Genomic DNA, 70,101 nt, shown 5'->3' with positions numbered 1-70,101 from the left:
CGCAGAGCACCCCGTAAGAAACACCTCTGACTGTCCATGAAGGACACACCGAGGAGGAGCGAGGGGGGAGTCAGACCTGTTCTCTGATTCAAACCAGGTTTTAAACATTCACAGAGTCTGGATGAGTTTAATAATGTGTTTTCAGACTATTTCCTCTGATGTCTTTCCAAAACGGAGTCAATGTCTTTAGAGCCTCACTGGCCACTAATGGTATGACAGCTGGGTGTCAGCTCCACTCATGCTCCACCTCTTTCCCATGTTTGGGTGAAGGTTAGGTGGACTCTAGAGGGTGATGGCCAGAGCATCCACACCGAGCTCCAAAACTGGTCCTCAGAAACCTGTGGGTGATGTCACAGAGGGATCGTCCATGTCCAGACCGTGGTTCTTTAACAAACAAAGGAGAGCAACTCTTAAGATGGTCACCTCCAGAAGTCTCAAGACTTGTATGAACCCCTGAATATAAACATGACGATATAACAGCCCCGAAGTGAAGGCAAGCATCATTATCTGGATCGCCCCCTGCTGGCTGGCTCCAGTATAGGTCTTCAACCCTCCATGTTAGTGGATGAGGCACAGACCGGGCAGAACGGTGATGAAGTGGCTTCACCTCACAGACTCTGGTTCTCTTGGCCTCACTTTAGTACAATGGGTGGAGGAGGAGTCTGTGTGTACAGTCTATGACACCAACCCTGAGACTATTATTATTATTATTATTATTATTATTGCACCAATAGAAAGTTAAGTCTCTCCATATACACACCCAGGTCCTCACAACATGAGCACACACACATACTGGGGAGTTTGGGAGCATCCGGCGGTGTGAGCGGAGTGCTGCAGAGTGAGCGGTGTGAGCGGAGTGCTGCGATGTGAGCGGAGTGCTGCAGAGTGAGCGCAGTGCTGCGGAGTGAGCGGTGTGAGCGGAGTGCTGCAGAGTGAGTGGAGTGCTGCGGAGTGAGCGGTGTGAGCGGAGTGCTGCAGAGTGAGCGGAGTGCTGCGGAGTGCTGCGATGTGAGCGGAGTGCTGCAGAGTGAGCAGAGTGCTGCGGTGTGAGCGGAGTTCTGCGGAGTGTGCGGAGTGAGCGGTGAGAGCGGAGTGCTGCGGAGTGCTGCGATGTGAGCGGAGTGCTGCGGAGTGCTGCGGAGTGCTGCGATGTGAGCGGAGTGCTGCAGAGTGAGCGGAGTGAGCGGAGTGCTGTGGAGTGAGCGGTGTGAGCGGAGTGCTGTGGTGAGAGTGGAGCGCTGCGATGTGAGCGGAGTGCTGCAGAGTGAGCGGAGTGCTGCGATGTGAGCGGAGTGCTGCGGTTTGAGCGGAGTGCTGTGGTGAGAGCGGAGTGCTGCGATGTGAGCGGAGTGCTGCAGAGTGCTGCGGTGAGAGCGGAGTGCTGCGGTGAGAGTGGAGTGCTGCGGTGAGAGCGGAGTGCTGCGGTGAGAGCGGAGTGCTGAGGTGCTGCGGTGTGAGCAGAGTGCTGTGGTGAGAGCGGAGTGCTGCGATGTGAGCGGAGTGCTGCGGTGAGAGCGGAGTGCTGCGATGTGAGCGGAGTGCTGCGGTTTGAGCGGAGTGCTGTGGTGAGAGCGGAGTGCTGCGATGTGAGCGGAGTGCTGCAGAGTGCTGCGGTGAGAGCGGAGTGCTGCGGTGAGAGCGGAGTGCTGCGATGTGAGCGGAGTGCTGCGGAGTGCTGCGGTGAGAGCGGAGTGCTGCGGTGAGAGCGGAGTGCTGCGATGTGAGCGGAGTGCTGCGGAGTGCTGCGATGTGAGCGGAGTGCTGCAGACTGAGCGGAGTGAGCGGAGTGCTGCGGTGTGAGCGGAGTGCTGCGGTGTGAGCGGAGTGAGCGGAGTGCTGCGGTGTCTGATGTTTTCTTTTGCTGCCAAAACCAGCAAACGTCTCCGAAACCCATCAAAACACCAACACTCACACACATGTTTGTTAGTCTGCAGTTGTGAGGACTCAAACCCTAAACCAGACGATCCACAGTGGTGTCCTCAAACACACTGTGGTCCTCACAAAGACAAAACCAGACACACACACTGCTCATTTCTTCTCACGGCACCCCCACCTCCTTCCCCCTCACATCCAGCACCAGAGCATGAAAGTACATTAGAACCAGACAGGGAGACCACATCGCTGTAAACAGGCCTGCAGAGAGCAAGCCAGCATCTGCACCAGAGGAAACAAAGGTCCATGACACACACACAGACACACACACAGACAGACACACACAGGAACAGACACACACACACACAGGCACAGACAGACACACACACAGACAGACACACACACACACACAGACAGACAGACACACAGGCACAGACACACGCACACACACACAGGCACAGACACACACAGACACACACGCACACACACAGACAAGACACTAGCAAACACAAACACACAGACACACACGCACGCACAGGCACACGCACACACGCACGCACAGGCACACACACAGACACACACGCACGCACACACACACAGACAGACACACACAGACACACACAGGCACACACACAGTCTGATTCAAGCGAGGAAGAATTTGATTTCACAAACCCTCACGTACTCTAAGTGTCTGCAGGACGCTCTCAGGTGGTCTCCATTCTCACCTCAGACAGAAAAGCAGCTTCAGCCCACCGATTAAACAGAGACCTCCACTCACAGGTGGAGAACGGGCGGAGGCTGCTAAATGGCTGATAGACTGCAGCTGTGTCAAACAGATTAGCTGGTGCTAACGTTAGATGTTCACACAGCTAGCCGCGTTATTTATATCCTAAAACATAAGCTCAGCCAGTCAGAAGGAGCAGCAGCGTGGACTCCTGATTGGTTGGACCGCTCGGTTCAGTTTGATGGTCAGGGGGCAAACTGAGTGAAGACAGCACAGCGAGGAGGAGGAGGAGGAGGAGGAGGAGGTCTGAGCATGTAGGCAAGGTCAGCGCTGATTTGCAGAGGACTTGCTGAACAAATAAAGCCGACATTAAAAGTGCATTAAGTGGTGGAAATGTAAACGCTGAGCGGGAATATTAAAGACATTGTTTCACCGCTTTACAGCATCAGGGCGACATCACACAGGGAGCACTGTTTATTTACCCTCCTGAGGCCATACATCACTGAGAGCCGCCAGATGTTACACACACACACACACACACACACACCAGGTTAAATGTAAAAACATGAGACCACATTTATTTACCTGAATGTATTTCTAATCTTATGGATGTCTGTTTCCCACCATGTGTTTTCTGCCGTTCACTCCTAATTATGTAAAAGCTGTGTGTGAGAGCAGACTGTATATTCAGATGGACAACATGTCCCTCATGTCCCTGGAGGTGAAGGACACATCAGGTGGATCCTGCAGCATACAGCTGGAGTCCCTGGGCCAAGCAGCAGAGGTACTGAAACTGTGCTACACATTCAAACCAACCACTGGGAGCAGCCTCTGGTCATCTTGCCCGAGAACTCAATGGCACCTTTACCTGTATTTGGATCAACCAGGTGGGTTTAGGTGGACTCAGATGCTGCCAACATGGTGATCATTGTAGCCTGCCACTCTAAACGGGCTCTTCAGGAAACTTATGAGTGACGTCCAATCAGCAGCCTCCAGGTTTCAGACTTGAAGCCAACGCAGAGGCAGAGGTTTTGAAAATTGCAGTTCCCACTGCAGCCTTTAGGGCTCCAAAATTAGGTCAATTCTCTCAGACCTCCATGTTAAAATGTCCAACGTGTTTACAGCCTGGTTCAAAAAACCCTCCTGGTCTCATTAATACGTTCCCTACAGTGTCATCTGTACGGGAGTTGTTTTAATTATATTAGGACTGAAAATTACACAGCGCCTGTTTCCTGCTTCTGTGTTCACCCACCCACCTCAGCTCCACTTGCGCCCCTCTATGTCTGGGTTTGTAGTTTTGGCATTGTGAGGCGCGTCGGAGCGTCCCAGAGCCTCAAAACAGCTCTTCAAACACCAACAGGTGACATTACAGTCCGTCTGTACTTCAGTGATGTGGTCTACAGAGAACTTATCATCCCATCATCCTCTCTGTGACCTCCTGACCTCTCTCTTACCTCACAGACTCCTGGAACATTCAGAGGATTTACAGCCATGTTCCCAGCACCGCCCTCCACCTATAGCCTGCCTCCCTCCTCCTCCTCCTCTTGCAGCAGCCCTGATCTGTCCCTCAGTCCTGCGTCCATGCAGTCAGTGGACCAGTTATGGACAGGGACGGGCAGGTGATGCTGCACTCTGAGTCTGTAAAGCTGCCACATGTTGCTGAAACTCTGGAGTCCATAAACATATACAATCACTGTTTTATAGCAACAATCACACTGACGCTGAGCTCTCCAGCAGGATCTCCCTGCACTGATGACCCAAATGTTTATTTGGTCGACCTTAGACCCACAGACTGGCCTCAGGCCGGGTGGAACTCTTACCTTGTCCTTTGTCCACGAAGCTGGTGATGGTGTTGGCCAGTCCCGCCTCGTGCAGCGCGCTGCTGTTCACGTCCCCGCTGGACAGAGACCAGTACAGAGACAGCATGTAGTCGTGAGGAGTCACCAGCGGCTGCTTGTGATGCGCCTCCCGGTCGCTCAGTTTCGGGGCTTTGTTGCTGAGTCCCCGCTGCGCCACCGGAGCCGGCGCCGCGCTCTGCGGCTGCTCGTGCTGCTGCTGTCTTTGCGCACTAGCGGCTCTTGGAGTCCCAGCGCGCGCTGCAGCAGCAGCAGCTGGTGCACTTCCTCTTGAAGCAACTTTCTCGAACGTTTTACCCGGTGAGCCTCCACCCGCACCTCCACCTCTAGCACCTCCGTGCGCGTTAATAGCTGCGGGAGCGTGCGTTTTAGTGTGCGCATCCCCGGCGGGCAGCCAGGAGCGCACAGCCTCTTTGCGCCCTAAGCTCAGCGCTCTGTCCCGCTGCTGCTGCAGCCGGGTCACCTGCACGGACGGCACCGGGGGGATTTTGCTCTTGATCGCTGTCTCCTCGCCTTTAATTAACGGCGGACCCGCGCGGATACGCGTGATCCGTGCCGGCGAAGGTTTCCAAGTCCCGGGAGCGATCCCCGTCCCTCCGCCGGCTCTTCCGTGAGCTTGCTCCCCGCCTGGCGTGCGCTCCGCCGCCTCTCCAAGCCGGTGACGGTGGTGCTCTGTCGGTCTGGTCCGGCTGAGCGAACCGAGGACGGGATGCAGGTAAATAAGAGTCCAGCAGCTGAGCAGGAGAGAAAGACGCGTCACAACTTTCATCCTAAAGCCCTTCTGCCCTTTTCCAGGCCGTCATCATAATAAAGTTTTAACTGACTGAGAGAAGAAGAGGGAGCCCGGAGAGCTCCGGCTGTTTCATCCTGTCCGCGCTGCGCCGCCGGACAGATGGAGAAAAGGCGCCTCTCTCCCCTCCAGCAGACTACAGACATGTGCGAGGCTGTAAGAGCGAAGGTGTGGATGTTTTATAAGCTCAAGAAACAAATCCTTAGTCTCCCATCCATCGTGCGTAAGAAGCATAGTGCTGCAGAGATCCTGCCTGCGACGGAGGAACCGCAGAGAAGCCCGGGAGAGCGCGGAGGAACCACTCTGCCCCCATGCTCCCAACAAACTTCTTTAAATCCCACTTTTTTTCCAGGAGAGGCCAGAATGGCGTAATGCCGCTGCCTCCGCTTTTTTTCTCTTTCCCTTCAGAGTTTGAACTCCGTCCAGTCTAAATATTTCACTCACACACCAGCCTGCAGGTGCTCCAACAAGCCTCCAACAGACCTGCGCGCAGGAATCCACAAAACTCTTTTAATTAGCGCGTGATGTCATCCTGTCCGGACTCATTTAACAGCAATATTTCTGCGCAAATCTTCCTCCCACTTTCCACCGATGACACACACACACACACACACACACACAGAGAAACTTTGCATTGTGTCACTGAAGGTAGCAGCTCTTGAAAGGAAGGGCCCTATGGGGGCGTCAGAGGGGCCTACAGCAGCAGGTCCATCCATCTGCTCTGCGTGGTGTCAGTGACTAGTAACTAATGTGTGAAGGTATTTGCAGCGCTGCAGTCCTGGATGGATGATCAGACGTTTGGCCCCGGGGCACACTCACATTAGAGGCTCCTGACCTTGAAGGAGCTCAAACCCGGAGCCCCACATATATCAAACATGTTGTGATGAAGTGTATGTGGCAGTCATGCACGGCTGCAGTGGCTCATCTTCACTGCATCCTTCAGTCTTTCACCTGATCACACTAAGATTCGCTGCATGAAGTGTGTCATTGGTTTTCTTGACCCTGTGTTTGATGATCCTTGTTCCTTGGTTATTTTCATGTTTGGTTCCTTCAGGTGTTCCGGGTTTTGTTACTGGTGATCCTTGTGTCTTGGTTATTAGTGTTGTGTGGTCTAGTTCCTTGTGCTGGTCATCTCTGTGTTCTTCAGGTGTTCTGGGTTTGTTCGTGTCCCCCGTCTTGTCCTGTATTCTGGCTGTGTGTGGGACGTTTCCTTGGGACTTCCTGTTTTACTTTGAAAGTCCCGTCTGCCTTGTGGACTCCCTGGTGTTTTACTTCCCCCGTGTTTCCCGCCTGATTTGATTTCCAGTTTCGCCCTGATTGTGTTCACCTGTGTCTGGTTGTCTGTTTGAGTTCCGGAGCTCAGTTTGTCGTTTGTCAGGTTGTTGTTGTGTCAGTTTGTTTCCTGGTGTGCTTTTTGTTACTCCTCCTGTTTTTTCTGTGCCACCGCGTGGAAATAAACTTTGTTGTTTTTTGCACCTGCATTTGGGTCCTGACACAACCCGACATGTATGGTTCTGTATCGTCCTTTGATATATGCAGCTGGTTCTACAGCCTAATTTCCCTACGCAGAATAATAAAGTCATTCTTAATCATCACCTTAATCCTAATCTTAGCCAGCAAAACAGTCAAGCAGTAACATTCTAGCAAATGGTGGTCTGACCTTCAAATGATGGACTCATGTTTCACCTCCCTGAACCTGCAGCACTCTAACTCCAGGGTCTGGAAAGTCAGCAAGATATGAATGTAGCATCTTCTCAGGGCGCCACCACGCCGCAACGACCGTGAGCACAAGTTCCACTGCATCCAAACAGCTGCATGACCACACAAAACAAACATGGCTACTGTCTACGTAGCATGTTAGCATAACCCAGGTATGGTGCTAACAGACATATGGGGACAGAAGCTCCAAGTGTTTAGTGTTAGTGAACAGCAGGAACAGGAGGAGGCCTCTTATTGGTCCATGCTGCCTTGCAGTGTAGGTAGTCCGTTTTTCAGGGTTACAGCAGCTACAAGTGCTGATGAAGATGTGTCTCATTCATTTGTTGCTGTCAGGGTGTAAAGAAAACGTCATATAACAAATTCTAGCTAAAATGACTAAGTGTGGAAAAGGAAATTTAAACATGTGAAATCCTCTTTAGAAAGAAGTTCAAACTCGTTTACAGTTAAACCTTCCTTCCCTCACTGCAGGACCGGGTCTTGGTTCTGATTCTAACTCTCTCTGCCAGTTTAATTTACGATGCCACAAGCAGCGCCAGCTCAGTGCCATAAATTCAGCTGCGAGGAATAATTAGCAGGCGGGACGTTCGGCTTCAGAACTGGAGCTCTTGGCAGCACAGAGGGTCTCTGAGGACTTGAAACCAGAGCCGGTTCTGGTTCTGCTGGAGTGTTTGTCTTTCCATCTCTCAGCGTGTGAGGACAGACGTGATCGGAGGCAGTGATTGGAGGAGAAGTGATGCAGTTACAAACAGGAATGTCTCTGCAGCTCCTTCAGCCGCCCGCCTCAGAGAAAACGGCGGCGTTAAAGGATCATTCTGCTTCTTTTCAATGTCTCTGTGGGTCAGACAAACTTTACTCTCTACACCTCAACAAAGTCACATTTGTGTTACTTTAGCAGTGATACAGAGACGGACGACAGCTCTCCAAAAGGAAGGTCAAAACATCTGGATCGCCCCCTGGTGGCTGGTGGCAGTATAAGTCATAAGTCCCGCCTTATTGTCCTGCTTCATTATTGGTTAAAAAGGAGGAAGTAACATCATAGCCAGCATCCAATGACGTGTTTCCCATCCATAGCATGGTTAATGTGTAGCTTTGGCTAACTCATCAAAGACACAGTGTTCATGAGGACGGATGGCTGACTGGAAACATAATGCTACTCTCTTCTCATCACTAGCATGGCTAACATGTAGCATGCATTCAGTCTTAATCAGTGTGCATCCTGCTGTTATTCTGTATTGTGTCTTGGTATCAGAGGTCATTTTGCTCAGCCTTGTAGCCATTATGCTAGTTGCCAGTTAGCATTATACTGCCACCTGCTGTGGCAGAAAGAACTGGGACTCATTTACAGCGTATTATCACATCATCTGCAGTTTTGGTCAGCTCTGACGCTGCAGCCTCTGATGATCATACGTCAGCGCCTCACCTGGCCACGCGGTAACCGTCCCTCAGGCCGTGAACAGAGAGGCATCAGTGAGCGGTGAGCCGCCGCCCCCGCGCTCTGCAGTAATAACAGTGAGCTCTGCTGATATTTAGACAGACAGGGGTGAGTGATGCTGCTAAAAACCGCACAGCCAGACAGCGTCTGACCAAAAAAACAAAGAGTCAATTTGTGAGCCGTCGCCCTGCCTCATAACGGCCAGCCTGTGCTTGGAGACGCGTCCTGTTGTGGCTGACTTGGTGTAAATCTGCAGCTGCTGTACAGGAAATATCGAATGTTCTGTGTCTGACTGGACACCTGTCAGCAGGCTGACCTGCTCTTTCATTTTATATTTGGAAATATTAGACACACTGTCAGGTAAAAATAGCTCCATGTCTGACATTTAGATGACTTCTGCTCGTATTGTGCACATGAACATCGAGCACCCTGACAACCCATGACACATAACTGGACAACAAACTACCAAATGGACAAACGTCTTGAATCTTGTAAATTTCCAACTCGATTTTTAGAAATTATTATTATTTTGTTTTTACAGATTTAGTTCCATACCAGTTTTAGTTTTTACACGTTAATCCCTCTGATCAGGTGTTTTTAGCAGAGGCCCAGTGCATTCTGGGAGTTGGAGTTGTGGTTTCTCTGCTAGCAGCAACAGTTCACTGGAGGACCGTTCCTGTCTGAACTGCAGTGATTCTCTGAACATGCTGTTATAATCTGTAAATCTGTGGAAATAAACCTGACGATTTGTGACAGACTGTTGATAACAGCGTCAGAGTAAATCCTCCTAACGTGGCGCTGACATTCAGCAGAAGGCGCTGCAGCTCTGCCGGCACACGAGGCCGGGAGCTGCCTGTTTGTCGGTTGGCTCGCCGCGTGCGCTTGATGTCCTCCGTTTGCCTCAGCTCTGAGATCCTTGTTGCATGTCTCTGATTCAGAAATGTCAACAAGTTATCTTTCAGAATGAAATGTTCCCCGGGACCTGCATGCCACACGAGCCACAGCTGCACAGAGAAAACCACATTTCCTCTATAGACACACACACACACACACTATTCCATAATACAGGACGTTTACACACAGACGCTGCTAATCAGATTTGAACTCGAAGAAGGTGAAGACAGGCGGCTTGTTGTTTGTCAGTAAACATTTCAGTCTTCGTAAAGAGGCTGAAGCTGTGTGCCTCAGGTGGAGTTCAAGTATCTCTGGGTCTCTGGTCTGTTGTGGTGAAGAGAGGTCTGAGCCTAAAGCTCTGTGTGTCCACCCTCACCATGAACTGTGAACTGTGGGTAGTGAAACAAGCACCTAAAATCAGCCTCAGTCTCCCACAGAGACAGGATAACCCTAACCCTAGCTCAGAGTGGACTCTCTGCTCCTTCATGTTAACAGGAGCAGGTTGAGTTCAGGGACCTGGTTGGGATACCCCCTGGACACCTCCCCTGTGAGGTGTTCTGAGCAATAAGGGGGAGACCCTGGGGCAGACGCAGCACATACTGGAGGGTTAGATCTCCCTGCTGGCCTGGAACACCTCTGTCTCCTCCAGAGGAGCTGGAGGTATGGGCTTCCCTCCTCAGGCTGGACTCTGATTGGACAGAACTGACAGCACTTCCTGACTGGGCCCTGATTGGTCAGAACCAAACCTGGTTCAACAGCAGCTCAGAGCCTGGAGCCGGGCCTCAGAAGCAGAAAATAATTTGATGAAATGATTCATCAGCATCAAGCAACAAATATTCACAGACCCACCACACCACCGCTGTATGTTTGTACGTTTGACTCCTCGAGCGGCTCCAACACTCATAAGCTGCAGACACATGCAGTATATAATCAGGGGGTCAATCAGGGGATGTTTAATGTACGTTGAATACTCTCCAAGCACATGAAACTATTCACTGTTACTGTTATTGTTAAATAACAGGACTTCTTGGAAACTCCAGAACCTTCTAAAGGACTTCAGCGGCGTCCTGATCTGCCCTGCGCTCTGACACCAGCTCAGCTCTGACTTGTGGTTTCTCTGACTGACTTTGAAAATGAAACCAGAGCCGGCGTACGTGCTGCTTTATTTACTGCGTGCCGCCCGGACCAGATGCTCTTCCAGTGCCCCCTTTAGGCTAATATAAGGCCGGGCGAGCTGGCGGAACAAATTGAGAACATCCAGTGTGCGGTGAGGAGTTTACAGGTTGCAGGTGGGCCAAACAATGTGACATGGATCACTGCAGAGTCTGTTTCTCCTGCACTCACAGAAGAGGCTCTGGGCTGGAGGAGGAGGCGGAGGGCGTCTGAGTGAGCTGTAACCGCGGCTCAAACATGGAAACTGTGACAGGTCTGGATGCGGAACTGTAAACCTTTGGTGGTGACCCTCGCAGAAGATTTCTCAGACAGCGCAGGAAAAAAAGGGTCAGGGTTAAAACACAGAGGGAGAAACAAAACGTACAATCATGTTCGACCACATTCACGTCAGCGCGTTGTTGTTATTGTGTAGACATCGTGACTCACTGGAAAATGTCTGATGTGGCTGTTGTGAAGGAGATTATTTTGGTCGCTACCATCACCTTTTTGAACTGCCGACACATTCAGAAACATTTAGGAAACAAAAAAACGCAAGAAAAGACCTTAAATCAGACATGCCGCAGGTCCGGCCGCAGGTCCGGCCCACGGACCAAATGGGCCACATTTTGTATTTTCACTGGCCCAAAGCCTCTGTCATAAAATCAATAATATGTAACCCCTCTACACACTTTATACACTTCAAAGTTCAAACCTTCGTAGAAAAATAAGTCCAGTGTTATAGAATGAAACCAAAGCTGAACGCATTCTGTACTGTACAGGAGACACGGCACGGAGGACGCTGATTGACAATGGTCTACAGCCAATCAGGACGCAGAACAAAATGCCCTGTAAAAAAAACAACATGCAAAGTTGCACAAAAAAATGTGAACCACGTTATAGTGAGGGACCACTACAATGCAAACGTGTTTTATTGATTATGGTGAATAAAGTTTTGATTTAAATTTCACAACATAACTTATTTGCATTCAATTTATTTTTTAATTTTAACCGTCATTTATCCAAGACTGCTGACTGGTGCTGATGACGATGTCTGCAGGTTTTAGATCTACCTGCAGACAGCATAGTAAAAAAAAAGCACAATCCTTTATATCGGTCGCCAGCATGTAAAATTCAACAAGACACAAAACCAACATCACACAAAACGACCAAAAATATACACAAACTGACCACTACAGCCACAAAACATCAACCAAACAACCACAAGAAGGAACAGATCAACTACATAAAGACACAGAAACACACAAGATGCAAACCAAGAGGAGACACAGAACCACACAAAACAACTACAGTGAGACACAACAGACACAAAACATCCTCAGAGAAAGAGCTCCTTCTCTCAGCTGCCTTTCACCGGAGCTGCAGGTGTTTGCTTAGTGTCCGTCATTTACCTGCAGCCTGGAACACTCTGAGCTCTGAGGCTGCCAGCTCCTCACACACTGTGTGTAAACACGGCCCTGGACCATGCTGCTGCTGCTGCTGCTGCTGCTGCTGATGATGATGATGATGATGATGATTGCGGCCTATCATCTTGCACTGCCCCCCCCTCCTCTGACGCACTGTGGAAATAAGCTGGTAACATGATGAAGAAAAATCACACAGGTGCAGGTGTTTGTGTGTTTTCACAGGGAGTGAAGCACAAACATTCTGCATGAGCCGAGTTTCACATTCTCAGACCTACATCAGCAGCTGGTTAGCTTAGCTTTGTTAGCTTTGCACAAAGACAAATGGAAACAGGCTGAATCCATACCTAGCCCTGCTGGAAAACTGAAGCTAAGAGAGACACATCCACAGAGGGACACACAACATTTACAGAGACACGCAACATCCACAGAGGGACACAAAACATTTACAGAGACACACAACACCCACAGAGGGACACAAAACAACAACAGAGGGACACAAAACATTTACAGAGACACACAACACCCACAGAGAGTCACAAAACATCCACAGAGACACACAACATTTACAGAGACACAAAACATCCACAGAGAGTCACAAAACATCCACAGAGACACACAACATTTACAGAGACACAAAACATCCACAGAGGGACACACAACATTTACAGAGACACAAAACATCCACAGAGAGTCACAAAACATCCACAGAGACACACAACATTTACAGAGACACACAACACCCACAGAGAGTCACAAAACATCCACAGAGGGACACAAAACATTTACAGACACAAAACATCCACAGAGGGACACAAAACATTTACAGAGACACACAACACCCACAGAGAGTCACAAAACATCCACAGAGGGACACAAAACATTTACAGAGACACACAACACCCACAGAGAGTCACAAAACATCCACAGAGGGACACAAAACATTTACAGACACAAAACATCCACAGAGGGACACAAAACAACCACAGAGGGACACACAACATTTACAGAGACACAAAACATCCACAGAGGGACACAAAACATTTACAGAGACACACAACACCCACAGAGGGACACACACCATTTACAGAGTCACAAAACATCCACAGAGGGACACAAAAAATGTACAGAGACACACAAAACATTTACAGAGTCTCAAAACATCCACAGAGGGACACAAAACATCCACAGAGGGACACAAAACCTTTACAGAGACACAACATCCACAGAGTCACAAAACATCCACAGAGAGACAAAACATCCAGAGAGACACAAAGTGCCCTCAAAGAAACAAAAATGATCTCAAAGCAACACAACATTCACATAAAGAGTGGAATGTGATACAAAACAACTGCAAAGAGACACAAAAACACAGAGACAAAACGGGTGAAATGACTACAGACACAAAATAACGAAGAAGAAACCTCAAACTGCAACAAATAATTACACCATGAGCTCAAAACAACCACCGACAACATCTACACACAGACACCAAGCAACTACGAAGACACACAATGTGGCCTCAAACAAAACTGACCTCAAAATGATACAAATGAACCACAAAGACACAAACTGACCTCAGAGCAAAACTACAACACAAAGACACAAAGTGGAACAAGACGAGTGAAATGTCTTCAGGAAAGAGTCTCTGAGTCCAGATGCTTCAATTTTAAATTCTTGAACAGACCAAAGAGACACAAACAGACAGAAGGGGGACACAAAAGCCGGGACAGCAGCATGACGTTTGAGGATCCTGGTGTCAGATTGTCGACCTGTCCCACAGGCTCATACCGTCTTTGTGACGCTGCTGATCAATAAGTCATATGAAACCCTTACCTTCCGTGTCCCTCCTCACCTGTCTGACCTCCCCCTCCTCCCTCTGTCCTGTCCCCCCTCCCCAGCTCATGGCCCCTGTGTTACCTGGCATGCGGCCGTTTATTTTCACGGGATTCGTTTTCTGGTGCGCGGTGCCAGAGACAATATTATGCTGGAAATATACAGGTATTAACTGTTAAGATTTGAGATGGTCAAATAAACCGGGTCCTGCCCGGCCCAACAGAGCCCGGACTGTGTGTGAACAGGCCGCTGCTAATGAAACACACGCGGGGGAAGCTGCTCAATCACTAATAATTACTCCTCCCTCCGTCCATCCGTCCACCACGCGCTCTGTGTCCCTCTGTCCAGGTGATTTCCAGCCCGCCCCTCATTCATCTTCCCCCCTCCCTCCGCCTTTGATTTCAATGTGACATTCATTTCACGCTCATTTCCTGCCGGCCTCTCGCCCGCCGCTTCAAGGCCGCCCTTTCATTCGCGGCTTGGAGCCACTAAACAGCCTCTTATGCTGCGACCCTTGGCAGGCGGGGCGCCGCGGAGACAAACGGCGCTCAGCGGGACGCAAATGATGATGGATCTGCCCTGGGCAGCTCCAGGGTCGGGTTACGCAGGTCTCCATCTGGCTGCTGCGCAGCAGGAGCAGACATTAACGACTCTCAGGGGGTCAAACATTAGATTCATTATTAGACGTGTAATTACGGGTTAATTATTGCCTTAAGTAAACTATTAATTAAAATGTATTTACACTAATAACTAATGAAGTGGAACCCTGGAAGATTTATTTAAGCTTTACATTTATTAAACGACCTTTAACATTTATGCAAAGATATGTTTATTATTTTGTTTTGTTCATTTTTTGTCTGTGGTTAAAGTTGATCTACTTATGCTGTTTTTGTCCCGTCACCCACAGCTGTGTGTGTCTGTGTGGCAGATACCAACTGTTGCCATGTTAGTCCACCTACGTTCCCAGTTAATCCAAATACGGGTGACATTGTAAGACTTGCTATGTTTAAAATGTCACATAAAACGTATGCACCAGGCTGTGAAGTTTTAAAATGGAGGTCTGTGGGAATTGGCACACTTTTGGAGCCTCTAGTGGACACTGGTGGAAGTGCGTTTTTTGACACGTCTCAGCGATGGAGGTGGTTTTGATCCTTTCATACTGATCCAGTAACTGCTTCACAGTCAGCTCAGCTGTAAAATACGGCTTAAAGGTACACACTGAGTTAACATAATGTAACAGATGAGTTATCCATCTAAATAAATAACAGTTTTAACACTGTTGGTGAAGCACATTTACATATCGTCCGTGTACAGCTCCATCTTGTCTTGGTGGAGACAGTGTCGTCACTGTGTCGGCTGGTGTGTGAGTCTGTGTTGCTGCTCCTTATTTTTAGATGAAGAGATAAATCCCTTTAAAACACACCCTAAACTAAAAAGGACTTTTGTGTGTGGCCGTTTTTACTTCAGGCTACTTTTGCAGGACTAGTGTTTGTTATTTTTCACTAACATGTCTGACAGTGTGGTTGACTTGATGTGACCTCCACTGTTCAGGAGAGAGCAGCCTCCCTCTGAGTCTGGAGGCAGAGGCAGAGCGCCATCTGCAGGCCCTGATGGTGCACGAACATTAATGCAACCAACAAAAAAAACAGACAAGCCCTCAGCACTGCAAAGCCTCTGTAAGCTCTCAGCACACGACAAATACAACATGCTGCTTGGTCCTTATTGGTCAGAATCAAGGGCAGAACGTCCTTTGAATTAAAATGTAGTGAATAGATCGGTGTAACAGTCAGAGCAGTTCATCAATGACAGAACACACAGAACATTTATAATAATACTCAGAACCAAATAAAACTACTCCTGAAACTCAGTTGATGAAACATGTTGTGTCCTCGTGTAATCAGCAGGGGGCGCCAAAGCCTCAGTGAAAAGACTCTGCTGCTGGTCTCTCAGCAGAGAGTCTATGAAACAGCCTCCAATCTGACCCTGAGTCAGGATTTAACCAGGCCTGGACCTGAGCAGTCAGAGAGGACAGTCACCAGAGTCCTGCACAGGAATGGACTGCCAGCCTGTAGACACCTCCAAACCAGACTGAGGTCTGCTGGAGACAACCTGGGGACAGATCACAGTGTCAAAAAAGACACTAAAGCAGTCTGCAGCAAAACCGGATCCTGGTCTTGTTTTTTAACATGACAACAACGTGAAGCAAACGTCTCCTCTGGTGAAAAACTAGCTCCAGGAGAGCAAAGCGACTGTTACTGACAGACCTGCACAAAGACCGGACTTAAGTGTACTGAAAGACCAGGGTCCATCAGATCTGGAGGAACTGGAGAGACTCGCCAAAGAGTCTCGATGGAGTCTGACCTCACAGAATCAGTGTGTAGCTTACAGAGCTGCTAGCATGGCTGTGCAGCCAGCTGCTGAGGACAGGTCTAACCCAGTCTGATGCCTCCTGACTTTCAGGTTTTATAGGAGTCACACAGGGACGTGGCCACCATGAGTTAATGGTGACATCACCTATTGATCCTTTGACATCGGCTCTTCCTATCATTGTGGAACAGAATCCACTGGTCATCCACTGATGCGGGACGTGAGCAGGGTCGGAGGTTAGTTTGCTGCTGCTGACGTGTTGCTGCACATAAGCCATAGATAAACAGATCTAGACAGCAGAAGTAAAACCTGCTGCAGGTTAGCTGTAGCCTAGCAACATTAGCCTGTTTTAAGATAAGAGATAAGATAAGATGTCCTGTTTTCTGGAGAACACTTTTTATTCTGCTATCAGAACATCACAGTACACCTGATCATGATACAAGCTAACCAGCATAGCCTAGCAGAGCAGAGCTGTATCTGACCTCCACACTAACTAGCTATTTATTGTTTGGGTGATTGTGTATTTTATGTACTGCGGTCACGCTGACCTCAGACTGAAGTGAAGCTCTCTTTGTGATTCAGTAATGTATTCTGAGAGAAGCCTAACTGATGCTGCTCTTCCTGCTTTGCTTCCTGTCCACTCTTGAACCCTCAGGTTCTCTCTCAGGTTCCTGGTCAGTAAAGTACAAGTTCCCTGGTTGATGGAACAGTCAGCCACTGCGGCCTTTGGCTCGTGGCCTTTGGGGCTTCCTCGCAGTCATGAGGTGATGTAGCTGGTTTTGTCTTTCAGTTCCTGTTTCTGTCGTATCATGAGACCTTTCTAAATGTCATCAGAGATATGAGTGAGTGCAGCAAAAGGCCACGACCACTTGACCTTTAAGCAATAAAATGATAGAAAAACAAGATGTTTGTGATTTTATTTCCTGCTATGTCAGCAGACGTGAATGTTCATTTATATGCTGACGTCGGCCTCAGGTTGCTCCCACTAATCCATTTAAGCTGAATCAGTTCATCACACTGATGTGATTAAAGGATGAGCAGGCGTGGTTTGACTGTATTGATGAATAAGCAGCTGTCGATGGATCGTTGATCAGGTCAATCAAGTTTAGAGAGGCCGAAATAACCAAAAGACAAGTGAAACATTTTACAAAGACACAAAACAGCCACAAAACCCAATATGACGACACAACACAACAAGACTCACACAAACGAGCCTGACTGTCCTCATGCTGCTGTTTTATTACTGCTGCTGTTAATCTGATGTGCCTAAAAATGTAACACACCATCGTCATGACTCAGGCATTTGACAAAGTGTGTAATAAGTCAGATGAACAGGTGAGGAGACGACCAGGTGAACCCGGAAAACACAGCCGCAGACTGGAAACTCCAGCTTCCTCTTTTAGACACAAATAACAAATGACACGCCCCCTGCTGTTCCGTTTAAACACACACACACACTGTTTCCTGGGTTTTTCCAGGTTTAGCCGATCTTTTATCTGTTATCAAATCTTTAGATGTGTGTTGTTTTTGTTCTCTAATGGAACGGCAGAAAATCCCAGTGATGATTTTAAAGTAGTCAAAGTCGTGCAGTCCACACCGACGCCTTTAATGACGTCACACTCAGTCCTACCAACACGAATACGCCTCATAATAACATCAACAGGACAGCATGGCTCCAGAACACACAGAACCACATTTAAACATCATCTCAACACCTGAGCACAACCAATGAGCACATTAAGAATGAAGAGTGGGAAGATCACAGATACAAAATAAAGGTGATTTTAAGAGATAACATAAAATAGTATGTATAATAATAAAGCTCCTCCACAGCTGCTGTGAAAAATCCATCCTGCTTTTCTCCAGAAGACTTCAGTTCTGTTTCAGTTCCATCAATAAGTCCTTTCTGTGGACACGGAGGCTGATGCTGAGAGAATGACGCTGAACAGAAGCAGTGGACACAGGGACAGTCACAGACAGACATGGGACAGTCACACACAGTCACAGTCACACACAGGGACAGTCACAGACAGACAGGGACAGTCACAGTCAGGGACAGTCACAGACACACAGGGACAGTCACAGACAGACAGGGACAGTCACACACAGGGACAGTCACACACAGGGACAGTCACACACAGGGACAGTCACACACAGGGACAGTCACACACAGGGACAGTCACAGACACACACAGGGACAGACACACACAGGGACAGTCACAGTCAGGGACAGTCACACACAGGGACAGTCACAGACACACAGGGACAGTCACACACAGGGACAGTCACAGACAGACAGGGACAGTCACAGTCAGGGACAGTCACACACAGGGACAGTCACACACAGGGACAGTCACACACAGGGACAGTCACACACAGGGACAGTCACACACAGGGACAGTCACAGACACACACAGGGACAGACACACACAGGGACAGTCACAGTCAGGGACAGTCACACACAGGGACAGTCACAGACACACAGGGACAGTCACACACAGGGACAGTCACACACAGGGACAGACACACACAGGGACAGACACACACAGAGACAGTCTTTATTATTCTGTGTTTTATTAATTCATGTAAATAATTTTACATTTTTCAATAAACCTCATACCTGCAACTATGATAGAAAAGTGTGTTGTATTTTTGTGTCATTAATTTAACTTTTGAGCCGTTGTGTAATTTTAACAGAAATGTGAAATGTTCCTGTCAGAGAATAAACTTTATTAGTCTGTTTGGGAAGGTCCCTCGGGGAAATGCTGGGTATCTCAGGTGTAAATAATCATCCATTATGACACTGTATTTTTTTAACTTTCTGACTCACAACAACTTATGAACATGTGGGATTAACACAAAGCCCCACTGTGTCACCACACATGAATAAACAGATCAGGGCCTGAGGCCTGGTACATTTTAAAACCTCTCAATCCAAAACAGAAGAGTGAAACTTCAGTGATGTAAGATTCCAGGAGAGAGGAAAAGAAAACAGGAAGAGTGAGTCACGCTGCCGTTGTTTCCAGACAGGGGACTGAAGTCCACAGAGGGAAAGTGAATGGGGAAGGAGGAGGAACTTACCGGAAGATGGCGTCACCTGAAGAATTTCCATGAAGCAGCAGAAAGCCCCGCAGGCAGCCGCTTCCTCTGAAAACAGGCCGACAGAGAAGCGAACAGATTCAGTTTCTCCTTCGATGAGGCAGAGTTTTAGGTGCTCAACATACTGTGACCAAAAGTATGTGGACAGCAGTGTTTCTTCTTCTGTGGTGGGAGACATCAGAGGACACCGTGTCTGATTTCTAACCTCCTGTTGTTGCCGCCTCTAAAGACCCATTATTGGCTTGTTATCAGTGAAGATACACAGCAGCTGTTTATTTATCAAGTCCTAAATCACTTTATTTTAAAATATATAAAACAATGAATCCACAGCAGGACATCGTTTTACCCTCATTAACCTCCAGAATCAGTGCATTCTGATCTGATCTCATTGTTATTTCTAAAGTTATTCAGTGATGTCCTGTGTCCGTGTCCTCCGCCCTGTGGGCAGAGGTCTGGGCAGAGGCCCGGGCAGAGGTCCGGGCAGAGGTCAGAGGCCCGGGCAGAGGGGGCAGAGGTCCGGGCAGAGGCCCGGGCAGAGGGGGCAGAGGTCCGGGCAGAGGGGGCAGAGGCCCGGGCAGAGGTCTGGGCAGAGGTCAGAGGTCCGGGCAGAGGGGGCAGAGGTCTGGGCAGAGGTCAGAGGTCCGGGCAGAGGGGGCAGAGGTCCGGGCAGAGGTCCGGGCAGAGGGGGCAGAGGTCCGGGCAGAGGCCCGGGCAGAGGGGGCAGAGGTCCGGGCAGAGGGGGCAGAGGTCTGGGCAGAGGTCTGGGCAGAGGTCAGAGGTCCGGGCAGAGGGGGCAGAGGTCCGGGCAGAGGTCCGGGCAGAGGTCCGGTCTTCTTCAGGTGGTTCTCTGTTAAACGTGAGTCTCTGTGTTATCATCTGTCAAACCCTCAGGACGCTGTGAGGGTTCAGACTCTGGAGGGTCTGCCTGACCGACCCCTGCCCAACATGGCCGCCGTGTTGTTAGCGGACGGGAGGCGTGGCCTGTGACGTAACGAAGGTTCCCGTAAAGTCAGCGCGGTGATTGGCGGAGCGCGCTCCGGCTGTCTGGTTATAGAGCGGCGGAGCAGCCGGCGCGGAGCCTCAGTGAAGTCCACCATCCGCCGGAGAGACACACGGGACGCGGTCAAGGTGCTAAACGGGGACAGCTCTGTGCTTTTGTTGGACTATACCGAGAAGACCTCTTCAGACCTCCGACGCTCCAAGCTAGCCCTGAACGGACAGCCATGCTCCGCCTGTGCCTCGTGGTGATTCTCTCCGCCTCCGTGTTTTCAGAGTCGGTAAGTCTGTTCGGCTCTTCTCCCACCGACCGACACCGGCTGGCCCCTCTGTCTCTGTGACAGCGCCGGTTAGCAGCTGATGCTAACTCTGGAGGATTAGCCGTGTGGAGGGGAGCTTCTGGTGAACTGTGGCGGATGGAAGGAGCGGTTCGCTGGATGTGTGGCGGAGCCGCGGGGCTGTTAGCCGCTTAGCTTCGGTCAGGGGACACACGGGCACCCGCAGCCCGCTGATATGATCCAGTCTGGGGCCCCAGCTGGGGGCAGGGACCTGGCAGGTCCACTCACTGGCTCCTTTTTACACGAATGACTTGTTGTAATCAATGAAAAAAATAATATCAGTGTTCACTGAGAAGAGAAGAGTTAACTAAGTTATATCTATCACTGTGTGTGTGTGTGTGTGTGTGTGTGTGATGATCTTTAAACCTGGATGTGGCTGCATGTAAACACATATAAGGACGCAGCTGTGCACAGATGATGACCAAGTTTCTCACGCTCCATGTAAAGTCTGCCTTGTAGCCCTTGGGATGAGTTATACTGGGACTTCCTGTGTTGTGAAAACCTGAAGGTTGACTTAATAGCAGAAGAATGTGGAGTGTGACAGGACTGAAATGCCTGATCTCTTACTGCCTGGTAGAAACCCCTGAATGTGTGTGTGTGTTCATGTCACACCACTTCTGATGCGCCTGGTTTCTCTTCCTAATTAAACATTTATGAAACCACGGTTAGTCAAACATCAGACGTTGACCCTGTCCTTCTGTCCAAAGGAAATAAGTGTTGGTGTGTAACCTGCTGTGGCCAATAAACACGCCTGCAGATGACTTTTATTGCTGCTGGTGTCTGATCTTTTATACACACATATATAACAGTGGTCAGGAGCAGGGTTGAAACTTCTTGTTTTGTTTTCCTGGCTTTAATAGAAACAAAGCCTTGTGTGATGTGTGTTTGTGCTGAATGCTGACTTCAGGTTGTGTGTAGTAACAAGCTGTCTGTGCCACCCACATTCAAACACATGCACCCACCCCCTCACCTCCAGGCGGCCCAGCTGGTCGGTCCAAATGGCCTGTGGAGGACTGGGGAGGACTGGATGGCAGCAGGTTTAACTGCATGCCAGATATGTTTGGTTTACTCTAGCTTGATGCGTCACATGCTTTGTGCTGCTGATCCCAGGTCTGACTGAACGTCTTCCTCCAGCCCGACCAGGTCGTCCATGCAGGCTGTTACATTCCTCAGAGCTGCGAGGCTTCTCCTCCTCCTCCTCTTCTCTTTTTGATTTCCCCTCTGGAATGTGACCTCTGGTGATCTTGACTGGCCCTCTTGAGGATTTTGCACACTTGGAGGGATCTCAATAGGGCTCTGGGGCCTTTTCATAAGGGGCACTTCTCTCCCCTAGCCTAGCCTAGCGTGGCTACACCTACAGCCTTCCCAGCACCTCTCTGTAGTTGTGTTGAAATGAACTCCAGACTTTAGTCCTCGTGCTTTCTCTTGATGGATACTTGGCCTCTGAGCTATGACAATCCTCCCCTCCCTCCTCCTGGCCTTTTATTCTCTCTACCCACTGAGGTCATTATTGGTATGTGGGTTTGGCGTTCCCAGCTAATCGATAACAATGTTCTTCTACCTGACAATAGAGCGTGCTCTGAATGTTAAACAGGGGAGTTTTTGGGAGCCACAGGCACGCCTGGAATGTTTTTTATCTGTGGATTCAGATTGGATTTCATATCCCCTGGATGCCAAGAGGAAGTTATTGCTTCATTTAGCAAAGTCTTCTGCTGCCTGGGGGTTGTCGAGCGTTTAGCTGTAAGTCTTGTGTTCCATTTTATCAGTTTGTCCAAGATAGAGCGGGCCAAACAAAGCCTGCTCCATGCTTTGTTTCCATTGACCTCAGCAGTTTCTGTCCATGTATGGCCACAAGTCACTGCAAGTCCTTCACGGCAGACTGCGTGAAGGTGAAACCCCTTCACTTTCACCCAGTCTGCCATGAAGTGGAGGACCTGCAAGGTTTACTTTAATCACCTGCAGGCTGTGATGTATTTAAATGTTTTTTTTGTGTGTAGCCAAAATTACACCTGTAAAAAACAACCCGGTAAACAGACTGTAAAAACACAGAAGTCTCCGTCATGCCATGTGGGACACGTGGTTCAGTTTTTTTGTTGGACACACTGACTGGATATGACACAAACGGCTTGTGTTCTTGCTTCTTCTGCGCAGTGTGTGCAGTTTTGTGAGACATCTTAAGGTGCAGATTACTCTGACCTGGTTTCATCTTTGTGTGGTTTTCATTTCAATTAGCAACATCAAAGCGCTTCATTAACCAAATGTGCTCAAGGTGGCAACTGTGTGGTTAATCAGGGTAAGAAAATCCTCTCTGCCCCGCAGTTAATCCGTGTTGCACTACCACACCTCGGCTTGTTGCCTTTGGAGCCATGGGGCCGAGTCCATTTGTTGTATCTTGTTGGAATGTGACTGGTTTTGCATTGAGCCCCCACCCGATCATTTGCACGAGAATGAGCGAGGTTTTTTAAGGAGGTTTTTTTGTCTCTTTTGCATGATGGGGTGCGCTGAAAGGCCGCGTGGTGAAAAGATTGCAGGGAAGGAGGGAGCATGATAAATAGTATGACTAGGATGTAATAATGGTTCCTGCATTGCTGTCCGCTGGTCTATAAAATCCCTTTGGGCCGAGGAATGTTGGCACAGAGAGAGGAGGTTTTTGTCCTTCCTGCCTGTGATGGAGAGCGGCCGAGAATCTGATCCCCCTCACTCTCTCTCCACCCCTTTCTGCTGCCACATATAAGTATATGGACCCATACAGGGCAGAAGTCCACCGTAAAACCCTCCTCTCCGGGTTATATCCCCTTCATCCGAACTTCTTTGCTGTAGCTACTTTCTAGTTAAACATGAAACGGTCTCAGAATTCCTTCACTCAGATCTGCTGCAGACGGCAATGTTAAAGTTATTATAGATGTGTGTGAGAGAACTGGAATGTGTTTATCTCTGGTCGTATGTTCAGGCAGTGTGGGCTCAGTGTTTGAGCACTATTGATGCAAAATTAGACAAACCAGTATGTGCAACATTTATCCACACAGCTGTTACCAACAGTGGAAAAAACATTTTTAAACATCATGTCTTTGTATTTTTTTACTGAATCCTGTTGGTGTGAACATGTTGTGTTTGTGTGGTATCATTATCGCTGCCTTTGGCTCTTATTTGTTCTTCATCATGAGACTTTGTGGTCGGTGATATATCAGCGCCCCGGTCCCGGGACGGCCCGTCATACTCTGACAGGTTCCTGTTGTTCTGGGCCTGTAGCCAGACTGTTAGCAGCTATCGACGCCCTTCCACTCAGCAGAACAGATCGATGTGACATGAAAAATGGAGGGAGGGAGCATGACATGTAAGGATCAAACTGCTCCACCCAAAAAAGGCTGGCCGCAGAGTCACACAGCCCAATAATATTGACTTAATGTCTCATTTTAATATCAATAAAGGCAGCTGAACTTGTTGAGTTGGCTCCTGCTCACAGTGAACACACAGTGACCAGGGGGCCTGAGAGTCCCTGCTGTTTATTGATGGTTAATCAGTAATTTCAGGGTTTTTAAGGGGAGTGTGTGTGTGTGTGTGTGTGTGTGTGTGTGTGTGTGTGTGTGTGTGTGTGTGTGTGTGTGTGTGTGTGTGTGTGTGTGTGTGTGTGTGTGTGTGTGTGTGTGTGGTGTGTGTGTGTGTGTGTGGTGTGTGTGTGTGTGTGTGTGTGTGTGTGTGTGTGTGTGTGTGTGTGTGTGTGTGTGTGTGTGTGTGTGTGTGTGTGTGGTGTGTGTGTGTGTGTGTGTGTGTGTGTGTGTGTGTGTGTGTGTGTGTGTGTGTTGACATGTAGACATCTCTAAAAAGTCCCTTCATTTTCAGGCCACATGACATTTACTCTAAACACGGGTGATTTTTCATGGCTTTCAGGGCAGGGGCTGTTGATTGTGGTGTTCTCTGGAAACGCTCTGCCTGAAAATGAAGCGTGATCTGTGTCTCCAGTCGCAGTATCTGCTCTCAGACATCAGAGCGGAGTGCTTTTGGGTGGTATGAGGGCTTCCCCTCATTCAGACATCCTTCCTGACATATGCATCTCAACAGTGCAGCACCACTTTGATGTGGTGTGTGTCAGGTTTGTGTGAGGTCTGCCGTTCTACACTATCCAGCGGCTCTCAGACGGAACCTGTTGTTGGCCTAAGAGGCCACTTCTGATCCGGCGGAGATTAACTTGTGGAAGTTGCTGTGTTTGTTTCTCGCAGTAAAGACATGGAGCTGTGACAGAATCTGCTGCTGGTTTCACTTAATTCTGCTGGGACGTGCCACAGAGTGCTAGCTGAAGTAGAAGTAAAGTCAGCGGTGTTTCTTTGCACTGTGATCGTCTTTAAAGCTTGTTGTGTGCGAGCGCTCCATGACATGGCCGACTGAGCCTAGGAGGACCAGAGCAGCAGTACTCGCAGACCTCAGTGGTTCAGCCTGAGCTCTTAATTGAGTGTCTGTATGCTTGGAGTGCCTTGGCTCCATTGTAGACAGTACAGGAATGTAGTGGCTGCCTGTGTGTAGCCCAGGCCTTGGCTTCTCAGCCGACCCACATGGAGAGATGCATTCCTCAGTCCGCCAAACTCAGCAGCAGCAGCACACAGCCCGTCACCAGGAACATTTTAGCAGCGTCGCTGGCGATAACGCCTACATTTTTCCATACTGGTACAAGTCTAGTTAGCGTAGCATGAACCCTGGAATCAAGCAGAACCAGCTCACTAGTTGTTGTGGCTCCTTTGGCTTTAACTGTGATCCCGCTGTGTTAATCAGTGACTAATTGTTCAAATCCTGGACGTTTGTGTTCTGTGTGTTTTATTGACTCATGTGCAGCACGAGGCTGCTCATTTCAAACGGATCTGTTCATCACGTGTGCCTAAACGCTGCATCAATCGATGTCAGATGCAGATTTAACTTGAACTTAACCAAAGCTCCATTTCATGATGGAAGTCGCAGTGAAGGCTTCTTATTCCTCCTCTGAGCTGCTGGAAGTGAATGAGAGCTATTGTGACTAATTTTCCACTGTTAATGAATGGACTTTGTCACATGTCCAAACTAACGAATACATATCAATAGCTCAGTTGTTTACTGGAATGATTTGCACTCATGCCTCTTCTCCATTGTCAGACACTGAGTGGATCCATCCTGGATGGATGTTTCCTGTTTTTCTGCCTTTTTCTTATAACTTCCTGTCCTTTAATGCTGTCAGCCGATCTCTCTCGGCTGATAATCACTCTGCAGTTGCTTACATTTAGTCTATTAAGCTGTAATGTCTTTGATCCCAGGCAGCGATATGTCTGCCTGAGGGAGTGACATCACAGAAGAAGGACTGGCAGGGAGGATGTTGGAGAAGCAGAGTCTGACTCGCCGCAGGCATCCGGCTCATTTGTCCGTCAGTCGTAGATGTGGTAATAACGGAGACCCATCCTATTGACACTGCTGGACCGGCGGGAGGAAGTGACCAATAAAGGCCATGTCGATAAGATCGGACGTTCCCTCCGGAGGTGCTCGTCAAAACTCAGTTGGGCTTATCAGTGGAAACTGAATTAACCCCGTCTGCTGCACAGCTGCTTCTGTCTTATCTCAACCGGCAGGAAGTCTGACAGCACACAGGTTCTTTAGCTTGTTATCAAATTTAACTACTGCAGTGTTACTGAGAAATGTTTGTTTTGTGACAAAGCCGGGCCAGCCCGCCTGACTCAGCTTCCCTCTAGGGTGCTTTCACACCTGCAGCCTTCGGCTGGGTTAGTTTGGGCAGGTGTGAACACAGCGATCACCTGCTGACCAAACGCCACCAGGTCCTAAAGGCACCAAGTGCCTAACCCACGTTTGGGAAATAAGGCGGGACTTAGGTGGACGGTTGGTTATGAGAAACTTCACCCAGCAGTCTGTACACAGGTGTGTTTCTGCTGTGAAGTCGGACATTTTAACATGGAGGTCTTTGAGGATTGACCTCATTTGGAGCCAGCCTCTAGTGGACAGTGGAGGAGCTGCAGTTGGCTTCATCTGTTAGTCCCAGATGTTTTGAGCGATAACTTTAACATGATTTTTTTTTTTAAATCAAATGTAGGGAATTCTTTTCTGTTTGGAACAAACGGCCTCTGTTTCTGTCCTGACGTCCATCCCTCCATCTGTATGCTGTGACTCTGTGTGTCATGCTGTGGAGCCTCACATGGTGCTGATAGGTGGAAACTCTGCTATAGATAGACAGAGCGTAGGTAGGAGGAATCTAGAGCTTGACTGTCGGAGCAAAAGGCGAAGGTGTGTGTGTTCCAGCTCTGTTTAAGGTTCATACTGGACATACTCAGGCCTCATGAAGGACAACATAAAACCAGGAGCAGACTTTCTGACATGGATCACGTTTACAGTGACCCCATGGTTGTGCCCTCCTTGTGGGACCCTGTGTGTACCGTAAGCCATAGGCCTTGGACTCCTGAAGCGTGGCCTTTGTCGGTGTTATGTCAGGGGTCAGAAGTGCATCTCACAAGCAGATGAGCCGGCACAATCTGTGCTACGAGTCCTGCTGGTTCAAGTATCAGCTGGCGGCGCGAAGGGAGGGGGGGCTGAGAAACAGAGTGACTGTAGTGAGGCGAAGGGAAAAAGTAGCACTGCTAGCCCCTCATGTGAATTCAGAGGCGTACCTGTTGGTTTGAAGCCGTGTGAGTATCACATGAAAGAGGGAAGGTTAGAAACGACAATAATCGGCGTCTCTCGGGAAGGTCAAGAGACGCCGGACATCACAAAGAACAAGGAAACGCATTCCTGCGCTGTTTCTTTTTGGCCTTTTCACACCCCTACCTCCTCCACGCCTCCGTGTGAATGGACCAGATGCCTCTCCCAGTGTTGGCAGATGGAGGGATTGTTTCCCTGGTTTAATGAAGGGAGGCTGCTGGGGGCTTATCCCTGGTTACCTTGGTCATTGATATGCTCCTGAGGCATCCACTGGCTTTGTTCTGCGTCAATGGAAGGGACCGGCCCAAAGACTGGGTGGCGGGTGTCTTGACAGACTGCCTTTCACTGAGCAGTCACAGACCTGGAAGCTGTAGGACCTCCATGTTGCGATGGGCAGGATCAACACAGACGGGAGGAGGCAGGAACCGTCAGAGGAGCAGCTTTCATAAACCAGGCTGTAAATCACCGGCGGATTACTTGATGTTTCTGTTGTTTACGTTGTGAGTTTTAGAAAGTTGATTCATGGAAGGAATGAATCGGTACTAATCTGTTTCTTCTTTCTGGTCTAATTCAGGTCCTGTGGCTTTTTAATGTGCTTGTTTTGTTGCGCGTGATGATGTCTGAGTCACATGGCCTTCTGTGGCCTTATGGTTTTTCTTCCTCTAATATGGTGAGACCAGATGAGCTCTGCAATTAAGAGGCTTTCATTAAACAAAGAGCAGCTCTGTTCAGCTGCTGGGTGGCTCTGCACTGAGAGTCTGTGATAAAGTTTATCTGAGTGATAATCGCTGTTATCGCTGCTGGTGGAGTCAGAACTGATGGAGCTCAGGTTTACTGACTGGGTCCTTTGTGCTGTGGAACATGTTGAACTCCATTGTTGCCACAAATGAAAATGTTAGTTCTCACTTCTTTCCATTAAAGCCATTTGGTCTGGCTGAAAGTCGCTGGTTTGGCTGTGATCCACGTCCGGCTGCTTATCAGCTGGGACACATTAGAAACGTATGACGCGATAAGTGCCCTTTAACAGGGGCGTGTTTAACTGAATACCGTCGGGCCGACTGTGATTTATGGGGAGTTTTCCAGCTTTGCGTGCTGCGTGCTGCGTGCTCTGCAGCACGTTACAGCGTGTTGAGCGTTAAGTTTGGTAACATGTAGAGCAAATTTAATACAACTGCAGTTTTATCGTTTTGACTTGTGCTCCCCGTCTTTGCCTGTATTGGGAGTTTAGGCAGACTGTGGCGCTGCCAACATGGCAGCGGTCCCTCACAGAGACACAAACCCAGCTTCTTCCACAGCCATGCAGCCTACTACAAACACACAGTGAGTCTTTTTAAACGTCCCGAACATCGGCCTGGTGCTTCACTGCAGCGCCTGAATCAAGCACAGTTTGTATGTTATGAAGCTGAAACTGCTCTGCTGGTTTTAACCCTTGGTAGTCTGCAGACTCTTCACCAAACACAGCAGCTCCGTGTCTGAGGCAGGCAGTAAAATGTCAGCGCTGATCTCCATGTCGACGTGGTTACATAACAGCGTTCAGACTCTCCTCTGCTCGTCCCCGCTGGTTTAAACACACTTTTCCTCCCGTCTGTTTGGTCTCTGAGCTCGCTGCAGATTTCGCCTCCTCTGTCCCTCCCTGCTGTTTGTTGTCCTGAATACATTCTTGGAAACAGGACAGAGCGAGCTTGTTTTTGTCCAGGCAGACGGGGACTTGGCAGGAGTCCCGTCCCGGCTTTGCTTGCTGAGAGAATATAGTAAATATCTGCTCCATCTGACGGGACATTCAGAGGCTGCCATCATTACCTTAACATAACAGAAACTCCTCCACATTTGATCCTGTTCCACTGAATCAACCCGACCTGTTGGGACAAGCCTCAGTCAGCCTGTGTGACGGGACGCTGCTGTTTGAGCTGAGGAGAAAGGAGCTTCACATATCTGTTACCACTGACTTTGGTCGAGTCGAATATGAACAAACCTTTTTTAGAACAATAATAAAAGTGATCATTTAAGTTTTTAAACTTTTTCATATCTTATTATATTATCAAATCCCAAAAATGTGTCTTACTCTCTGCATCGCCTCCCTTTGTGGGAGTAAGGAGCTCCCTGCTCCATTATGTTTTCATTTAAACAACAGTGGGGAGCTGTGTGTGTGTCTGTGTGTGTGTCTGTGTGTGTGTGTGTGTGTCTGTGTGTGTGTCTGTGTGTGTCTGTGTGTGTGTGTGTGTGTGTGTCTGTGTGTGTCTGTGTGTGTGTCTGTGTGTGTCTGTGTGTGTCTGTGTGTGTCTGTGTGTGTGTCTGTGTGTGTCTGTGTGTGTGTCTGTGTGTGTCTGTGTGTGTGTGTGTGTGTCTGTGTGTGTCTGTGTGTGTGTCTGTGTGTGTCTGTGTGTAATCCTCAGCAGTAAAATGGTGACTCCTGGCTCCTCATTTCCTCGCTGCCATTCAGGGTCGTGCTGGAACAGGCCCTCTGAGTCATATTATAGGAATCACACTGATTGAGACCACAACACAGACCCGTCTGAGTCGGGCTCAGTCGGGCTCAGTCGGGCTCAGTCGGGCTCAGTCGGGCTCAGTCGGGCTCAGTCGGGCTCAGTCAGGCTGCCAGCGCCACTCATCCAAATGGAAGAGTCATTTTTACTTCACTCCCCGAGGTTTTTTTTTCTGCACTCTGTGGTTTCAAACGGATTTAAAGGCCTTGAAAACAAAGCTCAGAGCGGGTTTGTGTTCATAAATCATTTCTTAATGGTTTACAGGAAAGATTCCAGATCTGTTCTCGGAGCAGAGGTTAAACTTCTTCTGGGAATTCAGGGGCCGTCCTTAAACTGCTTCCACTCCAGCTTTTTCATTTCTCCTCCAAAAGCTAAGTGTATGCAGGACTGCAGGCTGCCACCTGATGGAGTTCTTCAGTTATTCACTATTTGTTTAAATAAATCAGTATACACAACATTTTAGGACTTTTTTTTGGAGGATTGTTAACATGTAGATGTTGAACTGGTTAAACGTCATTTTAGACGAGTGTAATAATAACCCGCATGTTCAGGGTGGTGGTGACGTCAGGGCTCTTCAGGCTGTTGTTCTGCAGAGGAATTTTCTTCTTAGTGTTTCTTTGTCGGCCTGAAAAAGGACTCGAGCACTCGACAGGAAAAACAGCAGAACCTGTAAGAAAGTAAAGGAGACTGAGCCGGGCCTGCTCGGTGCTGAGGAGCCACAGGAAAATGGCCGCCTTTGTTTACAGCCCCTGTGCAGGCACAATGCGGCTTCCCTTCCTCCTTCTCTGTTAATGGCAGAGGATTACCTTCAAACACACTCTCACTGCTGGGGGGGGCAGCTCACCCTTAAAGTGAGGGCCTTCCTACAGATGGAAGTAATTATGAGGGAGCTGATGATGTCACGGCGCCGGCCTGCGAGGATGCGGTCAGCTTTTGTTCGCAGTAAAATGGAAGTTTGGATGTTTTCCTGACCGCTCAGACGGGCCCGGCCAGTGTCAGACCCGTGCACCACTTTCATAACAGAGTGCTCATTTCTATCCTCGATCAGACTGATCACAAACTGATCTCTTGATCAAATCCAAACGCTGAGTTATTTCAGTTCTACAATCTTTTATATCTGTTGTTTATTAAAATGGTTCCTGCTCCAGTTCAAACTGAAATGATTCATTTATTTTGAACTTTGCTGCAGACTGAAATGTGAGATGACTCATCAATCAGTTATATGTTGACGTGTGTGTGTGTGTGTGTGTGTGTGTGTGTCTGACGGGATTAAAGGACCCGTCTTCATCTCCCTGTAGTGACCCGGTGTGGTTTCAGTCTGGGTGTTTGAGCTTTTCTCGCCTCGCTTTACCTGCTCTGCCTTCTGTTTGCTCCAGCCTTAATGCTGATTAAGTGTGTGTGTGTGTGCTTTAATGATCAGTGTGTGTGTGTGCGTGCTTTAATGATCAGTGTGTGTGTGCGTGCTTTAATGATCAGTGTGTGTGTGTGCTTTAATGATCAGTGTGTGTGTGTGTGTGTGTGTGTGTGCTTTAATCCCATTCATGATGCCTAGGAGCAAATGGTGGATGGATTAAGCCGTGTGATGTGATTAAAGAGGCTAATGTGTCTGTTGTATGAAGCTTTTCTATAACACAGTGGTTAATCAATCGCTCGTAGCTTCAGCAGTTTATCTTCTCACCCTGATCTTCATTTGTCTTATTTCTAATTAATTATCATAAAATGTGAGACGTTGGACCCCCCACTGAGCCCCCTGTCTCTGGTGTCCCAGCAGGTGAGGGAGACGGAGACGTGGATGCCCATGAAGACCACACAGCCTGCCGACATGTCCACACAGGACATGGAGCTGGAGTCGTCGGGAGACTCGCCGAACGGCTCCGACTTCGGCTTCACGGACAGCTACTACACCGACACGCTGTACGATGACGAGGACGGATACGACGAGTTCTCCGGATCTGGAGACAGAGGTCGGTCCTGACAGATGCGTATAAATTAGAACCTAAGGTCACTCTGATGGTGGAGAAACGGTTAAATAAAGAAAATGTGTTTTTCCTCAGCAGCGACTGAGGCGCCTCCACGAGGGCCCCGCCCATCAGACAAGGTGAGCGGCGGCAGACTTTCGCTGTGTTGTGTAGTTTTTGTACGTGTGATTTGACGCGTTTCTAATTTTTCTTCAGAGCAATGAGATCCCGGAGCTGGCGCGCCCGGTGCGGCCCACCATCAGCGAGATGGATGAAGTCCAGAAAAACAATGAGATCCCCATGCTGAGGAACGAGCCGGAGTCCAACAACCCGCCCAACGTCCTCATGTCCCACGCCAGCGACGACAGCATCTTTAACAAAACAGAAGTCCTGGCAGGTGGGTCGCCGGGCCGCTCTGCCGCCGCCATGTTTAACCTTTTCTTTTAGCCACGTGATGCGGTGACCCGTCTCCCGTCTGACCTGCTGTCCTCTCATCGTCTCTTCCAGCTCTGATCGCAGGCGGCGCCGTGGGCCTGCTCTTCGCGGTCCTCCTCATCCTCCTCCTCATTTACCGCATGAAGAAGAAGGACGAGGGCAGTTACGACCTGGGGAAGAAGCCCATCTACAAGAAAGCCCCCACCACCGAGATCTACGCATAGACCTCCACACACACACCTACACACACCTCACTTCCTCAAAACCCAATCAGGGCCAGTGGCCTCACAGTGCCTCCTCATCTTCATCACCACCATCATACCTCCTCACTCTTCTTCAGCGGAGCGATAAATCAGAAGGCGAAGCCCCGACACCACGACCGACTGCTCCTACCTGATGTCAGCTTATGTTACTGGTGCTCTTCTAACCAATCAGAGGCGTGGTTTTGTTTTTTTGTGCGACGAGGAGCGGACCATTTCAGCTGCGGTACACGATGATCACTGTGTGTTGTTGTTCTGTCCCCAGGTAAACACTAACAGTCCCGTTATTTATTGTCTCCTCGTCTTCCTGCAGCTCCTCACGTCACTGTAGCGGGCGGCTGCTGTTTGTGTTTTTATTAGATGTTTTATTTTTGAACTGCTTTTAATTTGAAAGGTGTCTGCCTCACTTCCTGTAAGCCTTCAGATGCAGCAGAGCTCATTAAATCCACCTGAAAGCCCTTTTTAAAGCATGTTTCTGCTCATGTGGGCGGAGTCCTGTCAGTCTGGCACGTAGCACCAGAGAGGAAGCTAAGCTAATCCGGAAAAGGAATCTGCAAATACGGTTATGACTGAGGACGCACACACACACACACACACACTCTGCAGTGTCCTTTAGACGATGTTCCACTGCTGGAATCATTACAATGGAGGCTGCAACCAGCAGCTAATTAGCTTAGCATAAAGGCTGGCGATGGTTAGCTAGGTGCTAACTTAACACACTTTACATTTATCAAATGTGGGAATAGAAACTGATCAGAGGTCATTGGCGGCTCTGCATCCAAATTTAACACCCACTGTGTTTTTGTTGAGCTGAGCGTCAGCTGATGCTTGGAGTCCGCTCAGCTGTCGCTTCTAGTGTTTAATTCGGTTATTGATCTGCACACCAGACTGTAAACGTCAGTGTGTACAGTTTGCCTTTTTATTTTTCTTTATGAACTGGACTTGGCCTGTTTCAGAGGAACCAGGACTCGGATCCTAGCTGTTTGGGCTCCTCTTGTTTTCGCCTTGTTGCTCAGCTCCCCCAACTTCAGCCAGACGAGGGCTCGCCGTTTTCTTTTGAAGCGGCGCTGTGTGTTCATTCCTTAAAGAACCCCTCACATGTCCTGTTTTTGACGTGTGTTCGGGCCGAGCTCGGCTCGGACACCGTCTCTCGGGTACCCTCTGCTGTTTTATTGTATTTTCTCGATAAGCTACAGCGACTGTTAGTTCTAGGTTAGTTCTAGGTGTTCAGTCTGGGGTCTACGAGCGATCGCCGGAGCCACGGTCTGACGCTCACATTTCGTCGTAGCTGTAGACAGCACACACACACACACACTCTGCTCTACCAAGGATCTGTAAATAGTGAGTAGATAGAAATACAACAAACAATGTTAACTCGGTACTCTGCCACAGCCCGGCAGCACAAATATCTACCAAATATTTAAATGCCAAATTGTACTTCCTGTTTTTGTTCTGGCAGTACGTCGATGTGATCCACTGTACATGTAAATGAGTTTTGATACTAACTCGCCTCCTGTCGTTCTCCAGTGTTTGTATTTTTCCTGCAGTAGATCACCTCGTTCCTTTTTTGTATTAATTTAACTGTCAGATAATTTTATTGCCTTCTTTCAGGTTGGGGTGTTTCGCCCATTTTAAGCTGTTGTATATGTGATTTTAAAAGTTTTATATACACTAGTTTGAGGCAGATAGTTTTGAAACTTTTTATTTTGTAAGAGTTTCTATTATCTTTAGGACTTTTTTGTTTCTTTTTTTATTTATGTTGTTTGTAGAAGGATCGATGTCGATGAGCCGTGTCAGCAGCAGACCTGGGGTTGATTATCAGTCGATCGTTCTTCGATTGTTCCTCTTTGTAGCCACCAGAGAATTTCCAAACGCCTCCACTTCCCAATGAACCAAACATTGAAAAAGATTTCCCTCCACCTGTCGGCAGAGCGGGCCGGCAGCGACCTCAGGCAGAGGAGGGCTCTGATTGGATCATGGCGATGATGAGTAACGGTGATCGAGCTGGTAGTCGGCCCCGGGTCTGCTCCGTGAACATGGGAGAGTTTGTTCTGCTGCTTACTGTCACCACATGTGAATCACCAGTGGAGTGAAGAACCCAATGAATCATTGGGTTCTGCAGGTTCTGATTTGTTATTGGAAATAAAGCTATTTTTATGCACATTAACATTTGAAACCGTCGTCAGTCTGTTTGTGTGAAACATCTGAGCCGCTTCCTGCTGGACTGGAACGCAGCTCAGACTGGGGTCTGCTGAATAAGACAAACATGATGATGATGATGTTGACCTTCATCTGTCGGCTCAGCCTGATGGAGAGCAGGCTGGAGCAGCACTCGCACTGTGCTGGTGGCTGATGAAGCGCCGACTAACAGAAGAAGCTTGTAGTTGGTTTTTTCCATGAAAGCAAAGCGCATCATCCCCAGAACACTGATCCATAAGTGCACAAGGCCGATCAGCATGCGATCAATGATCACACTCGTGCCTGCAGTGTCTTTGACACTCTGCCAAAAGTCACCAGTGAGCTCAGAGGGGTGTGAGTGTGTGTGTGTCTGTGTGTGTCTGTGTGTGTGCGTGTCTGTGTGTGTCTGTGTGTGTGTGTCTGTGTGTGTGCGTGTCTGTGTGTGTGTCTGTGTGTGTGTGTGTGTCTGTGTGTCTCTGTGTGTGTGTGTGTCTCTGTGTGTGTGTGTGTCTGTGTGTGTGTCTGTGTGTCTCTGTGTGTGTGCGTGTCTGTGTGTGTGTCTGTGTGTCTCTGTGTGTGTGTGTGTCTGTGTGTGTGTGTGTGTGTGTGTCTGTGTGTGTGTGTGTGTCTGTGTGTCTCTGTGTGTGTGTGTGTCTCTGTGTGTGTGTGTGTCTGTGTGTGTGTCTGTGTGTCTCTGTGTGTGTGCGTGTCTGTGTGTCTCTGTGTGTGTGTGTGTCTGTGTGTGTGTGTGTATCGCTGACATTCATAGAGACAAGCTGTTGCTTGTCGGCCTCTGTGCTGCAGGGAAAACACACTCTGCTGGGAGCGGCACACATTCCAACACAAACACATTACATACATCATCTTTTTCTCTGAACACACACAGACACACACAGACACACACAGTGTTTGTTCAGGCTCTGTGGGGCTAACCTGAGCAGAGATGGAGGCTACAGTCTGTACCAGGCTTTCTTTCCAGAGAGAGAGAGTGTGTCTGTGTGTGTGTGTGTGTGTGTGTGTGTGTGTGTCTGTCTGTGTGTGTGTGTGTGTGTCTGTGTGTGTGTGTCTGTGTGTGTGTGTGTGTGTGTGTGTGTGTGTGTCTGTCTGTGTGTGTGTGTGTGTGTGTGTGTGTGTGTGTGTCTGTCTGTCTGTGTGTGTCTGTGTGTGTGTGTCTGTCTGTGTGTGTGTCTGTCTGTGTGTGTGTGTGTCTGTCTGTGTGTGTGTGTGTGTGTGTCTGTCTGTGTGTGTGTCTGTCTGTGTGTGTGTGTGTCTGTCTGTGTGTGTGTCTGTCTGTGTGTCTGTGTGTCTGTGTGTGTGTGTCTGTGTGTGTGTGTGTGTCTGTCTGTCTGTGTGTGTCTGTGTGTGTGTGTCTGTCTGTGTGTGTGTGTGTGTCTGTCTGTGTGTGTGTGTGTGTCTCCCTTGGACCTGTGGCGTCCTTCACAGGCGTCCATGTTAGATCCATGTGTCCATCAGCCGTCCTGTGTCCATGGACATCTTCCTGCTGATGATTTGCATCTGAACTTTGTCTCTGTGAGAGGAGGAAGCTGAAGCTCAGGGAAACAACGTATCAGCTGTTTTACATCTGAGCGCCATCAGAATGTTTCTATTAATAACTTTTCCTCATCGTCACACTAGCAGCAGACGTCACTGTCATTAACTCTTTGCTGTCTTCCTCCTAGTTCATCCTCTCTGTCCTGTCGGACCCAGTCGGGTCCTGTTCAGGGTTTTTTCCTGTTTTTCCTGACCCTGTTGATCTTAAGGGGGTCCAGGTTCTGGGTCTGTGTGAAGAGCTTTGAGACCATTCTGACTGTAAAATGAACTGTATCAAACGACTTGACAACACGGGCAGGAAGCTCTTCACACGGCAGACCACAGACACACAGGAGGCTGCGCTCCTAAATCTGTCAGCGCCCTCACAGAGGTCAGAGGTCAGTGACCAGGGATTCCAGGAAATGAGCCTCCGTGTGTGTGTGTGTCTGTGTGTGTGTGTCTTTGCATACATGACTCGATTGCTGCCTCATTACATCAACACACTGAGGCTCCATGTTGTTGTGTCGGTGCGCGTTTCCCTCCACAGTCCGGGCGTATGTACGGACCGTGAAGCGGCGCCCGGCTCCTGTCAGGATGAACACATCACAGAAAAGTTCATCCTTTAGTTTCAACACTCTCCATTAAACTGTAGTGTTAGCATGTGAACGTTAGCATGCTAAGACTCCACCTCTCACATTGCTCTGCTCCCCACAACAAACACACACCAGGTTTCCCCAATAAAGAGGGGCGACCCACCTGCAGGGTCCCAGGAGCCGCTCTGGAGCTGCATGCCGAGGGTCGAGCTGTAAATGTGTTTATTCTTACAGAGGTCCATGAACTCAGGTTTGGAGCCAGCCTCTAGTGGACACCAGAGGAACTGCAGCACACTTTGTTTGAGTCATTGTAGAAGTTTTGTAGTCTGACCTGATGGGGGCGGTGTTGTCGCTGTTGTGATCCCAGTACTTCCGCGGTGACATGGGAGGCCGCAGCAACTGGGCGTCAGCTTCACTGCAGAACAGCACTTTTCCCTTTTTTTGCAGGGTTTCCATGACAACAGCCCTGACAACAATGAGGAGTTTGTGCTGATGCTAACACAGCTTATGCTAAAGTGTTAGCATGGAGTCGGCCTCTTCCTTCTGCCTCCCTCTCGGTGCCTCCCTCTCTCCCTCTCTCCCTCTCAGTCATAGGCCGCCTTTTGTCTCCATGCAAAACCTCACATTCCTCATGGCCTCTGCCCACAGACACACAAACACACACACACAGGCATTCCTTTGCCCAGCAACAATGAGCTCTTTGTGCTGCACACCGCCCATGTTTTCATTTCAGTTTTTATTGCTTTTGAACTCCTCGCATGGAGAATTTAATCATCTCTGGGCCGTTCCTGAGGTTGGTTCTGAAAAGAATTTTTTTTGTTTGACGGCCGGTCGTCAGGGAGGCCGGCAGCTGCAGTGTGTGTGTGTGTGTGTGTGTGTGTGTGCTCTCACACACCCCCACATGGTCCAAGGACAAAAGAACTCCATGTTTCCAGAGACACCTGATGTTACTTCAGGTTCTGTTTCAGCTCTATCGTCAGCTGGAGGCTGTGAGAAGCAGCAGAGGGAGGCGACATACGTCAGACACTCCACAGGAAGCTCTCTGACCCGCCGTCATCCTCTGAAGCCAAAAACAATCCAAGAACGTCAGACATCAACCAGAGGAGTGTTGATGTTGTCCTGGACGTTTCGGTGTGAGAACTAGTATAATAGTAATAATGTTACAGATCAATGCAGTGTAGCTACGCTAGTGCTAACTGGCTAACTGCCGCTGTCTTACATCACTCTTGTAGTCCACACATGATGCATGAAGCTGACTCAGCATTTCGGTAGTGATGACTTTAGCGTGCTAGCTGTAACTTAGCAACGCTGCATGGATGGGATGCACACAGTAACACTCCAGATGGTGCAGGAGCAGCTGGCTGAGCTGTCTGGGTCCCACTTCTGATTTGTTCATAAGTTAGCACACACAGCACTGACTGCAACATGTTGATCTGAGCCAACAGATTTAAAATGACACAAAAATGTGTTGTGAAACTAACACAAAGTTCAGCCTGTGTGAGAATGCGAGCCGTGTGAAAACATCCTGAGCTCCTCACGTTTCCTTTGTCAGGATCAGAAACCGTCACATAAAGACGAGCAAACACCCTGCTTTCAGTTCTAATGTTCGAGTTTCTGTGGTGAGAACGATCAGTGTGTCTGTGTGTGTCTGTGTGTGTCTGTGTGTGTGTGTTCTTTGTGCTCTGCTTGGCAGCTCGCAGCAGTGTGTAACAGGATCCTCCCTGAGCTCAGGCTGATTTGAACAATGCAGGAGGTGTAACACGTCCACATTGTTTCTGCGGCTCATAACATGATCCATGTTCAGACTCACACACACAGACACACACAGACACACACACAGGTGACACAGGTTATTTTGGAAAAAAGTTGGACCTGAAGCTGCAAACAATCAGAAACATTTAAACATCATCAATCCACCTGATCAGATGATTGATCAGCAGCATCCGTCCACATGTTTGATCTGAGTGTGTCTAACAGCCAATCAGAGACTTCACTAAACCCCTCAGGAACTTTTAAACTCCGTCTCAGCCAATCACAGCTCAGGGACCTGGCGGTGTGTTCAGGTACAAAGAGCCTCCATCACTGCCGCTCAGGAAATTCCTGTCATTCCTCTGTAACTCCTCCTATCATCGCTCCCGCTCCCACACAGAGCCGCCCTCCCCCCGCCCTCCCCCCACCCTCCCCTGATCCTCGCTGTCAACGCCGCCGCTGCCGTCCACCTCTCACCCCTCACCTCTGACCCTCAGCCAGACTTAATAACAGGAAGTGATTGACTCCCCGCTGCTGTGGGAAGAAAAACCAGGCGAGGGCTTTGAAAGATGGAGGCAGCTGTTTTTCCAGAGCGTAATGACGTGACCGTCATGTGACCAGCGATCCAGGACAACACTGTAGAAATGCAGAGAATCATTCAGGTTGATGATCTCCAGATCAACAGAGACCGTGTGTGTGTGTGTGTGTGTGTGTGTGTGTGTGTCCAAAGTTCAGCATTCCGGGACAATAAATGATATGTGTTGGTCAGTAACTGGCATACGCAGGCTAATAAAGGCATTTTAGGCTAGCAACTAGCATGTCAAGGCTAGCAACTAGCATGCTGGCTCTGAGCCTCTGAGGTCTACAGACGCCATGCTGTGGCAGCACCTGTGTGGGTCTCGGGGATCACCTGTGGCAGGTGTGCAGGGCTGCAGGTGTGCAGGGCTGCGTGCATGCAGGCGTAGTTCTGAGGCCACAGTTTAATGTGCTGGTGGATGAGTTTCCGAGCTGTGAAACGCTCCTTACACACCTGTGCGGACACATCACACAAACATCAGGAGCCGCTCTGTCTTTCTGAGGCCTCACAGAGTCACTGCGCTCTCCTGTCATGGAGGCGGAGGAGCTCCCACACATGCAGGTATGCATCCAGCGGGGTTAACTGAAGCAACTCAGATGCTAACATTTCAAACACTTTACAGGTGTCATCAAAATACCTGACTTTGTTCTGCGCTGTCGTAAAACAGAAACCTGTGAGTGCTGACAGCTTCATGACGGCCGTCTTCTACGAGCAGGCAGACTAAACATCATTTATACATTTAACTGTTCGTTCTGTTTCATTCACTCACAGAGTGCAGCTCTGCTACCTGATGGAGCTGGTCTCCACCCAGGTGGTTCCAGCTGCTGGTCTTCTGAAGGGGCGGAGCAGAGAAGAGGACCATGTGACGCAGATGCAGGAAGTCGTGATCTGTGTGTGTGTGTAGAGGACTGTTGTGTCTCTGTGAGGACAATATGAGCATAAAGTCACTTTGACTGAAACAAACTGATCAAAGCAGAAAAGTCTTCATGAAGCAACAGACACAGAACTGACGGCACTTCCTGACTGGACTCTGATTGGACAGACCTGACAGCACTTCCTGACTGGACTCTGATTGGACAGACCTGACAGCACTTCCTGACTGGACTCTGATTGGACAGAACCGACAGCACTTCCTGACTGGACTCTGATTGGACAGAACCAAACCTGGTTCAGCCCCAGCTCAGAGCCTGCAGCCTGGCAGGTGGAGCTGTGGGAGTTTGAGATGTAGTGGATCTAACCCCCCGTCCCTGTGTGACTGAGATAAACCTGGATGTCTCCAGTCGACCTGCAGCAGACGGTGTAGATGTGATGTAAACCTGACTCTTCTGGAGAGAGGAGGTGTGCTGAGTGTCTGACAGGCTGCAGGAGGATGTTTTCTGCAGTCTAAATGAGCTCCATGTGTGTGAAGGTACAGTAAATCCAGCGCCCTGCCCCCAGGTCCGGTTTAGGGAGGGTCAGCTAGAACGTTAAGCTGAGTAAAGGCGAGTCCTGTCCCTGAGGGGGGACATCAAGAGGGAAGTCAGCATACTTTATGTATGGAGTCAAAGTAATGTGACTCCAGTTCGTTCACTCCCTGCCTCTGATTGTGTGAAGGCGAGATAATAACACCACTTCACTGTATGTTCCTGTGTGTGTGTGTGTGTGTGTGTGTGTGTGTGTGTTTTGGGCTCGTTATATAAAGATGGACGCCATGACAGTTCCACAGAAGTGAAGCTAAAATAGCTCAGAACTGGGTGCTGCCAGTTTGAGTCTTTTTCAGTCTGTGCAGCTGTAATCAGCTGAGATCATCTGATGACTCCGCCTCTGGGGAGCAGCTCAGGACTTCTGGTGCTGCCTCCCCCCAGAGGCCACATGGGGAACTTCAGCTTCCAACACATGCATGGGCGTTACTTCTCCCTCATCGGCCCACCACAACATGAGAACCAAACCACTGACGGGTGAAATCTGGTACTGACAACAGACACAGAACCCAAGCAGCGCCTGTAAGGGGCTGACACATGCAGTTCCACCAGTGTCCACTAGAGGCCGGCCTCTGAAGTGAGTCAACCCCCATACACCTCCATCATAAAATGTCCAACTTTTCATGTTTGCAGGCCACAGCCCGGGTCTGTAAGTTTAGGTTTGTTATAATAATAGTCACTGCTGTGTTGTCCCACAGGTTAACCCCTTCTCCTCCGCTCTGTCCTCCTGTAGCTCCGTCTGTATTCATGTGAATCAGACCCTCAGACCTGGCGGGACGGTGATCCTTGGAGGATCAGCACACGCCACGTTCCCACAGCAGAGAGCTCCGTCCAGCCCGTACAAACATCAGCCAGCGCCAGGAGCAAATCCAGCTGCTCCGGCAGGAAGCGGCTGAAGACTCTGCTGACGTCTCTCAGACCGCCGCCCATTTTACCCATAATGCTGCAAATTCCACCCGACCGGCTGGAGCTGCTGAAGAGCAGGAAGTAACAAGCGGTGTGATTTAAATTCTGATTCTTCAGTCTAAAACACTAATGTGACACATCTTCAACAAACATCCTCTGAGGTCCTACAGCGGGCCTCCGTCTACTTCCTGGAAGTCTTCATCATTTGTAATAAGGTGGAGGATTAAAGGGTTAATGCAGTACATCAGATGACTGGGAGTCCAAAGATCTAAACACACCGAAGATGTTTGTGGTGCTGAGGGGGGGGCAGCAGTTCAGCTCATGACCTCATCAGTACTGGTCCTTTTAGGTGTCGTCTTTAACCCTTAAAGCTGATAAAGCAGCCGGTGTCACGAGCAGGTCGGCACCACGCGTCTCCTGGAGGACTCGGCGGTGGGTAGTTTCCCACAGATTCGGTTCTCAAACATCCAAACAGTCGGACATGCGAGCGGAAGCATGTGGAAGCGTTTAGCACCGGCAGCCCCCACATCAGCGAGTCCTCCATCACCCCGCCCACAGAGGCCGTGAACCCGGGCCCAGAGGCCAGAGGTCACATACAAGGGCTGAGCACCAGGAAGGAGTCCAGGCCCCCCAGCAACAAACAGCAGCCCAGACAGACGGAGGACGTGTCCGTCCATAGAAGACACGTCAATCACTGGAGAGATGAAACAATCCGCTGGTTGATTTCATGAATTTAAACGAATGTAGTGAACTTTCTGCCGCGGTCTCTGCTGCTCCTCCTCACAGGAAGTGAGGACATGTTGTCTCTCTCTGTTAACAGAGCGCCACCTACTGCACCCGACCTCATCAGCACAGGCGGAATAATCTGCTGACCCTCACTGACCCCCGTGAGGCTTCGATATGACAGCAGCATGTTTGACAAAACGTTGTGTGTCTGTGGTTGTCTTGTGTCTTTTTGTAGTGGTTTTGTGTCTCATTGTGATTGTTCTGTGTGTCTTTGTGTGTCTTTGTGGTGATTTTTGTCTCTTGGTGAATGTTTTGAGTCTTTCTGTGTCTAATGCCTGAAAATAGGTCATTTGTTGTGTCCAGGTTGGACATCAGAGGTCATGGTGTGGTCTGGTCCAGTGTGTTGGTCCCGTGTGTTGGACCCGTGTGTTGGTCCAGTGTGTTGGTCCAGTGTGTTGGTCCCGTGTGTTGGTCCCGTTTGTTGGTCCCGTGTGTTGGTCCCGTGTGTTGGTCCCGTGTGTTGGTCCAGTGTGTTGGTCCCGTGTGTTGGTCCAGTGTGTTGGTCCCGTGTGTTGGTCCCGTGTGTTGGTCCCGTGTGTTGGTCCAGTGTGTTGGTCCTGTGTGTTGGTCCAGTGTGTTGTGTGATGAAATCTTGTGTGTATTGAACCGGTTCCTGCGGTAACTGGATCTGTGTCGCTCTTTTCATCTGTGACATTACAGGAACCTGATCTGAGGTCCTGCATTCCTGCAAACAAAAGTGAGCGAGCGGGAGGAGCAGGCCAAAGAACACAGCCCGGAGCCTGGAAACACACACAAACACACACTCGGTGTGCGTCGAGCAGAGTGCGACAATTTGTTGAAACATTTTTACCTTTTGTATAAATAACATCACCTCACAGAGTGTCAGGGTTTCTGAGGCCCACACAGCCCGTTAATGAACCAGGACCAGGACATCTGGACCAGGACATCTGGACCAGGACATCTGGACCAGGACATCTGGACCAGGACATCTGGACCAGGACATCTGGACCAGGACGCACAATCACAGTCACCTGATTCTTTGGATCGTAGTGTTGAGTGAACGCTGCGATTGTGAGACGTGTCCTGAGTAAACTCTGAGTGTTTGTCGCTCTGAGGGGACACATCGCTCTGAGGGGACACGTCGCTCTGAGGGGACACGTCGCTCTGTGGCGACACGTCGCTACGTCTCAGTGAAGTTTGATCAGCTGGAGGTCGTCGGGTCAGCAGAAATATAAACACGTCTGCACACACTCACACGTCCGGTCAACAAATGACTGAATTAATGTCTGCAGTGTGTCTCTGCACACACACTGCAGACACACAAACACACTGCAGACACACAAACACACAAAACAGCTACAAACACATTATTGTGTTTGTAGCTGTTTTGTGTGTTTTGTGTCTCTGTTTTTAGTCTTTATATCGTTGTGTTGGATTTCTTTGTGGTATTGTGTCACTTTGTGGTGGTTGTGAGACTTGTATCGGTGTCTTGTGTGTGTTTTGTGTCTCTGTAGTTGAAGTCTTTTTGTGTGTGTCTCTGGGCTTCACCTGCAGCTGTGCAGGAAGCTGCTGCAGCGTGAAGCCCCAGCTCGTGGTTTCAGCGGGGCTTTCTCCAGCGGCCTCTTCTCGTCAGAGATGTTGTGGTTGGAGGATGTTTGCAGTGGATCCCCCCAGAGTTTACAGTCAGACGTCTTCCTGTAGAAGCTGCGGTGCACACGGTTCTTTTAACTCTAGAAATCCCCACAGACTCCCTGATGAAGACGCTCCTCAGCTCCTCGGCTCCTCCCCTGTCAGGTGTCAGGGCTGAGCAGAGCTCCACAGGTGGATGACTCCCAGAGATCAGCTGTGTTCTGCTGCCTCTTCGTCTCCTTTGGTCCAGAACAGGTTTGATGCTTCTCAGCTCGTCCCTGTTCGCCGTTGATCTGCTTCATCCCAGACCGCCGAGGGAAAACACACACACACCCTGCTCAGAGATTCTGGGTCAGCTGCAAACACTCGGAGACTCATGGAAGAAAACAGAGCTGGTGCTGCCCCCTGGTGGTGACTCAAAGACACAAGTCAACATTGAACATTGCAGCTTTCCCCGTTTATATCCAGCTGCAGACGGATTTGCACCACAATAAAAATGGTTGTTGTGATTTGATGTGTTTACAAACCAAAAATCTGAGAAATATTAACCCTGTCAGTGACTGGTTCAGCTTCTATTAGAAACTAAAACTAACATTATATAAATACAAGTGTGTGGATGATTTCTGTCAATTTGGAGCTTTTTGTGGGTGTTTTGTGTATTTTTGGTGTAGTGTTGTGTCTCTTATAGATCATTTTGTGTCTCTTTCATGTCAGTTGATGTCTGTATTTTTTAATGTTCTGTGGACAAAAAGAAAAACATGTGTGGTGACACTAAAATGTGTGTGAATAATGTGTGTGTATATGTGTGTGTGTGTATAATGTGTGTGTGTGTGTGTCTGTGTGTCTGTGTGTGTGTGTGTCTCTGTGTGTGTTATGTGTGTGTCTGTGTGTGTCTCTGTGTGTGTGTGTGTCTCTGTGTGTGTGTGTGTGTGTGTCTGTGTGTGTGTATGTGTGTGTGTGTCTGTGTGTTATGTGTGTGTCTGTCTGTGTATGTGTGTGTGTCTGTGTGTTATGTGTGTGTCTCTGTGTCTGTGTGTGTGTGTGTCTCTGTGTGTGTGTGTCTGTCTGTGTGTGTGTGTGTGTCTCTGTGTGTGTGTGTGTCTGTCTGTGTGTATATGTGTGTGTGTGTGTGTGTGTGTGTGTTATGTGTGTGTCTGTGTGTGTGTGTGTCTGTCTGTGTGTCTGTGTGTGTGTATATGTGTGTGTGTGTGTGTGTGTGTGTGTGTCTGTCTGTGTGTATATGTGTATATGTGTGTGTGTGTGTGTGTTATGTGTGTGTCTCTGTGTGTGTGTGTAGCCTCTGAGCTCATGTGTGTGAACAGTCTTATATAACGCGGGTTTCAGTCTCCAGGCCTCTGGCTGGCGGCTGCGTGCCGTGCCGTGTTATTTAATCGCTTTTACACTGAAAAAAGCGGGTACACGCGGTACAGAGTGACGTCGTGTGTTTTTTTAGCTGGTGACGTCAGCGGCGCTGCGTTGTTGCAGAGTCACTGCGACGGTTCGACTGTAAACAAGGACAGCGCGGAGAAAAGTGTCCAAAGGGCCGGAACGTCTGCACCGTCCGCCCCCGCCATTGTCCAGAGTTGACAATAATTCGTCTTTGGTTCCGTGGTTCACGTGTAGCCGTCCATGCGCCGTCTTTCATCGAAGGCAGGCGGTCGTGTTTTCGCGGAGGAGACCGTCGCACGGAGCTAGCATCGCCTGCTAGCCTTTAGCTAGCCCTGCCTTAGCTTCGCTAGAATCGCTGGGTCGTCGCTCTCCGCGGGCCTGTGGTGAGGGGAACACCCTGTATGCCCCGGGCACCTCTCTCTCCTTACTGCGGCCAGGATCTCCTCAACCGTGAGTACCACCCACCGCTTTTTAAACACTTAAAACACCCCAGAGTTTCTGTAGCGCGCAGCTGTCGGCTAGCCAGTTCGGTAACTTGTTAGCATTAGCTAACGGGGTGTGTTTATGGAAGCCAGTGTTTACAGCTGTGTGTCTGTGTTGTTGTTGTTCTGCTGAGGATGAATGTAACTTTCCATTCACAGGTGTTAAACACCACAAAGTGTTTGAACACGTTTTATGTCGGATTTTAGTTCCTGAAACGTTGTTTTTCACTCGAAGCCTCGGACACGGGCAGTGACTCCCACAGTGCTCACTTCCGTGCTGGGCTGACCTGCTGATCACGTCCTGGGTTATGTAATATATGACAACAATGACAGTACAGCAAAGCTAACGACTTCAAATGTCTGTTCTCTTCAAAGAACTCATGAAAGTTGTCATGGTGAGGAAAAATATTATACATCCTTATTTATACTTATTTATATTTCCCCCCTGGGATCAATAAAGTATTTCTGACTCTGATACAACAACATATATAAATATATAAGAAATAATATTTACCCTAACCTAATTAAAATTGATGTGTGTGTGTTCTGTCTGGTTGTCAGTCCAAAGCAAACCGTAAAGCTTCTCATTCTATAATCTGGAATCAGAATGTTTGACTATTAAAATAAGACCCTTGACACAGTACTTGTTCATTTTCTGTTGACCCACCTTCCGATACATTAACTATGTTGTTGTTTGAGCTGTTGGAAAATTACAGCACTGTTGTGGTCATGAAAGAAAAGGGTTCTTCTTCAAGCAAAGTCACCTTCTCTGTTTTAGTGTCAACAGTAAACTGCGAGTCCAGCTGCCTCGCTTCCACCTTCTGAATGAATATAACCCGGATTAGGCTCGTGCAAAATCATATCGTGCAATTAATCGTCAGAAAAACTGTCACCTAATATTTGCCACTTATCGATTACGGCGATTAGTGTCTCGTCATGATGCCGCATTTTTGTGTGCAACGTACTCTCACCATCACCCGCAAGCGCACACATGTGAGCCCACAATAACAATAATGGCAGAAGGCAGTGGTGTTTAGACGTTCCTAACAGAGGTTCAACGTCTGTCACCGTAAGCCGGAGCACGAAGAAAGCCGAAGAAAGAGCGACGAGGACACAACGCCGGCGACAGCTGTATATAGTGCTGCACATGCATTAGGTGAAGCGTGGAGCGTTGGTTGTTGCCATAGTAACGGAATGTTTGCTTGTATCAAAAGAATGAACTCCGACTGGAGAAGCTGCCTCCCGATCTTTTATTTATAGACTCCACAGCAAGACAGGAAACATTACGACAGTGAAGTCTCCTCCAGCAGATATTGGAAAGAATTCCACTCAGCCGAGAATCTCGAGACCAAACTAAGCGCTGGAAGAACTAACACAGGTTGATTTGCACAGACATACATTTAAATGTGGAATTGTCCGGTTTGTTTGTTTTTCTGCTGCTGTTCTACAGTCTGAGTGAAAACATGCAGTAGTGTGGGACATATTCACAGGTTCATTTGCTCAGACACATTTTTTTTGTTAGAATGAAGGAGTTCACTTGACTGATGATTTGTCGGTATCATTTTAGAACAATGTGGCGATTTAGAGTCCAAAACATGTCAGTGCAATTGTCATCAATTAATTGTTAAATGAATCGTTATCGGCTAAATGCCACAATTAATCGTGATAAATTATTTTGCCAATATCGCCCAACCCGAACCTGGATGACTGAGAATCTTCATCAACAATATGCCACAGTTACGGTGCTAAGTTGTTGTGTTGTGTTTCAGCTGGGTGGCTGGTCAGAGCGGCCTCCTCCCACCATGGAGGCAGGAGGGAAGGACTGCGAGGAGGAGACGCTGCAGACAGCATTCAAGAAGCTGAGGGTCGACGCTGAGAGGTGAGCGGCAGCTCACTGCTCACTCCTCTGCTGATGTGTAGCGGCCAGCAGTCGCTCAGGTTTTAACGAAACAGGGACATGTTGGAACTTAGCTTCATAAAGCTTTATAGATATTACAGTTAAAATGCACACAGTGCATGATATACATATGAATATATACAAAGACTTTGTCGAGGCATTTTATGCTTAAAGTGTTGCAGGTTAAGAAATTGATAAGTGACAATGAATTATTTATAATACAATAATGGTAATAAATAAGACACAAGTTTAAAAAGTAGAAGACTCACACTGTGAAGCTGGATCCATACTCATACTGGATCCATACACAGTAATGATCAGTGTTACAGCGGCTCGCGCACATTAAAGACCTGGAGATGGGATGTATTATTGCAGACAGTCATCCACACGTTCACAGAGTTAAACTCACACAGACCAGAGGTCTGCTGCAGTCAGCTGCACTGATCTTCTATCTGTTGTCAGCTGTGCGCCCTCTGCCCTGAACATGATCAGCTCGTTAGGCCAGGTACCCACAACTGTGCTCACAGTTTACAACACAACTGCATTGTCAACCTTTGTGTGTGACGTGCGCTGCGTAGGAGGCCGTATGAGGAGTTCTGCACACACACGTCTCGCGGAGTATGGTACCTCCGTGCCGAAAAGAACTTTTTTTTTACTCTTACCACCTGTGGAGCGAGTTCTCTGTTCTCTGGAGTGTGGAACAGCCTTGATGGTAATAACTGACAGCCCTGTGCAACATCTGAGCTAAAGCTGTAGAGTTCACTCGGATCACAGATGAATCAAACAGTCCACTGCAAAATGCAGGGAAAGTATCAGTCAATAAATAACAGTATAAAATATGAATCGTTTACCACCACAGACCTCCTGAATGTTGATGTTTTGTTTTATCTCCTCCTAGCCTACCGGGAGCTGTGAGCGTTTCAGAGGCGTTAGCCCCCAGAGTGGCACCACGAGCTTCTCTGGAGTGCAGTGGAGCAAAGCCCAAACTCAGCTGCCCAAAGGACAACTGGCATGGGTAGGTTGATCCATGTGGTGTGTGAAACTGACACAAGGGTTAATGAGTGGTTGTCGCCATATTTGAGATGATCATTGATCAGTCTGCAGATTTCTTTTTCAGGTGTTTATCATATGCACTAGCAGTGATATTGTCTAATGTCTTGTAAGTGTCATATTCCCTGCAGCAGTTACTCTGTAAATATGTGGCTTTGTCTCAAAGCCTGAAAAACAACTGAATTATTTATAAATCTTCCTGTTAAAGTGAGGGGGTTCAGGCTGTGGGTCTCTGTGAAGAGCTTTGACACAATTCTGACTGTAAAAAGAGCTAAAATAATACATACATACAGCTCTGGTGTGCCACATGTTGGATCATACAAACGCCTTCCATCTGTAAAATGTGTTAAATCTTCAGAGTGTTTCTTCACATCCTCCTTCTTCCTCACTGTGTCTCTGCATTCAGCTGCATGAGGAAAACTTCCAGAGGAGCCTCTAGAACTCAACGCCGTCGGAGGTCCAAGTCTCCCATCCTCCAGCCCCCAAAGTTCACCTACTGCAGCACAGCAGCAGCCGCTGCACTGTCGCCCCCTAGTGGATGCCTGAAGCACCAGCGCCTTGCAGCGCCTGAGCCCACAGAGCCTCGTCCCACAGTCGACGGGATTACTGTCTCTTCGGTGAACACCCAGTCCCAGAAAGAGCTCCCTCCGTCAGGCACCGCTGGCCACATCTCCTCTCTGGTGTTTGGGTCTCGGAACGCTTATGAAACACATATTGGAGGAACATCATCCAGACAGGGTGCAGAAACCGCGCTGAGCACGGAGAGCGGCTCAGAGAAAAGTGCCTGTGACAGCGTGGAACCCGGAGCAGCTCAGAGGTCCGGGCCTGCAGAGGCTGCCGATTTCCGAGCTTTGTCAGAGCTCCACAGCAGCGGCTCTGCTGAAGGCCTTCGTGTCTCCTGCTCCTGTGATTCCCAGGAGGAGAACGGGCAGGCTGCTGAACCTCAGTGCCGGTGCCGGTCCCACCAGCAGGGCTGGAACGGTGTGGAGGTGTACTCCTTCACCGGGCTTCGTAATGTCATCTCAGAATGCGAGAGGAGCCTGCCGGGCCACGAGGACGCTCCCAGAACTCTCAACAGTAACACTGCCGCGGCTTCGTCGCCTTCCTCGCTGTCGTCGGGCTCGCCTCGATCGTGTTCGGAGCAGGCGCGAGCATATGTGGACGACATCACAATAGAGGACCTTTCTGGCTACATGGAGTATTATCTGTACATCCCCAAGAAGATGTCACACATGGCTGAGATGATGTACACCTAAAGAAAATAACCATTATATCAGATAAGGAAATGATACGGTAACGACTTCTGTCTGTTGAGAATGTTGTTAACAGGACGTAGAGGCTGTAATTTAAATATACACATATTTTCTGATTTAACCTGGGTTTCATTTGTTTGTCTGTCCCTCCCCTCACATGAGCTGACAAACACAATAACACCGTGCCCCCCTCGTTAGACCGCCTTCCTCTCTGGATCAGTTTGTCTTTTGAATTTTCAGTTTACAGATAAAGTTGCCAAAGCTCTCGGTCTTGCAGACGATGGTGGTAGGGATATGCAAACTTGAAATGCCAAGTGTGATTCTGTTTGTGGTGTCTGGACTTCATTTCATTCAATAAAAGAGCAAAACGTTTTTGTTGGGACGATGTCACGGCCTTTCTCTTGCTGTCATTATTTAAATGTTCTGTTAGGAATGATGTGGTAAATGTGGATGGAGGAAATGATCAGAAATAATACCAGGTAAGAGAAGGTAGGCCAAAATAAGAATTCCAAAAGATGATAAAACATCGAGTCAAACAATGGTGGTCATATAAAATATAAGTGAAATACCACAGTGTGTTATGTTCACCTTCCAGACAGAAGCTTCCACCATTCAGTGCTTTTAAAGGACTCGCTGACATCTGATCTGATGGGAGATAAATAATCTGGTGTAATCTTAAACTAAAAATGTTATGTAAGGCTGATCCCTGGGGAAACTTTGAAATTAGATTCAGTCCTTTGTCATGTAACTGCCGGTGATAGTTGTGGGGTTAGATAACAAAAGGAATGTAGAAATACACAGAAACACAAAATCAATCTAAAGTTACAAAGATGAACAAGTGAATAACTTCATAACTTCATAAATAAAGATCTAAACGCTGCTTGTTTCATTTATTCCAGCCTCTGTGAGAGGCACGTTGTCAGAGCGGTGGTGAGGCTGTGGACCAATCAGAGGGCGCCAACTGGACGTTGTGTTCGGAGTGCTTTGCGTCTGTCCAATCAGAGAGCAGTGCGTGGAGGACTGCGGAAGAAGTCGGATGTCTCGGCCAATAAGGCGCCGGCTCAGAGTGACGTGGCACCGGGAAACCCGAACAATCTCACTCACTTTTACCGGCGTCTGTTCCGTAGCGGCAGCGGCTCATGAGAGCGGACTGTCCCCGTGTCTGCAGCCGTCAAACGAACGTCCCTGTCTCCGGTGAAGCCGTCTCCTGCTGTCTCCTGCCGACATGTTGTCTCTCAGCGGGCTGTCGGTGGCCCTCGCGCTCGCTCTCGTGCCCGGGCCCGCGGAAGCCCTGAAGGAGGGAGAGTGTGAAGGTAGGACCGGGAGCTAGCCGCAGCTAGCTTCGGCTAACGGCTGCCAGCTTCAGCCTGTAGCCGCAGCTAGCTTCGGCTAACGGCTGCCAGCTTCAGCCTGTAGCCGCAGCTAGCTTCGGCTAACGGCTGCCAGCTTCAGCCTGTAGCCGCAGCTAGCTTCGGCTAACGGCTGCCAGCTTCAGCAACTTTTCACACAGCAGCAGCACAAATGTTCTTATTTTTAGCCTCCGTGTTCGGAGCTAATCTGAGCGTGAGACCGCCGGTGAACCCGGAGGACTGGGGGGTAGTTCTGGGGGTAGTTCAGAGGAGGAACACACACATCCTCCTGAAGCTAACACTAAATCCAGCCTGCTTCCAGGGACCGGGTGGTCCTCTGAGCCCGGCCGGGTCGGCAGCAGGTGTCAGAGATCACTGGTCCCATGTGTCCTGGGGGGTTTTGGTGGACTGTGCTGTCGAATGTATGTTTGATGTGGTTTATTCAGACGTAGGTTTCCTACCTGTCTGGGTCCAGGTCATAGTCATGGATCAGGAGTTATTCTCTAAAACCGTGATGACATATCAAAACTTAACCCAAGAGACGGTTCACAGACACAGAAGGAACTGTTTTCAGGGGCGTTAAAAGGGGACGGACCTGCTGGCCTCACCAACAGAAAGCTAATGAACAGTACTTCACAATAGCAGCAGCAGACTTGTAACGCTCAACAAGAAATATTAAAGAGCAGGCCGGTCCCCTTTAGAGGGGTGTGGGGACAGATCTAAAGCTCCTACAGGTCTCAAGCTGTGACCTCACGTCCAGCAACCGCCGCTGTGGTTCAGCTGCGCTCAGTGTTTCGTGGCTCTTGTAGAATCAGCTCAGCTTGTGTCTCCACCTGCCTGTGAGAGAAAAACACATGTAGATATCATGGATGCCTGAGGGTTCCCACGATGAAGCTGGTCTGGTCTGTCGGTGGTGGATCTCCTCGCTCTGAGCGCCTGTTCTGCACCTGCTGCTCTGTAACATGTGGCCCACTCCAGCTCTGTGTACTCGGACCTGTGGTCCCACACAGTCTGGGTTTGAGTTGAGCATCATATTGAGGCCACAAAACTCTTATTGATAAACTACATTTAATTATTTGTTTAGCTGTAAATAAAAACATGTATTTTGAGTTGTACAGTGAAGCCTGGTGAGTAGTTGTGTGTTGATCCACCGTCCTCTCTGTTTCAGTGTGCGTGACCTTCCTGGGGAAGTTTTACGAGTTGCTGAAGGACAACAGTGTGAACTTTAACAGTGCAGACATTGAGAAGGCCATCGTCAAGAGCTGCAAGGATGCCAAAGGCAAAGACAACCGCTTTGTGAGTAACTACACCATCCTTGCAGTGGTGGTGGGTTGTGTGTGTCTTTGTGTATTTGACGGCTCAGATGTCATGTTGTAGGTCTGTGGACCTGCTGAGACGCTCGGCGCACTGTAAAACAGTCCGGTTAGATCTTCTGTTTCTCTTGTCCAGTGTTATTACATCGGAGCGACCAGCGACGCAGCCACCAAGATGATCAACGAGGTGTCCAAACCGCTCAGCTACCACGTGCCTGTGGAGAAGATCTGTGAGAAGCTCAAGAAGAAAGACAGTCAGATCTGTGAGCTCAAATACGGTAAGAGGACCAGACCTTCACAGCACAGCCGCCTGCCAGCATCTGCAGCGTGTCTGCAGCCAGGTTCAGGTTTCTGAGCAGCTGTGTGGACTTCCTGTTTGTTTCCTTCATGGCAACATGTTGAATTCTATGAAACTTCTGCTGCCAGAAGGTGAAGCTGTTTCACACTTCATGTACACATTTGTCCCGTGAGGACTTTATCTTTGATAAATACTCAAATACAGGCAGCTCAGAGCAGGAGGCCCCGACACTCTGCAGACTGTGCTAAATCTTTAGGTTTCAGGGGCAGAAAGGAATCTGCAGCCATGTCCTGACTCTGTGTCATCTCTTGCAGACAAACAGCTGGACCTGTCCACAGTGGACCTGAAGAAGCTCAAGGTGAAAGACCTGAAGAAGATCCTGGAGGAGTGGGGCGAGTCCTGCAAAGGCTGCGCCGAAAAGTCCGACTTCATCCGCAAAATCACCGAGCTCATGCCCAAGTACGCCCCGGCAGCCGCCAAGGCACGGACAGAACTGTGAACACACACGCACTACTTTTTTGGACTTGACTTGCACTTGACTGCGACCCAGCGAGGAAGAGGAGGAGGAGGAAGAGTTTTGTCTTGACGTGTCTCAGTCTTGTGCACGCTCGTGGTAATCCTGCACAGCAGTGTAGATATAAATGTAAACGCACATGAGGCTTTTGAATCATGTGAGGGGACGGCGATACCTTTCAATAAGATCACTGTCAGGCTGAATCCTCCACCTGTGCCTGTTTCCCCTGCAGCCCCATTAGGATACAGTTAAACCAACAGGAGGTGGAGGAGGTGGAGGGAAGTGTAACTTATTGTTCTGTTTTTTAAATGTCGGGGTCTGAACAGGAATCAATCATTCGATCAATCGTCACGTCTGAAGCTTTCTTCTGTTTCTCTGTAACACTGTGACAGTCATTACATCCCATTAAACATCACAAACCTGAGCTGCTAAGGGTTAATCCTGCTCTGGCACAGAGCGGTTTGAAAACCGGGTCGCAGGTCGCACCGCGGCGCCTGTAACAGGAGGAAACCTCTGGCTGCCCACTGAAACACAAGTGTCGGCACACTCCGGCCATCAAACTGGGGTTAATAAAAAATGGACAGAAATCTTTTCCCCTCTCATTCATCATCATCATCATCATCATCATCATCCAGGCGTGGGGTCACTGTCGGGTAACTGGCCTCTGAACAGAATCTGTGACTCTGACACAAATGTTTGGATCACATGCCTTTATTTAAAGGGGCTGTTTCCTGTGTGTGATGAGAGAACCAGAAAGGGTTAAAAGGCTGCACCTGACGCCATTTATCTCCTCTTCACCTAATGTGTGTGTTCATGTGGCTCGGCTGCTACAAGCACACACATGCAGAGATGTGCAGCGCTCGGTGTGACCATCAGCTCAGGGTTCATCAGTTATTAATCAAATTATCGGCTTAGTCCTGGGTTAACTTTGCTGTGTCGGGGACCTTTTCCACTCCGTGTGGGGAAATGCGAGTTTTAAAAACAAATAAGACGGAGCTGATGACATCGTATATTTGACAAGTTTATTACATTTGAAAAAGAAAACCTTTAACCCATCGATCACCTTAGAGGTCTGATCAGGCTCGTGGCAGGTGGCGTCCTCGCTCAGCGGTCGGCCATATTGAGGGGATGATTTACTGAGGACGTCTTTCACTTCTCATGTGATGAGCTGTTTTTCTGCTTCTCTCTCTTTGGACTGGTCCACTGTTAAAATCCTTCTAATGTTTTCTTAATGGTTAAAACTGCAGCTCAGCTCTGCGCCTGCTTTAAGTCGCCGGCTGTCATTCACAACAGGAATATTTTGGATTGACTCAAAGCAGCGTCACTGTTTCAGCTGTGAGATGAACCCCGGGGTTTCTGTCAGTGATAAGGATGAGAAGTGGAATGTTTCCATGTCAGACCCAGTCATTTGTTACAACTGTACTATTCTACTTTTTCAATAAAAGGAAAACATCTGTGCATCTATTGTTTTCTATATTTAAAGAGTTAAACATGATTTTTTTATTGCAGAATGATACGTTTCTCCGACAGCTCAGGTTTCTTATGCTAGCTGTGATTATCTGATGTCCTGTTCCAGCAAACCTGCGTGTGTGATGCAAACAGCACGTAGCTGTGTGAATGTTAGCTACAGGAAATTAAACAGAACGCTAACACGACGCAAACAAAAACAGGAACTTTAATCAGAGTTTCTTCGGTGTTGAGCAGCTACATTCTAACTAAAGCAGTTTGATTGCTGCAGCTGAAGCTTTGCTTTGATGCTGATGTGAAGGATCGATGCTCTGAACTGCTGGAGAATCAGAGGAGTTCAGAGCTGTGTGTGCCTCTGTGTGTCGGCCTGTCACCATGGTAACCATCCCAAAAAAACCACTCCAACTTTGAGAGCCTGGCGCACGGGAAGGATTCAGAATTAGAAAATTCTGAATACAGGTTGGATAGAGCAGCTTCTGACAAGCGTTTCAAGACTGAACATGAGTCTGTAGGAGGAGAAACATTTGGCAGACGACCCTCGTTGAAGGGCTCTCTCATAGACTCCCATGTTAAAAATGACACCGACATTGCTTAATATTTGAAATATTTGAAAACATTTTTGAAAAAAGCTTGAAGTTGACCCGGAACGTGCTCTGTGAGGTGAACATGTGATAGTTGAATGGCTGAAATCGGTCAGTGTATCCTGAAGATACGCTGCGCCAAAACACGTACGGAAGAATAAAGAAGAAGAAGAAGAAAGAGGGTGAAGAAGAAGAGTTCGATTGCTGTTGCTAGGCAACCAAACTAATTTCTTAACTAATTTAATTTTATTTGTGGAATAAAAACTGGTTGTTTTTTTAACAGAAACACACAGACACATGTTCCGTTCCTGGTGTTCTTTTTTTGTGTTCTGTTTTTTTTCAGGACAACTTTCCATTTTTATTCCAAAATAAACGTCATACGTCAGACGTCCGCCGGTGTGCGTCATCGCGGGCTCCGCCCTCCAGAGGGAGAGCGCACATTCCTATTGTCCAAGATGGCGGCGTTGGTGCAGACCCTCTGATGCTGACATGTTTTTAAACGATTTTATGCTTTTATTTCGACACATACGTGAATATTCAGCCTCCGGGGGTTAACCGCGTCTTCGCCGAAGCCGTCGCCTGCCTCGTTCTCGTGGATAACGCTCCTGGAATTCGCTCCCGGGCCGGATTCCCGCTGCAGGCACCCAAAAGTTTCAGCTCCATCATCCGTTGAGAATGAAGAGGCAGGCCGGGAGAGAGGCCAGTCCGTCCAGGGCCATCGCAAAGCGGATACGAGAGAGGGAGCGGGAGACTGCGCGGAGAGAGGAGCTGCCGCCGCCGCCGCTGGCTCTGCTGCTGGCGGAGAGCCGAGGATATCATCGCCGGAGCCGCAGCAGGGAGCGGGAGAAGCCGCGGCTCAGGGAGGAGCGGGCGGCCGCGCTGGAGCTCCACCACAGGCATGAGCTCAGCCTCCTCGGTCGCCCGCCGCTCCGGACCACAGCAGCCGAGCTCCCCGCTGCCAGGCCGGGCACGCTGGAGTACAAGACGCTGCTCATCAGCAACCTGGGCTCGCAGGTCTCGGACGAGGACGTGGAGGACGCGCTGTTTCACGAGTTCAAAAAGTTCGGGGACGTCAGCGTGAAGCTGTCGCACACGCCGGAGCTGGGCCGGATCGCCTACGTGAATTTTCGGAACCCAGACGACGCCAAAGAGGCCCGGCACGCCAAGTCCTCCAGGTTAGTGTTGGGTGACCGACAGCTGAAGATCGAACCCATGTACGTGAGGAAGCGGAGCGTCACGCCACCTGACGTCGGGTATTTACCTCTGCACGCGCCCTACCCGTACCGGCAGCGGTCCCTGTCCCCGCCGGCTGCCGGGGTGAGCAACCTCAGAGACCTGAGGGCCAGGCATTACGCCCTGGAGACCCTGGGTCTGAGCAGGGAGCGGGAGAGGCTGCTGGACTACTACGGCATGCTGGATGAGAGGGGGCGGCCTTACGGCTTCCCCCCGATGCCCGTGGTGGAGGACTTAAAACCTGAGGACGACCAGAGGGCCACCAGCAACCTGTTCATTGGAAACCTGGACGGTAACGTGACAGAGGCTGAGCTGAGGAGGGGGTTTGACAAGTACGGCATCATCGAGGACGTGGTGATTAAGCGGCCTGCTCGTGGACAAGGGGGGGCTTATGCTTTTGTAAAGTTCCAGAACTTAGACATGGCCCACCGGGCCAAAGTGGCCATGCAGGGCCGGCTGATCGGCGGCAACCCGATAAAGATCGGATATGGTAAAGCTAACCCCACCACGCGGCTCTGGGTGGGCGGCCTGGGGCCCGGAAACTCCCTGGCGGCCCTGGCCCGGGAGTTCGACCGCTTTGGGAGCATAAGGAATATCGACTATGTGAAGGGGGACAGTTTTGCTTACATCCAGTATGAGAGTTTGGACGCCGCTCAGGCCGCCTGCACGCAGATGAGGGGCTTTCCTCTGGGCGGCCCAGAACGCCGCCTCAGGGTGGACTTTGCTAAAGTGGAGGAGAGCCCCTCTCGCCCATTTCCTTCTGGTTACCAGCCTCCTGTTGGACTCCCCGCCCACTATGACCTCCTCGGGGAGGCCTACAGTCGCCATCGCAGCCTGGAGCGGGAGCTGAGGGGGACCAGGGACCGCTCCTCACCGCCCCCCCACAGCCTCCTCTCACAGAGGGAGAGAGAGAGGGCCCTGCTGGAGAGAGACTACCCAACCAGCCCCACCCGGAGCCTGGAGAGGAGAGCGGCAGGGGTGGAGGCGTTTGGGCGGAGCGGGAGGGGAGCGAGGAGCCGCAGCAGGAGCAGGGAGCGGTGGCTGAAGGAGAAAGAGGAGCGGAGGAACAGGAGGAGGAGCCGGAGCAGGAGTCTGTCTGCTGACAGACAGACAGAGGAGAAGGACAAGGAGAGGGGGAGGTCCCGGGCGCGAGGTCCGGGTGGCGCCGTGTCTCCGGATGCGAGCCCAGACCGGGCAAGAGTTCGAGCCCCCGACTCCACCACAGAGCCACGAGACCACTCTCCTGACAGCGGCGGTGGAGGGCGACACTCCCACACCAACGAAGAAGACCCCCCATCCAGCCGCCACCACGGCAAGCGGTCGTCCAGCGACCACCTTAATAACCACCACCATCGAAACAGCGATGTCACCGCCGCCGGCTCCCCAGCCATCCCCACGGACACACACACCCCCTCCTCTCCCAGCACGCTGTCCGAGTTCGCCCAGTCCACGCTCTCCAAAACGTGGCGGGGGTTCTTCGCCCTGAAGAACAGCAGCTTCCCCACAGACTTGTACATGCTGGAGGGGGGGGCGGCCTTCTTTACCACCGTGATGAAGGACAGTCTGAAGCTGCAGACCCAGAACCAGCCCAGCCAGCTCAAGATCGCCCAGCGGCTCCGCATGGACCAGACCCGGCTGGACGAGGTGTCACGCCGCATCAAGCTGGGCCGTCCAGAAGGGTACGCCATCCTGCTGGCTCTTCAGGGCCCCATTGACCGCCAGGCCCCCGCTCCTGAGCCGGGCCTGCAGGCGCGCTTACTTCGCCATCTGGTGACATACCTGCGGAACAAAGAGGCCGCAGGAGTGGTCAGCCTGCCCGCTGCTAAGGAGGGCGGCCCGGGGGCGATGCTGTACGCCTTCCCCCCCGGTGAGTTCTCACAGCAGTACCTGCAGGCCGCCAAGAGGACTGTGGGTAATCTGGACGAGGAGCACATGGTTATTGTGATCGTCAATGACACTAACTGATTGTTACACTGAAGAACATGTACAGACACGGGGAGCAGACAGACTCTTCCATGTGGTTTTTACTGTTCCGCTGAGACCCGGCGAGCTACACTACGTCTGTCTGACCCCTCACACACCCGCCTGCAGTCAGGGTCCCAGAGCGTGTGGCGTTTTTAGTGTGAACAGCCGTCTGGATGCTGCTCATTTGCATAAAGTAGCAGAGCCCTCAGTTTTATGCTAATGAGCCACAGCTAACTCAGAGCTCCCAGAATGCATTGCATGGCTGCTAGCATAGACATGAATAGGAAGCCTGTAGATGGCGGGCGCTGTGCATACGTACGTAACGTTGCTCCGTCTCAGGCAGTGAGTTTGTGTGGTGCAGGTGGATACGTTTCCATGGTAACCAGACTTCAACTATGCCTTTTTCCTGATCCATGCTAAAAGGTGCTAGCTAACAGGCTAACATAGCAGAACAGGGTCAAAGCAAACCGTTAAGGCTTCGACAGTAGGAGCTCCTGGTGTGGACGGACCGGGCCTCGCTGTCATGGCGACCAGAACAATAAAAAGTAGTCCACCGGGACCTGACCGAGCGTCTGTGTGTGACGGGGTGAGACGGACTATCAGGACTTTAAACCATGAAACACTTTGGGGGGGGGGGGACTGTAACCTACAACACTAGACTGAGTCTTTATATGCTTGTTTACTTTATGTGTCTTTTATCCTGCATAAGGAGCTTTTATACAAAGTGATTGTACTGTAAACTCAGCGGCAACCGGGCCGCTGTTTAAACTGGGTTAAAGCAGCAGCAGCCGTCCCTGCCTGAGTATGTGTTTATCAACTGATCCATTCCAGGTTCTGTGTGTGTGTGTGTCTGTGTGTGTGAGAGTGTGTGTGTGTGTGTCTGTCTGTGTGTGTGAGAGTGTGTCTGTGTGTGTGTCTGTGTGTGTGAGAGTGTGTCTGTGTGTGTGAGAGTGTGTCTGTGTGTGTGAGAGTGTGTCTGTGTGTGAGAGTGTGTGTGTGTCTGTGTGTGTGAGAGTGTGTCTGTGTGTGTCTGTCTGTGTGTGTGAGAGTGTGTCTGTGTGTGTGAGAGTGTGTCTGTGTGTGTGAGAGTGTGTCTGTGTGTGTCTGTCTGTGTGTGAGAGTGTGTGTGTGTGTGTCTGTGTGAGAGTGTGTCTGTGTGTGTGTGTCTGTGTGTGAGAGTGTGTCTGTGTGTCTGTCTGTGTGTGTGAGAGTGTGTCTGTGTGTGTGTCTGTGTGTGTGAGAGTGTGTCTGTGTGTGAGAGTGTGTCTGTGTGTGAGAGTGTGTCTGTGTGTGAGAGTGTGTCTGTGTGTGAGAGAGTGTGTCTGTGTGTGTGTGTGTGTCTGTGTGTATGTGTGTGTCTGTCTCTGTGTGTCTCTGTCTGTGTGTCTGTCTGTGTGTGTCTGTCTGTGTGTGTGTGTCTGTCTGTGTGTGTCTCTGTCTGTGTGTGTGTGTGCCTGTCTCTGTGTGTGTGTGTGTCTTTGTGTGTTGCATGCAGAAACATATTTGTTCTGTGTAAGAAGCTCCTCTTCCTGTCGGTGGACGGTCCAGTTACTGGTTCAGATTTTATATTGTACATGTTTTCTACTTTTGTTCATTTGAATACATCGCTCCATCCAGCTCCATCTGTGCTTCTTCTTTTCACATCCACCCTCATCACTGCAGATCTGATTCAGATAAGACTGAGCAGGAGTACGAAGGAAAATACAAAGTTAATCAGTAAAAACCATTAAATGATAACATGAAGCATTAGTTTCATGTGTTCACATCAAAGATCTTTAACGTGCTCATGTTTCAGGCAGAAAGGCTCAAACCGATGGAATGTATCACTAAATATTGCAGCTGGAAGATGTCACATCCAAGATGGCAGCCGTAGTGTTTATGTTCCTGTCGTCATAGAAACAGGCTGAAGGAGAGGAAGCAGTTTTATTCATGACGATTATTTTTAATGTCAATCAACATGAGTCTGATTTAAAATCCAGTTTCTTTCTCGTGATGTCATTTAAAATGATAAATATATAATAATTTATATCTATTTAGCATGAAACAGGACTCGTTCTATGAGGTTTGTAATATTCAACGTTTGGAAGTAAAGAGTTAAAATCATCCATTTTCTTTCATTTTTCATTTGTATTTCACTGTCAGATGTTTAACGAGCTCAGCTCAGTGGTGAAGATGTGTCCTGTAAATGATGTCGTACACGGATCATCACATGTTAAAGAATCTATCAGAAGAAAAGAGTTTACAAGGAGATTAAAGAAAGACAGGAAACAGGAAGACTGTGTTTGGACGGTCATGGAAAGAAAAGCTGCTCTGAAGCGGATCCATGACAACGATCACATGATGACCGACACACGAGCTCTGTATCGAACCAAAACATGGAATAAACGTCTCATGCTCTTTCTAAGAATGTTTCCTGCTCATCTTTAAGTCTTAGTTTTTATTCATATACCAAGTTATTATTTGCATTTTTAGTACATACATACAAATATAGAAGCGTCCATTCTTTGGAATCCTTCTGTTAAATTAAGAATTAATTGTGACTTGGGAGGAGCTGGGATCGAACCACCAACCTTCCGGTTATTGGACATCCCTGCTCTACCACTGAGCCACTGCTGCCCACAAATGTCCTTTCAGCTTTAATTCAGTCTTCAGGCAATTGTCTCGCTGATGTCAGCAGACAGGAAGTGCGCGTCCTCGAATCTGTCCTCACCGTCAGATGCTGCTGCGGCGGCCATCTTGGGACGGGCTCTTGACCTGAGAACCTGAGTTCACGAGGTCAGTCCAGATCCACCCAGAAGGCCACATGTTGTCCTTTTTCGTAGGGGAGGAGGATACTCCACCTGTCAACCACCCCCTCTGGGACCAGATCCTGTGAAAAGAAACCCACCAAGAGATCAGCACCCACCACAGACTGAGGAAGTCCAAGGTCCAGGTCAGAGGCAAGGAGTTAAAGCTAGGAGGCACACAAACACACACAAACACACACACACAGACACACACACACAGACAGACACACAAAGACAAACACACACAGACAAACACACACACACACACACAAAGACACAGACACACACAGACATACACAAACACACACAGACAAACACACACACAGACAAACACACACACACAGACACAGACACACAGACAGACACACAAAGACAAACACACACACACAGACACACACACACAGACAGACACACAAAGACAAACACACACAGACAAACACACACACACACACAGACACAGACACACACAGACATACACAAACACACACAGACAGACACACACACACAGACAGACACAGACAAACACACACACACACACACACACACACACAGACAAACACACACACAGACAAACACACACACACAGACACAGACACACAGACAGACACACAAAGACAAACACACACACACAGACACACAAACACACACACACACAGACACACAAACAGACAAACAGACACACACACACAGACAAACACACACACAGACAAACACACACACACACACACACAGACACACAGACAGACACACACAGACAAACAGACACACACAGACAAACACACACAGACAAACACAGACACACAGACAGACACACAAAGACAAACACACACACACAGACACACACTCACAAACACACACTCACACACACAGACACACACACAAACACACACAGACACACACTCACAAACACAGACACACACACACAGACACACACTCACAAACACACACTCACACACACAGACACACAGACAAACACACACAGACACAGACAGACACACACACAAACACACACAAACACACAGACACACACACACACTCACAAACACAGACACACACTCACAAACACACACTCACACTCACAGACACACACACACAGACAAACACACAGACACACACAGACAAACACACAAACACACAGACAAACACACACACTCACATACACACACAGACACACACACTCACATACACACACACAGACAAACACACACACACACACAGACACACACAGACAAACACACACAAACACACATACACAAACACACAGACAAACACACACACAGACACACAAACACACAGGCACACACACACACAGACACACACACACACACACTCACTCACAGACACACAAACACACAAACACACACACACACTCACATACACACACACAGACAAACACACACAGACACACACTCACATACACACACACAGACACACAGACAAACACACACACAGACACACAAACACACAGGCACACACACACACAGACACACACTAACACACACACTGACACACACACAGACACACACACAAAGACACACACACACTGACACACACACTGACACACACACACTGACACACACACTGACACACACACTAACACACACACTGACACACACTGACACACACTAACACACACACCAACACACACACTAACACACACACTGACACACACACAGGCACACACTGACACACACACTAACACACACACTGACACACACTGGCACACTGACACACACTGACACACACACACTGACACACACACTGACACACACACACTGACACACACACTGACACACACACTAACACACACACTGACACACACTGACACACACTAACACACACACCAACACACACTAACACACACACAGACACACACACTGACACACAGACACACACTAACACACACACTGACACACACACACACTGACACACACACTAACACACACACAGGCACACACTGACACACACTAACACACACACTGACACACACTGGCACACTGACACACACACTGACAGACACTGACACACACACACTGACACACACACTGACACACACTGACACACACTAACACACAAACACACACACACACAGATAAACACACAAACACACACAGACACACACACTTGCACTACAGACTCACATTCGTCCCACACACCACAGGCCTACGTACACATGTTGTGTCTGAGCCGTGCATCAGAGGCCTGCAGGCAGAACCCTGTGACATCCATTAGTAATGTGACCGTTTCCTGAGCAGCAGAACCAACAGAGCGGCCCGACGGTCCTCTCTCATTCCTTCTGTTGTTGTTTCGTGCTGGTGGATCGGGACGTGTTCTGAGTGAGACTCTAAGGGTTGAGGTGTGAGCTGATGAACGCAGACTCAGACTCCTCCTGCTGACACCACCTCTTAAACATCAGCGCATCCTTTAGCTGCAGCTGGTGCATCGTCTCTTTACCTCCTTAGAGTGGCCTCAGCAGTCTGCAGTTTGAACACAAGGGGGCAGCACATACACGTGCGTCAGCTCAGAGGAGGCCTCCTCCACCGGGTGGAGCTGAGCTCAGGTCTGGTTTGTGAACAGATTAGAATTTTGAAGATGAAGATGATTGTGTCTGATCAGCTGAGGCGTTCACAGGCCGGAGACAGAGCGCTGATGACATGTTGATGTGGAATCATGGGAGGTCCAACACATCCAGAGGACATGGAAGAAAACATGGAGGCAGCACTGACTCTCTTTAAAGCAGGTTCACCTGAATGAGCTCAAAGCTCTGCTGTCAATGAGTGCAGCTCAAACAGGCTCAAAATAACAAGAGGGACGGGTCACCGCCGCCGCATGCTCGCTAAAAATCAGCTGCCTGCGCTGTACAGCAGGAGATGATGGAGGAGGAGGAAGAGGAGGAGGAGCTGCTGATGAAGGCTGGGTAAATATCACAGCTGAGTACAGATGTGCAGAGGAAGAGGAGGCTCACTCCGTAGCTTCACTTTAACCTGTTCATGGTTGGTTTGTGACTTCCTGTTTCCTCCTCTGAACCCAGCTGATTGGTGGAGGACTCTGCTCAGGTCTGCGGCTGTGCAGCTCCACCAGTGTCCACCGTGCTGCACAGAGACCGTTCTCCTCCAGGCTCTGAGCTGGTGCTGAGGTTTGGTTCTGTCCAATCAGAGTCCAGTCAGGAAGTGCTGTCAGTTCTGTCCAATCAGAGTCCAGTCAGGAAGTGCTGTCAGTTCTGTCCAATCAGAGTCCAGTCAGGAAGTGCTGTCAGTTCTGTCCAATCAGAGTCCAGTCAGGAAGTGCTGTCAGTTCTGTGTCTGTTGCTTCTTGAAGACTTTTCTGCTTTGATCAGTTTGTTTCACATGTGATGAAGTCTCTGGAGAGGCTGGTCCTGAAACACCTGCGTGCTGTTGTGGAACCATCGCTCGACCCCCTGCAGTTTGCTTACCAGCCCCGTATTGGAGTGGAGGACGCCATCATCTACCTGCTGCACAGAGCACACACCTACTTGGAGGAGGCAGGTAACACTGTTAGAATCATGTTCTTTGATTTTTCCAGTGTGTTTAACACCGTGCAGCCTGCCCTTTTGAATAGGAAGCTCCTGGACATGCAGGTAGAGACCCCACTGGTCACCTGGATCACTAACTATCTTACAGGTCGACCACAATTTGTGAGGCTGAGGAACACCGTCTCGGACACGATAGTGAGCAGCACGGGGGCACCCCAGGGCACGGTACTGTCTCCATTCCTGTTCACACTCTATACATCGGACTTCAGACACTGCTCACAGTCCTGCCACCTGCAGAAGTTCTCGGATGACTCTGCCATTGTGGGCTGTACCAGCAGAGGTCGGGAGGTGGAGTATATGAGTGTGGTGGACAGCTTTGTGGAGTGGTGCGGACAGAACCACCTGCAGCTGAATGTCACAAACACAAGAGAGCTGGTGGTGGACTTCAGGAAGCACCAGACACTCCCTAACCCGGTCAGCATCAAGGGTACCAACGTGGACATTGTGGACAGCTACAAATACCTGGGTGTCCACATTGACCACAAACTGGACTGGTCCACAAATGCAGAGGCAACATACAGGAAGGGACAGAGTCGCCTGTATCTACTGAGGAGACTCAGGTCCTTTAACGTCTGCCAGACCATGCTGCAGATGTTTTACCACTCGGTGGTCTCCAGCGTCATCTTCTACGCTGCAGTGTGCTGGGGCAGCAGGATGAAGACGGCCGACACCAACAGACTCAACAAGCTCATTAGGAAGGCTGGCTCGGTGCTGGGAGTGGAGCTGGAGTCTGTGGTGGAGGTGACGGAGAGGAGGATACTGAGGAAACTCCTCAGTATTCGTAACAACACGTCTCACCCCCTGCACGACACACTGCTGTCCTACAGGAGCACATTCAGCGGTAGACTGAGACTACGAGGAGCAGCACAGAACGCCACAGGAGCTCCTTCCTGCCAGAGGCCATCAGACTGTATAACTCCTCCCCTTTCTGTAGGGAGAAGCGCTAGATAATCATGTCAGGCATCACTGTCATTCCCTCCACTTGTCTATATTATGTTTACTTAGCACCTTACATCTCCATATTTGTATCCATGTATCATATATTGTGCTCATACTGCGTACTGTACTCTTTTTTGGATTATAGTGACACTTATACTTATACTCTGTACTTAACTGCATTTAATGTAACTTGATACCTCTGGCACAAGAATTTCCTTCGGGATTAATAAAGTTTTATCTTATCTTATCTTATCTTATCTTCAGTCAAAGTGTCTTCATGCTCATATTGTCCTCACAGAGACACAACAGTCCTCTACACACATGCTAGCTGCTACATGCTAGCTGTCAGAGAGCCCAGCAGCTTTGATCTGATTGGTTTACGTTAGCAGGTGAACAGTGACTGAGCAGCTGTGTGTGGCTCTTTGTGTTTGCATGTGATGGATGTTTGTGTGTCTGCCCTGCTGCACGTCTCTCTGTAGCTTTGTGTTTGTCAGCCAAAGCAAATGTCACTCGTGTGTTTGTTCACTGCCTGGTACAGTGTGTGTGTGTGTGTGTGTGTGTCCTCCTCTGCCGGTTGTGATGGATAAGTCTTGTGATTGCGTTGTCAGACCTTCAGAGCATCTGCTCCTGTGGGACTGTGTGTGTCTGTGTGTGTGAGCTGATTGGATTTACAGGCCGAAGGGCTGGATGGATGAGTTGTCAGTCTTGTTGTGTGTTAATCAGTTGTGTTGATGACGGGTGTTATATTCCTGTGTGTGTGTCTCTTCATGCTCTGTACAGCTGAACTCAGCTGATGTGTGCGCTGTTGTCGCCGCCCTGCTGGTGTGATGTGTGTAACTGTGTGTGTTGAGCTGACATCAGTGATCAATAATTGCAGATTTTAATCTGAAACTTGTGACTTTAATCTCAGAATGTCTGAATTGAATCTTAGCAGCTGCATCAAAGACAGAAACGGTTTTCATCAGTGTGAGTTTAATTTATTAGAACATGACATGAATGGAAAGAAAACATCACAAACATCAGGCGGACACACAAAGAGCAAAGCTGCCGTCTTCACAGGGCGGCGAGCAGACGACGCACAACGGATCCTTCATGTTCAAGTGCAATAATATTCATCAGCACTCGCTCTGCTCAGAGTGGACGTGTGTGTGTGTGTGTGTGTGGAATGAGAAATGAACCTCCATCCTGCTGTTCTGAGCAACACAACCCTGAAGAGCAGCAACGTTCACACGCACACAGACACAGACACACACACAGACACACACACACACACTGTATGGTGCGTCCTCATGAACGTGCAGCAGGCTGAAGTTTCTTCTGGGATTATTTTGTATAAATCAGAACTCAGAGCTGCAGTTTTTTGATTTTTTGAGAGATGAGAACTAAATTCCTGCCGATGAAAGAATGAACCAGGACAAACAGACGTCTGAAGGACAGAATCTGAAGATCTTATTGTGAAACCTGTCTCTAGCTGAGTTCTGTGTCCTCTCGGGTTCGAGACGTTTTTAACAGTAGTTTGTAAAGTTTTGACTGTTTCTCATTTAACCTTGAAGGACCAGACTCTGATGTCACTTCCTGTCTGTTCTGTGAAGGTCAGGACCTCCCTCAGATTATTTCTCAGAACGACTGACATTAATCCAGGAAGTCTGACGTTCGTCTCTCAGACTGTTTGTTTTGACTTAATGTTGCATTTTAATGTTTTTCCCTCTAATCAGAGCTGTAATCCCAGAATTCTGACATTCATAATTCAAAATGTATTGAACTCTCCTTCAGTGTGTTCTCCTCTCAGGATCCTGCAGCTCTGAGGTCCAGCTCTGAGGTCCAGCTCTGAGGTCCAGCTCTGAGGTCCAGCTCTGGTCCAGTGCTCCTGGTCTGCACACCTGAACCTGTGCTCAGTCTGGAGCTCATTGTAGATGTAGACAGAAGAGTTTGAACTACAGATATTCAGAATGTTGTTGTTGTTATCATCGTCGGTGTGGCCTGAGCAGCCATCGCCTCTCTTAGTGCCCCTCAGGCAGATGCATTGTGGGTCAGAGCCGTAGTGTCCTGTAGCCCTTTCACTTCAGCTGCACGTCACGAGCACCAGCACAGCGTCCACGAGGGTCACCGAGCCCAACCTCAGACACACAGACACACACACACACAGACACACACACGTGTTTGTTGCATAGACATCAATTCAAGTCAGAGTCATGCAGACGGATGAAGGACGCTGGACGATGAGGACACAGGAACACTTATCAGACTTTATAAAAATAAGTGTTGAATATTTAACAGGAAGGAGCGACGAGCAGCACAGGATGGACGGGCGCTGTGACGCCAGCCTGCCGCTGCAGCTACTCACGGCTCTGTTTAGTATTGCTTTAATTCCACAGTCAGTGCAAAGACTTTGTGTGTGTGTGTGTGTGTTACACTGACTTAATGGTGTGTGTATTTACATGTGTGTGTGTGTTAGTGAGGCCAAGCAAACATGCAGCATTAGTCTGACTCGGGAGTTAAACCGTGCATCAGCTGGAAGGGTTAAAATCAAAGACGCTGCCGGCTGCGTTCACACAGAACTACAACACAGACCCACACACACCTGATCCTCATCAGTCACTGCAGGACAGCTGGATCCACATGCACCGCTTCATCCGGTGCTGATCCATACTGGTTCTGATCACTCGGATCCTCTTTCAGATGAAGAGCCTGTTGCTGCCTTTCCCTACCAGCAGACCACTTCCTGTTCCTGCTCCTCCAGGGGGTGCTCACTGTTAGAGCCCGCCCCTAGAGGCTGCAGGGGGAACTGCAGTTTTAACACTTTCACATCAGCTTCATATCTCAGCACTGGGAATTAGATTATATCTATACATATGGAGGACGACCCCACAGCGCCTAGACCCCGTCCACACTGGGGAAATCAATCCGGCTAGAGCAGGATTCGGGCCGTATCTGGATATATCTGGATTGATCTCAGTAAACCTCTCGGAGGTGGATCTAGCTGGATCGGCTTACATCTGGCTCAGGTCTGAACGCAAATGCAGCTAGCAAGTCCCGCTAGCGACGTCATACTTCTGGTTCACGGGGACAGTGTCTGGGTCGCGTACAAAAGTCGTATGTAAACAACCGTCGGACTACGACAGCTTTGCCCCGAGTTTATTTTCCACAGGGCTACAAAGGAACAAACTGCTTTAGAACCGAAACAAATTAAAGAACGAGCGACGACAAAAAAAAATGCATGAACGGACTCGGATATTACGAGGCGCCACCTAGTGGTTTGGAGGACAACAAATAAGCCGGGTTAGGCTGGATCGAGTGTGGACAGGTGTGATAGCCAGATTTGACAATAGGTCTGAACGTATCCAGCTTAAAGGTGATCTGGATTTAATCCTACTCCAGCTGGACTGACTGTCTCCAGTGTGAGCGGGGTGAACTGCAGCTAGTTTTGGTGCAGGCTCTGCTGATCGTTGGGATCATTTAAAATAATCAATCGATCATAATTAATAGCTTCAAGTTGCATGAATAATTGACTGATGTTTAAATGTATGATCAGGAAGTCCTGGTTCGTCACCTCGCAGCACAAACTGTGACGGATGACTCTCTTATCTCAGCATGTCTCTGATCAGTCTGCCACCAGCTGACGGTTATTGATGAGCTGCACTTCTGATCACGGCTTTCAAAACATCAAGTTAAACACACAGTAACTAAATCAGATTTCAGGCGGGAGGCGGTCGCTCATCGTTCATTCGAGTTCTGTGGAGGCTGAAAGCAGAGCAGTGTGTGTGTGTGTGTGTGTGTGTGTGTGGTGGAATATCCAGTTTGAGCTCACATGTGAAAACACTAAACTTCTAACAGAAACATCTGGTTATTAGCGTACAGTAATAATTATCTTTACACACCTAATAAAATTAAAAAACCGATAAAGTACAGTTTACAGTATTTACCTGCAGCCATGTTGGAAAACAAATCTATAAGTGTAATACTCATTGAATAAGTTAAAAAATAATTTAAACACATTTAAAAACAGAAACTATACAACAGAGAGGAGGAAGCAGAGAGAATGTACAAGTCGACATCATCGTATAGAAAAGCCGAGTGCTTCAGCTCAGTGTTAGTGACCAGTGATAGAAACTCTGAGGGAGTAAGAGTCCAGAAATATGCGAGTATACAACAGGACGGAGCGGATCAGTCTCTATGGCTTTTACAGGCTTTAGCGGCCCAAACGACCTCCAACACGAGAAACTCTGAGCGCCCAGCTGCTGCAACTGAAGCGGGCGGAGTGGGACGGCTGGAAGATGGCGATGGAAACATCAGACTAATGGATGTGTCTCTGCATGCGGCGCTGCTTCGGCTGCTTCCTGTTCTCACTGCAGAGCTCATGCAGCCAAT

General features: G+C 49.1%; 6 protein-coding genes across 8 annotated transcripts in view; 4 read left to right on the top strand and 2 right to left on the bottom strand.

Moving 5' to 3' along the window:
* Window positions 1–5,224, bottom strand: part of LOC114450986 (growth/differentiation factor 5-like) — a 7,219-nt gene extending 1,995 nt beyond the window's left edge. The window contains exons 1-3 of the mRNA XM_028429475.1: window positions 4,931–5,224; window positions 4,694–4,894; window positions 4,417–4,639 (exon numbers count right to left, since the gene is read on the bottom strand). Coding sequence (XP_028285276.1) covers window positions 4,417–4,639; window positions 4,694–4,894; window positions 4,931–5,221 — 715 coding nt within the window. The 5' untranslated portion in view covers window positions 5,222–5,224. The remainder of the gene's footprint in view (window positions 1–4,416; window positions 4,640–4,693; window positions 4,895–4,930) is intronic.
* A 14,984-nt stretch (window positions 5,225–20,208) lies between these two features.
* On the top strand, window positions 20,209–34,195 carry LOC114450868 (syndecan-4-like). Of its 3 annotated transcripts, none has more exons than XM_028429292.1 (5): window positions 20,209–20,439; window positions 31,411–31,606; window positions 31,700–31,740; window positions 31,817–31,997; window positions 32,108–34,195. In XM_028429292.1, the coding sequence occupies exons 1-5, from the start codon at window positions 20,386–20,388 to the stop codon at window positions 32,257–32,259; spliced, it is 624 nt and encodes a 207-aa protein (XP_028285093.1). In that variant the 5' UTR covers window positions 20,209–20,385; the 3' UTR covers window positions 32,260–34,195. The 3 variants fall into 3 exon arrangements, with proteins under 3 accessions (XP_028285093.1, XP_028285091.1, XP_028285092.1); XM_028429290.1 differs by having other exon boundaries at window positions 20,211–20,439; window positions 31,697–31,740; XM_028429291.1 differs by having other exon boundaries at window positions 20,216–20,439; window positions 31,414–31,606; window positions 31,697–31,740.
* Window positions 34,196–45,105: 10,910 nt separating this feature from the next.
* Window positions 45,106–50,125, top strand: LOC114451134 (oxidative stress-responsive serine-rich protein 1-like). The gene is made up of 4 exons (XM_028429700.1): window positions 45,106–45,503; window positions 47,305–47,414; window positions 48,331–48,447; window positions 48,889–50,125. Exons 2-4 carry the CDS (start codon window positions 47,338–47,340, stop codon window positions 49,736–49,738), a joined length of 1,044 nt encoding a protein of 347 aa, XP_028285501.1. The 5' UTR covers window positions 45,106–45,503; window positions 47,305–47,337; the 3' UTR covers window positions 49,739–50,125.
* Window positions 50,126–50,809: 684 nt separating this feature from the next.
* LOC114451174 (mesencephalic astrocyte-derived neurotrophic factor-like) lies at window positions 50,810–53,796 on the top strand. The gene is made up of 4 exons (XM_028429750.1): window positions 50,810–51,048; window positions 52,253–52,380; window positions 52,534–52,675; window positions 53,010–53,796. Exons 1-4 carry the CDS (start codon window positions 50,961–50,963, stop codon window positions 53,192–53,194), a joined length of 543 nt encoding a protein of 180 aa, XP_028285551.1. The 5' UTR covers window positions 50,810–50,960; the 3' UTR covers window positions 53,195–53,796.
* Window positions 53,797–55,703: 1,907 nt separating this feature from the next.
* Window positions 55,704–59,405, top strand: LOC114451132 (putative RNA-binding protein 15B). The gene has a single exon (XM_028429698.1). The coding sequence runs from the start codon at window positions 55,933–55,935 to the stop codon at window positions 58,453–58,455; it is 2,523 nt and encodes an 840-aa protein (XP_028285499.1). The 5' UTR covers window positions 55,704–55,932; the 3' UTR covers window positions 58,456–59,405.
* A 9,470-nt stretch (window positions 59,406–68,875) lies between these two features.
* pcbp4 (poly(rC) binding protein 4) overlaps window positions 68,876–70,101 on the bottom strand; it is a 73,609-nt gene continuing 72,383 nt past the window's right edge. The window contains exon 15 of the mRNA XM_028429489.1: window positions 68,876–70,101. This exon is cut by the window's right edge and continues 1,880 nt beyond it. The gene's annotated coding sequence lies outside the window, so the exon portion shown is untranslated.

Source organism: Parambassis ranga, chromosome 18, assembly GCF_900634625.1.
Source record: "Parambassis ranga chromosome 18, fParRan2.1, whole genome shotgun sequence".
NCBI lineage: Eukaryota > Metazoa > Chordata > Actinopteri > Ambassidae > Parambassis > Parambassis ranga.
The sequence above is the reverse complement of the archived record's forward strand: the minus strand, read 5'-3'. Positions and strand labels throughout refer to the sequence as shown.

Coding starts and splice junctions, on each gene's coding strand:
- LOC114450868 (XM_028429290.1), top strand. CDS start 20,386: ATGCTCCGCCTGTGCCTCGTGGTGATTCTCTCCGCCTCCGTGTTTTCA. Junction 31,741..31,816: donor GGCCCCGCCCATCAGACAAG/GTGAGCGGCGGC, acceptor ATTTTTCTTCAG/AGCAATGAGATCCCGGAGCT. Junction 31,998..32,107: donor CAAAACAGAAGTCCTGGCAG/GTGGGTCGCCGG, acceptor CGTCTCTTCCAG/CTCTGATCGCAGGCGGCGCC.
- LOC114451132 (XM_028429698.1), top strand. CDS start 55,933: ATGAAGAGGCAGGCCGGGAGAGAGGCCAGTCCGTCCAGGGCCATCGCA.
- LOC114451174 (XM_028429750.1), top strand. CDS start 50,961: ATGTTGTCTCTCAGCGGGCTGTCGGTGGCCCTCGCGCTCGCTCTCGTG. Junction 51,049..52,252: donor GAAGGAGGGAGAGTGTGAAG/GTAGGACCGGGA, acceptor TCTCTGTTTCAG/TGTGCGTGACCTTCCTGGGG. Junction 52,381..52,533: donor AAGGCAAAGACAACCGCTTT/GTGAGTAACTAC, acceptor TCTCTTGTCCAG/TGTTATTACATCGGAGCGAC.
- LOC114451134 (XM_028429700.1), top strand. CDS start 47,338: ATGGAGGCAGGAGGGAAGGACTGCGAGGAGGAGACGCTGCAGACAGCA. Junction 47,415..48,330: donor CTGAGGGTCGACGCTGAGAG/GTGAGCGGCAGC, acceptor ATCTCCTCCTAG/CCTACCGGGAGCTGTGAGCG. Junction 48,448..48,888: donor CCAAAGGACAACTGGCATGG/GTAGGTTGATCC, acceptor CTCTGCATTCAG/CTGCATGAGGAAAACTTCCA.